Source organism: Lissotriton vulgaris, chromosome 7 (genome assembly GCF_964263255.1).
Source record: "Lissotriton vulgaris chromosome 7, aLisVul1.2, whole genome shotgun sequence".
NCBI classification, from domain to species: Eukaryota; Metazoa; Chordata; class Amphibia; order Caudata; family Salamandridae; genus Lissotriton; species Lissotriton vulgaris.
This window is the reverse complement of record NC_141695.1, coordinates 478,234,247-478,306,335: the sequence shown is the minus strand read 5'-3', so window position 1 is coordinate 478,306,335 and position 72,089 is coordinate 478,234,247. Positions and strand designations below refer to the sequence as shown.

The 72,089-nt window shown below is 42.5% G+C and overlaps 1 protein-coding gene across 1 annotated transcript; it reads left to right on the top strand.

Annotated features, from left to right (window-relative positions):
- Nucleotides 1–29,454: 29,454 nt before the first annotated feature.
- Nucleotides 29,455–44,671, top strand: LOC147701911 (olfactory receptor 6F1-like). The gene is made up of 2 exons (XM_086929388.1): nucleotides 29,455–29,645; nucleotides 43,618–44,671. Exons 1-2 carry the CDS (start codon nucleotides 29,455–29,457, stop codon nucleotides 44,669–44,671), a joined length of 1,245 nt encoding a protein of 414 aa, XP_086785514.1.
- Nucleotides 44,672–72,089: the final 27,418 nt, after the last annotated feature.

The following is a 72,089-nucleotide window of genomic DNA, read 5'->3' as shown; positions in this document are numbered from 1 at the left end:
TTGGTGAATGTTTGTTTTTGTCTTCATTTAGCATTTTTTTGCAGTTCAAATTATCGAAAATGCTGAGGCTTAGCGTCCCCCGCTTCCAGTAATTATTCCAGTGGGCGCCTCCAAATTATAATAATGAATCAATTAGGATCCCTAGATTCAAGTAATGGTTAAGTGTGGGTCCATAGAACTGAAAAGGCTAAGAACCAATGCTCTAGAGAGTGAGGAATGCAGGCAACCCATTTTCCTCATCCAGAGAAAGATACTTTTTATTACTTACACTAAAAGTAAAAATATAATTTAGGGTTGCTTTGCACTCTGATTATTGTGTGATTACTGTGTAGTGTACTAACAAAGAATATACAAATGTACTTTCTGCAGATGCAGTTGCACATAATAAATCAAACACATTAAAGCTTTACATTTCTATTGTAGGCTTGGTTAATGCAAATGAGTTGGGAATTTATGGGTCACTATGGTGCACCACTTAAACATTCTACTATGTGCTATTATGTTTAAAATGCATGAAATCACTGTAGTGCAAAACATTATTGCCCACATGCATCATTGAGAATTGCATTCGCAAACGGTGCGAATCGCAATTTTCATCCGTTTGCGAATGCAATTCTCAAATTTTTTGATGCATCATGCTTATCGCAATTTTAGGAATCGCAACCATGTTGCGATTTCTAAAATTGCGATTGCATTTAAGAAATCGCAATTTGAGATTTCTTAAATGCAATGCATGAACATTTTTAATTTGCGAATTCGCAAATAGGAAGGGGTAAATTCGCATGAAGTTGACCTTCAAGCTAATTTGCGAAAACTTTCAAAAATGCACAAAAATGCATTTTTGAAAGTTTCATGTTATACACACACATGTCCTTAGGACATGTGTGTGCGAAACCTGCACTTAAAGTTACATTTCAGGGGTGCAGGGGGGGTCCTTTGGACCCCCCTCTGCACCCTTGAAAATGCATTCACAAATTGTGATTCGCAAAATGCTAATCGCAATTTGTGAATGCCTTCCCATTCATTCCTATGGGCCTCTTGGCCAATAGGAATCAATGGGAAGGGATTCCTTAATTGCGATTCGCAAATTGTGAATCGCAATTAAGGAATTTTTAGAAATCACAAATAAAAATGTGATTTTTTGATGCATAGCTATTTGCAATTTCTTAATTGCGATTCCTTAATTTTCGCAATTAAGAAATCGCAAATGCTAACTTTTATGCATGTGGCTGTATGTCTCCAAAGTCACCTCACAACTATCTTGCTAGTGACAATTCCAGAGTAGTTAGTTTGTGACTTTGCATTGAATGAAAAGAACAAAAACAGAATTACTCACACTTGATCTTAATTTGTTTTGCACTCAATAAAAATGTAAATGCTGTTTTTTTTCAACACTAAAAAATTATTGGTACCTGTAGCTTCAATTCTTTTTACTACCCAAGTGTGCTCTAATTTTCAGTCATACAGTGGCAGCTGGTGACATTTGAAAGTGTTGGGTATGACTTTTATGTAGCGAGTAAAGTGAGCAAGCTTAATGGACAAACATGGGGTCCAGGAGTGCCCTTCTCCTGAGAAAAAAAAATTAAAACAAGGTTGCAAATAGTGCATGATGTGCAAATTGTACTGTGCAACAACTTCATCTCTCCTTAAAATGTGTACTTGTCCAGTGTCTTGCACTGCATGCAACATTGACTTTGGAAGAAAGTGCTGTAACCAGGATTCAGGAAGTACCAACAGCTGCTAGCTACAATCAGTCATATAGAAATAGGTGCAGAGAGGTCTTTAGGAGGGATGAAAAATATTGGGGCTCTCTAAAAGGATACATTGAAAATAAAATTTGGTGATACCCATAGTGTGCCACCCATCTGTGGCTGGTGGCATTTGAAAGTGATGGGAAGTAAAAGTCGGGTTTGACTTTTATGTATCAAGAGAAGTGAGCAGGCTTAATGGACCGACGTTAGCCCGGGAAGAGAGAATAATCCTTCCAACAAAAAAAAAAGAAATATATTGGCAAACGGTGCATTTTAAGGCAAATTAATTTTGTGGGAAATAAAGGTATATAAAGCAGTGGGAATGTATAGTTTTGAAATATTGAACACATTAAAACAGGTCTTTAAGTGAGCTAAAAACAGTGAGGGTTCTCTAAAAGGGAACATATAAAATAAAATTCTTTGATTCTCATAGTGTGCCACCTAGTTGTGGCTGGTGGCATTTAAAAGTGTTGGGGAGTAAAAGTTGAATTTTATATCGCAAGTGAAGGGAGCAAGGTTAATGGACAAAGGAGGAGTCTGGGGAGGGCGATCCTCCTTCCCAGAAATATTTGAAAAATATTGGCAAATGGTGCATTTTAAAGCAAATGAATTTCAGGAGGGGGAATGTTTAGTCTTGAAATATTAAAACTCTTAAAAACAGCTCCATATCTTACTGCATTATTATGTTCAACAGCGAATCTAATGAGCAAATTGTACATTGAAACAACTTCGGTACCTTTAAAATGTTTACTTGCCCATTGTCTTGCACTGCCTGTGGCATCGACTTTGGAAGAAAATGCTCTAACCAGGCTGCTGGCTGCATCCAGTGATATAGAAATATGTGCAGGCAGGTCCTTAAGTGGGCAGAAAAAAGTGTGGGCTCTCTAAAAGGGAACATGTAAAATACATTTTTGAAATTCCAATAGTGCGGCACCCAACTGGAAGTTTGGTTTCTCTCTCATATGTTATTGCATTCAAATATACAACACAAAATATGACAAACATCTAAAACATGCCAGTACTATTAGCGTTTCCAATGGCTTTTAGCTGTTTAAGATTAATGAGTAACAAGAATTATTTGTTATAAACAATTAACATTGGAAATGTTTCAATTCTGATATTGTGAGCCTGCATTAAATATTATTGAGGCATGTGGAAGGAGTACTTGCCTTCACTTTTGTGTGCTTTGTGGAATAGTTGTATGCCCTTTTTCTCTCTTATCCATCTACACATATGCAACCTCATTTCTTTCCTCTTCAGCACCCTCTTTTTACTCTCCCCAAATGCACTTCCTCACATCTGCTTCACTTCAACACCCCAAGAGAAACACTGCGCTCAGTCATTCACTCACTCACATTATTTAAGCACTTTATTTTGTTTTAAATATGCCTTGTAAATACTTTGACATCTGAGTACCCCTTCACACACATGTTGACAAAATTTCAATTGGAACTGTAATACATGACTCTAGTTTTGCGTGCTCTGCAGATAAACCAACCCACTGACAGGCACTTTGCTTTGCCGACAGCCTCAACACCAGAGCTCTCAATCAACGTCCCTCATCAACACCTGGCATGACTCAAAGTATGCACTATACAAGACTAATGAGATGCTCAAAAAATCACCAGAAACACATGATGAAATAGGTATCACTCTTGGGAAATGCAAGACTGAGTAAAACATGTGAAATAAAAGAGGTCTTAACCCCTTCGCTGCTGATGACGAGCTCAGCTCGTCATCAGCCACGGGTGGCGTGTGCTGATGACGAGCTGAGCTCGTCATGTAACGCAGTATTATGAAAAAAGCCGCACAGCGCAAAAATCGCCGCAGCAGCGATGCGGTTAAATTGCTGACATGCATTATCTTAACGTTTTCATTATTCATTGTTTGTCAATCAATCCATATTTTTGGCATTAATGTGAAGTGCATGAAGCTAGGGCCAGTTTTAACACCATACAGCATGCAATGGTCTTTACTATTAGTACAGATTTCTTCATCAGCACTTTACTTGGATCTGTTGATCAACTTTGCAAGGGTACAAAATCCCTGCTCATCTTTTGGATCAACTTCATGGAGGAACAAATACAGCAGCTCCCCTTCTAAAGGGGCCAATGGCCTGCAGTCCTGGGGTGTCACAGCGATGGAGTTTAGGGTTACCAAGGGTCTCAGCACAATATAGATACACACAAGATAAGCATTAAAAACACTTACCAATACCAAGGATAAGGCGCCAAATCACATGTGCTAGCATCCAGTCCTACTGGGTGACAAATAAGAAAAGGTGGGATCTATGCCAGTGAATGATGGATGTCTAGCCTCAAGCAGGGAAAATTACTATGAGGCACAAAAGCGTGATACTGACAGCGTCACTGATCTACAGTGGATACCACCACAGACTTTAATAGCAATGAAGGGCTTTAGAAAGGTAAGCTCTATGTTGTGTGACAGATTGCAGTAAGTTGATTACTGCCTAGCTTCTACCTCCTTTTTCAGAGCGTGGAAGGGCAGGCAGACTTAAATACATCGATTTGTTTAGAGATAATCTCTAAATAAATCAATATATTTAATATTTTTTGAGGTGAGCATGTAGGAATGTCAGAGGTGCACAGCCCCATAGCCCCCATAGTCCTAATGAAGAAACTGCCCCTGGCCTGCAGCCATATATTTCAGTCATGAGTGTAGTACCCTTGAGCGCACACTTTGTTGCTTGCTTCCAGTATAATCAGTGTTAATAATACTTGTCTTTCTCCAGTTTGAACAGCCTCTTTCATAAGGGCTCTGACTTTTTTAAAAGGCATCTGTCTGTGGTGTAACTTTATTCCACAGTGATTTCAACATGCCATGGCCTTTATTTTTGGTAAAATCTCACTCCACCATGATCTTAACTTTTTATCCACCATGTGATATAGCCTAACTCAACAGATATTTGATCTTTTTACAATAATGTTGTCTGCTGTATAATCTCAACCAGACATGATTTCAGTTTCTCCCATGTTCTAAGCTGTGATAAAACCTTCTTCCATGAGTTTAACTACTTATCATAACTTTATTTTGATGTAGCCCTGCGCCCTAATGATTGTAACTTCTCATAATTCTTGTTTTCAGGTACATAACCTCACACTGCCATCTTTTGTCAGTGATAAAACCTCTGTCCAGGAGTTCTACTTCTTTCTAAACGTATGTAGAGCAGCCTTACTACACAATGTGGTTATATTATGCAGATTTTTAGAACGCACAATCACCCAAGAGGGTTTCATGGTGCTGAGCAGGTGTGAGTCTAGTCAGACACATGGCTTTTTGAGACGACTCGTAAAGCTAGGTCTTCAGCTTCCTGCAGAATTCAATAACTGAATAGGGGACTCACGTGTAGCTGCAGGCCGTTCCAAGCTTTAGGAGCAATGTAGGAGACGATTCGACCACTGGAGCTAGTTGTCCCTATGCATAGGATGTGCGTAAGTAGAAGACCAGATGAGTAAAGCTGTCTTTAAATTTTATGAAAGCAGATGTGATTGTTGAGGTATGTTGGGCCACTTTTATGTAGTACCTTGAAAGTGTTGGTGAGAAGTTTGAAGAGAGCCTGTTTGTGTATGGGGAGGACGTGGAGCTCCTTAGGTGTGGTGTGATGGGAGTACGCTGTAAGAGGTTCGGAGTGATTCAGGTCATAGAGTTGTTAATGGTCTGTAGCCTGCTGATGGATTTTTGGTTGATCCCGGGACACAGGGTGTTTCCGTTATCCAGCTTGCTTATAAACAGGGTGTGCAAAATGCTTTTCAGGTAGTTGATTGGGAGCTATTTGAAAATCTTCCTCAGCATCTTCAGGGTATGGAAGCATGAGGTGGTGATGGTGTTAACTTGGATGGTCATGTTGAGTTTGCTATCGATGATGATCCTCAGTGTCTTAGCCTGGTTGGCGGGGGTGGTTTTCAGTCCTAGCTCTTTTGGCCACCAGGTGGATTCCCACAGTGATGTGCTGTTCCCGACAATCACAATTTCCGTCAGACAGTTGGTCTTCTTCCAGTGGGTGATTTCAGTCATTGACCTTGATCAGGGTTCTAGGTGTCTTGTCTGTGAGGGAGAAAATGGGTTGCCTGTCATTGCTGTAGTAGAGGGCGTTGATATTGTGAGAGTGAATGATACGGACTAGAAAGATCATATATGCTTTTGAAGAGGATTGGGCTCAGGGAGGATCCTTGTGGAACTCAGCAGTTGAGGTCACAGATTTGTGAGGTGTGTGGTTTCACACTGACTGACTGGGTCCTTCCAGTCAGGAAGGAGCAGATCCATCAGAGACGTGTCCTGAGATTCTGATGTCTTGGAGGCATTGGATTAGGATGGGGTAGGAGAATATGTCAAATGATGCAGAGAGGTCCAGGAGTCATGCAGGTCTCATCCATTGTTGGCAATGAGGGCATTTTCCTTGCTGTGTTTGGTTCTGAAACCAGACTGAGTGGTGTTCAGGAGTTGCTGTTTGTTGAGGTATTCAGTGAGGTATATATTGATGATTTTCTCAAGACTTTGGCTGGGAATGGTAGCAGGGAGATCAGTCTGTAGTTGGCAAGCTTTGAAAGGTCTGCAGGGGGTTTTTGATCAGGAGAGGGAGGACACTTGTTTCTTTACAAGCATCTGGGATGGTGGCAGAGGCGGAGGCATTCAGAATGGGAGTGAGCATGGCACTGATGGTTGCAGTCCGCTAGAGGAGGTATGGTGGAGCAGGGGTCCAATGGGGCCCCTAAATTAATCGACTTCATTGTGGCTGCAGTATCTTCTGGAGTGATGAGGCACCCCATTGGATCTTTGGAAACGATTGGGAGGTGTTTGCAAGGTCTGTCTGGTTCAGTTGTAATTTGAAGCTGCTGTAAATGGCAGTGATTTTGTTGAAAGAATTGGGAGAGAGTTTTGCGGAGATCCTGAGAGGGGGTAATCAAGTTAGAAGTAACTGCTGGTGAGGTGAAATCCTTCACAATTGCTTCTGTTGGTGCTGGCTTTGATGCCATTCGCCAGAGCTGTGCTTTTGGTGGTCTGGGACTGGGTCATTTGGTTAGAAGTGTCTCAGGGTAGATTTGATTGTGTTTCTGTCTGTATTATCCTGGCTCCTTTTTCATTTGCACCCCAGTTTCTTGCAGTGGTGTTTCATAATTCTGAGTTCCTCCATGTACTAACTAGCTTGGGGCCTAAATCTTGTTGCATTGCTTTTTTTGTGGGGCCCAGGAAGTATTTGTAGCAAGAGAGAAAGTTGTTGAAATTCTTGATGGCTTTGGGGAGGCTGTTGCTGTGTTCCGGTTGGTGGGTGTTGAGCAGTTTTCCAGTTTTTCTCAGTGACGGTGTTCCAGTTTCGGCAGGCTGGTCTGGTGGTGATCAATGTGCTCTAGACCGAAATAGGGCTGCTAAACTTGACAAGGGTATGATAAGTCCAGGAAACTGGTGTGGGCTCGTAGGCACTGATGTTGTCGAAGGTAGTGAAAATATTGTCCAGGACTGCTTTAATGACATGGGTAGGTCACCTTACTAATTAGATGGGGCCCAAGCTTCTAAGGTTTTTGATGAGTGCCTTCGAATTGGTGTAGAATATAATTGCTAGAGTGGAGGGTAAGTGGTGCGAAGGAGTTTCATTGTTGAACTTGGTGTGTGGTCCTGGTGGTCTGTAGGTGAGAGTGCTGCTTAGGGTGAAGTTGGTTGTGATGTGGAGCTTGAACAAGTATTCTATGTTGGAGGATGACTTGTCCATGGATGTGGCATAGCTGATGGTATTTTTGTGTGCTGGCACCATGAAGTCTCCCTTGTCTGGCAATTTTGTTGCCATGTGGGAAGGCTGTGGTAAAGTCAGATGTTATTTCAGTCAGGTTTCCTTGAGGAATAGTAGGTGTGGGGCATTGTCGTGCAGCAGGTCCCAGATCTCTGTGGTGTGTTTGCTGAGTGAGTGAGTGGGTGTTGAAGAGCATGCAGTGTTGATTGGGTGGTTTCAGTACTGTGTGAATGAGAAAAAGTTGGGTATTGAGTGCTGTTGGTGCCAGTTACGTGAGTGTTAGTGTGGGTAAGTGCATGAATACTTGCATAAAGGGCAGAAGACTGCTCCCTCTGTGTTGTGTCGTGCACAGAGGCAGCAGCATTTAGAGCAGTGGCTGGGTTTGAAGGAACAGAGTGTCACAATGAGTTATCAGTGGGAGGAGAGGAGCAGGGTTTCAGATGTTGGATACAGTTGAGAAATGGACCGGAATAGACAGTTTGCTTTTGGCGTGCCTTCTGCACCCCAGCAGCATGCCCACTGCAAATCCACACAGTGGCTGCCATTAAGTATGTCCTTGGAGGAGAAAGGGTGAATTCCTGGGCAGATGGATGTTTTGGGAAATCCAGTGATATCACTTCCTGTGCGGATGGATGACTGCATAAAGTCCTCTTGCTTGGTTACTTCATTTACAGTCTGTTTTGATGGGAAACCAGTGATGTCATGTCCTGTGCAGATAGATGATGGGAAATCCAGTGATGTAATTTCCAGAACAGATTTATGATGTACTCTGGGCTGGCATCAGAGTGTACTCCTCCTGATCTCTAAGTAAAAATGCATATGATGTGGGCTACTCATGTATTTGCGCAGACTCTTCACACCAAGACAGGACTGTCTGTGATGCCCACCAACACAAAACTCCAGGAACAACCAAGAGCTCTTTACATTAGCAACTGCTGGATCGTCTGCCCACGCTGAGTACCAGAGACAACCTCCTCTTTGCTCCAAACAAAGACTGCCCGTGCAAACTCCCTGTTTCAATGCAAAGTTCAAGCAGCGACCGGCTCCTCTCACCAACATCGACATTTTTGGGCCCCTATGCCAACACAAAGATCCAACTCAGGCTCCTCATGTGGACTCCTCACTGGGGCAAACCTGATCCCTGTATCACTCCATTGCAGTCAGTCTGAACTTGCAGCTGAGCCGGTCCAGCACAGATAATTGTAAGTGGTGTTGTGGGCATTTTGGTGCTATTTTTGCTTAGAACTTACAAAGCTCATAACTCTAGTTATAATTATTGGATTTTTGCCATTTTGGTGTCATTCTATTTTTTTAAATCTTACTCAATGTGTTCAAAACTGGGTTGGGATTTTTTGTGTTTTTACTTTATTACTGTTTGAACGCTGCATAAATACTTTCCACATTGTCTCTAGCTAACTAACTTTTGTGGTATGCCCAGAGAAGGAGTTGTGTTTATTAATATTTGAATGGGACTCTAACCCACCCAATAACACAGTTGTTTACAGCATTCAACCGTGATTTGGTTTTTGGAAGGGATGCCCTAAACACATCCCTTCCAAATACCAAATCGATACGTAGTCAGAAAACCAAACTGCAATTCAGTAACATGTTACTGAATAGCAATTTAGGTGTGTTACATGTCAAAATGTTTTTTTGAGGTTGCAAGGTTGTTTGCTAGTGCAAAAAAGGTAAGTACATCTGGCCCTCAGTCTTTACAATCTCCTCTGAGAAAAAGAATAATCACTCCCCTATCTTTTCCAAGCCCCCTTCAGATGAAGGCTAGCATTGATTGGGCCTCTGAGTCCCACCACGGGATACAAATTAAAAGTAAAGTTGCAAAAATCTTAGTAAGCAACGAAGAAGATGAAGCAGTGATTGGTCATGTTCAGAGTGGTGCCGAAGAGATGCTAATAAGCACCCATATTCAGCTACTCCTGTACCATCACCACCGGTTGTCTGGCATTAATTTTCAGGATTTCACATCTGGAGTTCTAACATTGTTTCCACAACACTGGGGTCACTACACTGGGGAGTATATGTATGTCACAACATCCCTAGTAAGTTTAAAAACTACAAATATGATTACACTCTGCCACAGTAAGTTGTCAGTTTTTATCAAATCATAAGTAACAACGCAGCTACATCAATCAATATGAGTAATGTCTTTCAGGTTTCAGAGACGTTGAGGACCATAGAGTAAACATGTAAAAGACTGTCCTAGGGCAATAGTTCATTCACCCTTTCTATTACAAAGTGACCTAGACTTTGAATAGAATTGTTTTGAGATACTCCCATCTGTACCCCATATTAGTGTCAAATAATTAACTAGATTGTGTTGCATATTTACTTGAGCAATTCTTGTCTGTTCATCATATTAGTGATGCATCACAATTTAAAATAATTGACTGAATATGCAATGGTAAGAACAGTTCCTGGGATAGAGCCATACCCTCTCCTTGAAATGCCTATTCACCAGTGTCATTTGTTGACCTATTTTAAGATGGGTTTGTTCCATCAGTTGATCTATCCAGAGGGTTCCTGGTTTAAGCATTCTGAACCACCCACTTGTATGTGTTATTTGTTCTCTAAACGCAACACTTTGCACATCGTTTTGATATGCCCTTTATAGAAAATCTCTTCAGCATAAGTTCTTAAAAACTCTTTTTATATCCTTGGACTTTTACCATACCACACCTGCTTTTTTATATCTACAACTTTTAGCTACACAAAAAGTTGGTTTTAGTGTGTCAAAGTTTCTTATGGGGGTTTACAGTGCTGCACAATAGAGAATGGTCTTTGGGATAGCTGGCCTTTGATATTTTTTATATCCATATACTATGTATCATTACTATTTTTTATGTATAATCATGTTGGACCTTTTATCACGTCACTTGAATGCTTTTGTTTTTTACATTAATTAGCTTGTTTCCATATTTTATATTTGAATTCCCATGTCATGCCAACAGATGTGTATGCACTCTTTTATTGCACCATATGAAATAAAACTGACTTTGTACTTTTTATGGTATATTCTGATATATATGTTCAGGGTCGTGATAGTATTTCACAACATCATTCAATGTATAAGTCCCTCCATTATTCATGTATCCATGTGGAAGGGAAGGAAGGACCCAATCTCATGATATGCACACAGTAGAATCAGCTGTTTCTTTAAACCTTAAATTATATGTCATCAATTGTATTTGGTGACAGGCTTTCCATAAGCCTAATATTGAATTCATTGTGATCAATTATGTGAAATAATTGTTTTGCTTACTGGGCCTCAATTTAAATGATTCTCACTCTTCCATAGTGTAATCACTTGCATGCCTTTCAGTTCAATAATATTCTCCCTCAATTTTATTGAGGGCCCTGAGCATTAAACCGACTCTTTTACAATAACATATACATGTTTGGCCAGTCAATTGCTTCCCTCCAATCCATTTAATTAATTTGATGCTGAAGAGAGAGTTATGGAAAGATATTATATTTAAAATGTCCTGTTCCACAGAGAGCAATTGTAGTTTAATTCATAAGGCCACATGTACAATGTATCCACATTATGGTCACAAGGACTTCCTGTTCCCAATCTTAAAATGCATTTGATTCAGATCTCGTTGAGTTTAGTTAATATGCTTAATGCCATTGCAGATCAGACATTTTATGTCACCATTGTGAGTTTCTCAGAAATGCTCTGTGATTGGACAGCTAAATTCCATATTCTTTGTCACTCTCAATGGTGATGCGTTCTCAATTTAACTTTATTGATAGTGCGTCACACATATCTTTTCTTGTAAGTACATTCTAGAACATACACCACATGATCAGTATCACATGGGATCCATGCTTTAGTTTTCATTTTCATTCTATTGCTGAATTCAAAAAGTATTTTAGTCTTATTCTATTGGCAGGCTTTACCTTTTGTGCATTTCCAAAAGCCCTTCTTTTGAGAAATGAACTACTGTTCTTTTTTTACTTTTTCCAAATGGCTTCTCATCAACATCTCCTAAAGATGCTACTTTTTTAAATGTTGCATTTGGCTATAGGCCTACTTTTGTTTGAAGATTCTCATCTAATAAAAATATTCCCCAATACTTTGTATCATTTGTCTGATGTTCTTATGAGACAGTTCGAAATCCATGATGAACCTACAGATGAAATCTTCTCTTGCAATACCTTTTCTCCTTCTCTTTTTTTTCCTAATATAGCATCTCCTCATTTCTAGAACAATTTATGCAAACTCTTAGTAGTTCATCATAGGTGGTACTCCATATAGAAACTTTAAGATGTTCACTGTGTGCATGTAAAATTCTATTACTGGTTGATGGATCTTTGTATAGATTTAGAGGCTGATTACAAGATTGTCAGTCTTGCAGTGGGCCGCCACGCTAGCACCCCACTGCAAGGCTGCCAAACCTGTAGTCATTAGGTGTTATTCTTGTGTGGAAGGTCCTACTGTCACGATCAAACAGCAGTGATTTTCTAAGGGTCAAATGAGAGCCATGTAGTGTGGGTTAAGCCTGGTTTGCGCACTCGTGATAACCACACTAACCTGGTGATTAGAATCATGCTAGGGGTGGTGTGTTTCACGTACCTCACTTTTAATGACGGTAACACAGTCCCTATAGCTTACAAGTCACACTTGTACACTTCGGCTGAGTTGCGGTTTTCCACTGTGGAAAAAGTTTTGACAGCAGTGCAAATGGCGATTCTTAAGGAACGTGCACTGTCACAGGGAAAACACATTTTGGTTGTTACTCCGTATCCTGCCTTGGAGGCAGTGACGAAAGCCAGTGTACCAAATTCTAAAGCTTTGCACCCATGGTTGACACAATTGGCCACGTCCTTGACATCCCCGGATGTAACATTCATTTTTGATTCCTCTTTGCAGACTAAGGAGTTCTTGCAGTATGAATTGTACATCCTGCTCCTCAGACTATGCGCCCACTTGAGGATTTCCGTTGTATCATTTACACTGACGGGAGCGCGCAAGCGGGTATGGGTTTAAAGCATGCATATTCTTCGGCCTGCGCAATTGTGCTGGGTACTATGGTGGATGGTGAATTCAAGTCTGATGTCATGCATACTCAGACATTAGGGGACTGTACCGCCCAGTTGGCAGAACTTCGTGCTCTGATGCTTGCATTGGAGTTCGCTGATCCCAGTGACTCTTACTACTGTGTTCAATCATACAGTGACAATCTTCCCTTTTGGACTCAAAATAATTATCATGACTCCAAAGGTCGCACAATAAAACATAAAAAGATCTGGGTTCGAGTGGCTGAGCTTAAAGAATGGCTGCCACTTGTCTTTATAATTCATACTCTGATGCCCATTGTGTTGTAGTTCATGCTGTTGGCAATTGTCTCGCAGATGAAGCCGCTAAGACAGCAGTTGCAACATACGCAGTGGCAGCAGTTACACATTCCAAAAGTAAGATTGATGATGAAATATTGCCAGCTATTGCCGCAACAGAGAAGGGAGGAAATTACCATAGAGGTTTCCCTTCTAAATACTCTTATCATTTAAGTCCTGATAAAGTTCCTTATGTGAGAATTAATGACATTGGTGACAGGTTGATACCCAACGCGGACCGCAGACAGACTTTGATTACAGCAGCCCACGCTGGGATGGCCTCATCACATGCCAGCATGTCAGCTACTGGCTCTTTTCTCCAGCAACGATATTGGTAGCAGGGTTTGTACAAACAGACGCGTGATTATGCCCTTCAATGAGGCATTTGTCAGCAAATTAAACCTTTTATGGCTGCACGCCCGCCCCAAACTCAGTTGTACATCTAATAAACAGCTTGCGCGTGTTTATTTAGCTTACTGCGGTTCTTTCTCATTTGATACTACGTATAGGTACATCTTAGTTGCAGTTGATTCGTGCACACACTTTGTGTGGTTGTGGCCTCAACGCAGTGCTGATTCCAGATCTGTCGTAAGGGATATGTGTGTCTTTGTGGGGAATTTTGTGTGTGGTACCTTCCATTCGGACAAGGGTCCAGCGTTTGCCTCTAAGACATACAAGGATGCCATGAGTTCTTTGGGGGTCCAATCAAATTTTAGTCTCCATACAGGCATGACGGCAATAGTTAGGGGTGGGCAGAATTTACGTAATCGCGTTACACAAACCTCTGCGAAACGGTAAAAAATCTCTGCGAACACGCCGAAACTCCGCGGACATGTGGAATTGCTTGTTCACAATGCTTTTTTACTGTTCACAATTGCTGTTTGAGTGCTCGGGGGAAATATCTCGCGAACACACATTTTGAGAACGCAAAAAAGCAAAACATTTTTGCGAATTCGCGAAATGCAGAATTTTGGAAATTTCGTGTTCTCCGCGGTACGCAAAATTTCCCAAATTCCACGAGCGGAACGGAATTTACCGCCTAGGCCTAGCAATGTAAACTATCATGTCTTGAGAGCCTCCCAAAACACAGACTCAGGTCAGAGTGTTCCTGGACTTGACTGGGTAGTACAGGAGGTTTGTGAAGGGATAGAGCTCTATTGTAGCCTCCCTGACAGAACTCACCTCGCAGAAACAGCCCAAGAAAGTCACCTGGCGTGATTAATGTCAGAAGGCCTTTAAATCCTCAAAGAGGAACTCTGCTCAGCACCTGTACTCAAGGCAACTGCCTTTAGCAGAGAGTTTTTAGTGTTGACAGATGCTTCATAACATCAGATAGGGGCAGTTGTGTCGCAGCTGAATGATGAGGGCCAGGTTAAGTCTTTTGCCTTTCCTAGCAGGTGACTCCTCCCTAGAGAGCAGTATTGGAGCACCATTCAGAGGGACGCCTTTGCTGTTGTTTGGTCCCTGAAGATGATTAGGCCCTACCTATTTTGGACTCACCTCGAGGACCACAGGCCTCTCAGATGGTTTTATCAGATGAGAAGGAAAACTCCCAAACTGTTGTGGTGGTCATTCTCCCTCCAGGGAAGGCAATTTGCAGTGAAGCACAGACCTGGGACTGACATTGCCAGTTTCGATGATAAGAACTACCAAGGGAATTGTGGTTGTTCCTCTGCTTTCATCTGCAAAGGACCATGTAAGAAAATGCATCTTTTTGCATGACCACCTCTATTATATTGGTCTTATTATTTTGGTTTTTAGACTCTGTATACTGGGACCCTGCTGACCAGGTTCCAGTGCATGTCTTTGACCTTTAAAATCCAGACTGGCACATTTAACTTACCTAAAAGTATGTGGTCTCAAATGCACCAATGGCCTGTTAGTTGAATGTCACAAGAGGACTCCAGCACCTACTAAGCCACCATTAAAGCAACAATATAAGCATGTCTTCAGGCCTGCACCTGCAGCCTGAATGTGCACATATACAACTGCAAATTTGACCTCTGCCTGGCCTAAACCTTCCTTTTTAATAGTTATAAGTCAGTCCTGAGGTGGGCCGTAAATGTTCATAGAATAGGGTGTATAGTATTTTCAAAGTAGGACATGTGTACTTAAGTTCACATTCTGGCAGCGAAAAATCTCCAAAGTCATTTTTCACTGTGACAAAGTTGGCTTTCCTATCAAAAAGCACTGGGTTACATAATAACACTTATACTGCAAAGATTCATACTAATAGTAATTTAAAATCTAATCTAATGGTCAAGTCAGATTTAAAATTACTATTTGGAAAATGCCACTTTTACAAACTTGGCATTTTCTTGCCTAAGCCATATGTGCCATATGTGCCTTTCTGCCTGTGTTCAGCATCACCCAACTGCTAATACATCTCCTGTGGTGAGACCTGGATTGCTCCCAGACAGTGAACTAAGGGCTTGGATGAAGGAGATGATTTACCCCCAAACAGGATGGCCACTTCAGTGTGCTCAGGAACCTATTACACTTCAAAAGGTGCTTACCCCGATTAGAAGCAGATGTCACGCATAGCTAGGCCTGCCCCTTTGATTGTCCTACTAGTCAGCTGGAAATCAATACTAGTGGGAGAGGGGTACCCCCAGAGCTGGTTTTGAGAGACTACAAGGGAGGCTTTGCTCATCATGATAGCTACACCTCAGGGTTGGCACAGAAAGGGTCTTTCATATTGGTACTGTGGAATCGTTTACTGTGAATCTTCCAGGATAGGCTGCAAAATTGGGTAGGTCCTCCCCTGGGAACTTTTATCCCATTACCTACAGGCACTGGGCAGAAATGTGACACCTTCAATACCTCCCTTTGAACACAATTGAACATGTGGAAGATAGAAGAATGACTTCAACTGCAGCTGAACCTGTCGAGAGAGACGCCAAGGACTAGACCTGCTCTCTCTTATACCCAGACCTGAGCTGTGGATTGAAAGGGTCAATTGGCTGACCTCCTGTTAAGCTACAGGGGCACTAAAGCTGCAACAAGCCCACCTTCCTGAAGGCCTGGCTGAATAGTTCCAAATTGACTAGCCCTGGACCCTGCTGGTGGCTTCTCCTTAAGCTGTGACTTTGAACCTTTTTCAAGGACCACCAGAAAACTAGGAACAAACTGCTAAGTCAATCTAACGAAGGAAAGATGCCACTGGGTCAAAGATTCAGGTTGCTCTCATGTAGACATTTTGCGCAGGAGCAAATCCATTTAAGCAGAACATCATTGAGAAGGTATCCAGCCTTCTGGAGCCCTGTTTTATTACACCTTGCAGGCTTGACCTGCTGGAGTAATCTGAGCTCCAAAAAAGTGACTAAGTTCAAAGGTAGACATCTTCTCCAAAGATCCATGAGTATCTGTCCAGGGCCAGCAACGGACCTTCCTTGGGCGTTATTTTGTAAATTTCTCATGCTCCGAGCTTTCTCAGAAGAAGACAACTGCTGAACTGGGACTTCGTCCATAAGTGTATTCGGCCAACATATCTCGGCCACTTGGGGGGTGCTGAGCTGACTCGGGGGTAAACGCTGACACTGCGCTGCTCCCCTACCTTCCGCCTTGTTCCTGGCCTGTGTGGTTCTCCCTCCCGCAGCGGCTGCTTCCCTCTACACTAGCGCGGCCGCCAAGAGGGGGGGCACTACACCTCCCGAGTGCCCTTGCGGCCGGAAGCCGCCTCTTAACATCCTGCGCCCGGAGGCGCTAAAAGAGACAGGAGTTCCGGTGGAGCGGGGGGTGCTGAGGTGACTCGGGGGTAAACCCTGACACTGCGCTGCTCCCCTACCTGCCGCCTTGTTCCTGGCCTGTGTGGTTCTCCCTCCCGCCACCGCTGCTTCCCTCTACACTAGCGTGGCCGCCGAGAGGGAGGGGGACTTCACCTCCCAAGTGCCCTTGCAGCCGGAAGCCGCCTCTAAACATCCTGCGCCCGGAGGCGCTAAAAGAAGACAGGAGCTCCGGTGGAGCTGGGGTGCTGAGCTGACTCGAGGGTAAACGCTGACAATGCGCTGCTCCCCTACCTGCCGCCTTGTTCCTGGCCTGTGTGGTTCTCCCTCCCGCCGCCGCTGCTTCCCTTACACTAGCGAGGCCGCCGAGAGGGGGGGGGACTACACATCCCAAGTGCCCTTGCGGCCGGAAGCCGCCTCTTAACATCCTGCGCCCGGAGGCGCTAAAAGAAGACAGGAGTTCCCGCGTCGCGGGACTGCGCTCGGGCTAACCGGGCAAAGGGCGGGACATCTGTGGCCGTCCGGGGCCAGACGAGGCCGGGCTGGGCCCCCTCCCTAAGCTGTGGACTACGATGAGTGAGCATACCTCAGTAAACAATGGGGAAACGCATAGCTCCTATTATTACCCCAGTCCCCAAACTACCACTATTATCACATCCTCATTTGAAAATTTGTTGGAAAATGCAGTGAATATGGTTAATTTGGAGATCGAAAACGCTGAAAACTCTCCATGGGCCAAATAACATCATATCAAGTCCCTCCTGATGGTTTAGAGGAGGGTGGCTTTGTGGCTCCGCTTTCATTATCACCAGCCATAATAATAAATAATTTTGTTCACTGCGGAAACGTACCTGAGGACCCTGTGATTAATGTTGATGTAACAGAGATTTCTGACTCTCAGCAGGGACCCCAAGTCGTAGACAGTGTCACACCCGCCGTTATAAAGACAAAGAATGTCGTAGAGAAAAGGAAGAGAGGCCTTGCGAAACTGCTGATAAGTAAGAGAAAACAGCCCTTCGTAATAAATCGCAACCAACCCCAATGAGTTTGTGGACACGAGGAACAACTGGATCAAGTGGGGTGCCTGTTAGTCCTACCATGCAACCAAATAATAGTACCGTAGATCTGACTGAGTCAGAAGTTGCTCAGCCTTTTGCTTGTACACAAACTGAGTCAGCACGGAAAAAGGCACACAAGGAACGTCTAATGGAAACCTAATTAAAACCATAGTGGATTCTACTTTTAATCGCTTAAAAAGTCTAATGGACAAACAATTTAATGTTATTTTTAAATGTCTCGATAGATTGGAAAGCCTAGTGAAGAAGGAGGATGCCAAGAGAAAAGGCTCTACTATCATTGATCACGCCAGGGGTGATAGGTTCCTAAAGGACTTGGAAGCAATTAACAAAGGAATCACAGGAGGGGGTAGTACTTGTGCATTGCCTGATATTAATAATGTTTGCGGAAAATGTAATGGAAAAAACAATAGTTTACCAGTTAATATTGTGTCTAGTACTGGGACCAGCACATCGCCATTGCAAAAAGCGCCTGAAGTAAATAGGCCCTCTAGTGACCATTCACCCCTGATAGTAGCCCCGGCTGCAGTTTCTGCGCCGGCCCGTGCAAAACCAGTTTTAGATTTAAGCAACAGGCTTACTACTGTCTCACCGGTTAAAAAACGTGCAAAGGATGTTCTCCATTTACCCCCAGAGTCATGCCCTTATGCAATAATTTTAACTGGTGTACCCCCCCTTAGAGACCATCAGAATGAATCTTGGGACCAGCTTAAAAGTAAATGTATTGATTGGTTGTGCAAGTATAAGGGCGTGGGGCGGGAGATAGCCAACGATATTTTGATGGCATGTAGGGTGGGATGGGTGGGATCCTCCACTAAAAACATCATGGGAGACTGTATAGTTGTGAATCTGAGGTACCCTTCACTGGTGAAATGGTTACTAAAAGTTCCGTCTGATCAGTTTAACGGCCCCACAAATATCACCCTAGTATCGTTGGGCTTTTTCTACAGACCTCAAAAGAGAGGATATAACCCAGTCACTCCACTATACTCTACAAATAATAGGTTCACAATTCTTTCTGATCTGGAGAGGCAGGATTGACCACCAAATAGACCTTTAAATATTGTAGAAGGGCAAGTGAGATTATTGATGAACTGTTCGGCTACTGCCGAATCTAGGTCGATAGATACCCCCAATGAAATTTGCCTGGTAAAATCATTAGCAACTTGTCCCGTGATTTCTGATCCACAACTCTTAGATCAAAATTTAAACATAATTAGCTGGAACATCGCAGGTTTAAAAGCTAAATTGAATATAACGGAGTGGATTAATTTGGTTAGTCAATTTGACATCTTAATGTTCCAAGAAACTTGGTGCACAAGAGACCTGTTGCTTGATGGGTTTGCCTGTTATAATAATATTGTCCCCAGTCCTGAATTTGGCTGACCAAGCGGGGGATTATCTATATGGATAAAGATTACTTGCGAACAGCAATATAAAACCCATAGAGACAAATGATGGGAATTTCCAGGCTCTGATTTATACGCAGAGCATTACGCTGTGCTTAATACATTTTTATAATAATGATTTTACATCACTGCCCAATAAGAATTTTAACAATTTATTTGAATTTATTGATAATCTGGTAGATGAGAAAAGGTATGGCAAATTAGATGGAATTTGTCTGGGGGGGGGGGATTTTAATGCCCATCTGAACAAGATAACAGATAAACCTGCTGGTATATCTGCCCGGATAATCCCGTGTAGAAGAGGGGAAGAACTGTCTAGTTATTTATCTACTCGCAATCTGGTTAACGTAATGGATAAAGCAGGATGCGAATCAGATAAATGTGTACAGCCTACCTATAGAGGTCGTGGTTGTTCAACTACCATAGATTATGTTTTTATTTCTTCCTCCCTTGAGAATTTCTTAGTCAAGGTTGGAGTATTAGGCACAAGTTACAGCGATCATAATCCAATTTTAACAATTATTAGATTTTTTATTAAAATTAAAAAACGAGAGGAAATATGGGCAAAAAACATAGAGGCATCTACAGAAAAACTGAAAGTGATTTTTGAAGGGCATAGATAATAAAGCCTTACTTGCCCGCACTATAAAATCCTATCCGTCGTTAGTGGAAACGTGTTTGTCTAATACATGTTCAGGAATAGAGATAGTCCAGGCTTTTTCTGAGTTATGTGCTGGAATTAAACATGAGATCTCTAAACCTGTCATGAGTCAGGGCAAGAACCCTAGGTGGTTTGATGGTACTTGTTCTCGGGCCAATAGGGCTCTTCGCAACACATTAGACTGCGAACCAAGGGATATGACATTAGTCAGATCACTGAGAGAATGCTATGAGAAAGTTACCAATCTACGTGCAGAGGAGGTATTAAAGGAACAGTGGGACTCCCTTGCCTGCGCAGCTGCTCTCAAAGATGTAACTGGGTTCTGGAAAGAGGTTAAATCAATGCGGGCTATGGGACTGAATATTACTCCCCTAAATTGTAATATATCTAGTAAGGCATGGGAGGAACACTTTTCAAGAATATATACAGCCCATATAACAAGCACTGATAGCTACCCCCCAGTTACCAATGTGACAATCATCCTGATTCATCAATCATATTTGCGCTCGCAAAGGGCCAGATTCTGAGAATCTGGCCCTTTGCGAGTGCAATTTTTGCATTTGGGATTAATCATCCCAAATGCAAAATTCGCTATTTAGAAACTCGCAAATTTGCGAGGTATAGCATTTAAGGAATCTCTATTAGAGATTCCTTAAATGCTATTCTTGAAACATTTTAAAATTGCGAATTCGCAATTTTCGGCCGCTATTTACCGCGAGGTCAAACCTCGTGGTAAATAGCAAAAACTTAGAAAAATGCTTTTAAAAGCATTTTTCTAAGTTGCATGTTACACACACTCATGTCCTTTGGACATATGTGTGCGCAACACCTGTTGAAATGTGCATTAAAGGGGTGCTACAGGGTGTCCTTTGGACACCCCTGGCACCCTTCAAATTGCTATCTTATTTGCGATTAGAAAATTGCTAATCGCAAATAAGGAATACTCCCCATTCATTCCTATGGGCCTTTTGGCCCATAGGAATGAATGGGGAGTTATTCCCTATTTGCGATTAGCAATTTGCTAATCGCAAATAAGGAATCTGTAGGAATCGCATTTAATTTTGCGATTCCTACATGAATCCCGTTTTGCGAGTCTGTAATAGCGATTCCTTATGAATCACTATTTCAGACTCGCAAAACGGGTCTTTCATGAATCTGGCCGTTAATCATTAGCTGAGGTAGAGGACGCTATACATCAAAGCGCAGGGAATAAAGCCCCTGGCTCAGATGGTTTGTCAATTGATCTCATTAAATCTGAACCGGATTTCTGGTCCCATCTCTTATGTAACGCTTTTAACAATTTAACCAACACTCCAACCCCAAAAACCTGGTCAACGAGTATATTTTTGCCCATTTTTAAGAAAGGGGATAGATCCGACCCTAGTTGTTATCGCCAAATATCCTTGATTGATAACACTTTAAAGATTTTGGACAGGGTTGTTTTTAATAAGATCAGGAATTGGGCAGAGGATAAGCAAATTTTAAATTGTTGCCAGTTTGGTTTTAGGAGCAATGTTGGAACTGTTGAACAGTGCCTAAATTTGAGGCTTATATTGGGGAAATATACTGTTGCTAAAAAAGTACCTTTATATTTGGGTTTTATGGACTTAACTTCAGCGTTTGATTTTGTTAATCATTCACGTTTATGGGAGATTCTTTTAAACTATGGGTTGGACACTGCACTTGTGCACTTTTTGGCATATTTGCACAGAGATTTGAAAGCACGGGTGAGGATCAATAATAAAGGAGAGGTTTCTAGGGACATCCTAATTGGCAGAGGGGTGAGACAAGGGTGCGTTTTAGCTCTGTTGCTTTCTATTCTTTATATTAATGAATTAAATAACTCCCTGTCTGAATTAACAAGGGATGTACCGAAGATTAATGGTCAATTGTATCCCGTACTTTTATATGCGGACGATGCGGCCCTAATGGGCCGCACACCAAAAGCACTACACACCTTAATCTTAGGTTTTGTATCCTTCATGGCGGATCTGGGACTTTGCACTAATTTTAAAAAATCTTACATAATGTCTTGTGGGCCAAAAAAGCACCATATTAAGCAAATAATGTCGGGAAGTGATCTTTTAAAAAGCACCAGCACTTTCCCTTATCTGGGTTTAGTTTTTTCTGAATCAGGGTCATGGCATTCGCATATAGCTCAAGGTAGAAATAAACTTGGTACGGCAATTAATTCCATCATTAACCTGCGACAGCCCAAGAAGGCTGAAGTGGTGATGCCATTATTACAGATCTATAAAACCCAATGCCTGCCTACGGCGACTTATGGCGCCGAAGTATGGGGGCATGTGAATTGTAATGGAATACAGATGGAGGAAAATAGATTCTGTAGAAAGATTCCAGGGGCTCAAATTTCATCACCTACCTACATATGCCATAAAGAACTAAACTTACATTATGTGGAGGATTTTATTAAATTGTGACCTGCTCTATTTCGGCTAAAGATATGGCGCAACCCAGCTGCGATTTTAGCTCAAGAAATTATTACAGACTGCCTTAAATGTGATGGAGGTAAAGGTATACCCTGGCTTAGAGCAGTGCAAAATAGCTTAGAAAGCGTTCAGCTAGAATACACCTTCCATCTTCCTTTAACTGCAGACGGTATACATTTAAAGGCAGTAAGAGGGGCATTATATGATTTATATCGTGAAGAAAGAGGAAAAAACGAGTTGTGTAAACCTTCAGTTATTAGATATATTCCCATCCTGAGGTCACTAAGTAACAATTATTATATGCCACAGGACTATCTTAGGAAAAATATTGGAAGATGGAATAGGAGTTTGCTTTTTCGTCTCAGGGATAACAGCATAAAATACTCAATTTGTTTCCCGATTGGTTTTATTAGTAACCTTGAGGAGACATGCTGCCCATGTGGCACTGGTTGTAAACAAACAATGTTACATTTCCTGTTCTTCTGTAAATTTTATGTAAGATATACAAAACAATATTTAATCCCCTATTTTAAGGTAAATGTGTTTTCTGATTATACCCTGACATATCAGGAAATACTGCAGCTGGGTTGTGATGAAATGATTTTTCGAGTGAGCTCATTTCTGCGAGCAGTGGTACGTTCACGAGCTTCCATGAATACACCTTAAACTATGTTATACACCAGTAATCGCTTTTCGATTTGGATTTAGCATACATGTGATAGCTTATTTTGCACTTAGTTGGATGTTTACAATTGCACTTAGTCCAAAGTTTACAAATTTTCAATCTTTGCACAATAATGCTGCTAGACTTCTTTTTGAATTTATTGAAGGTTTAAATTTATGCTCATTTGTACTTTATTGCTATGCCTTGCAAATCGGGTTTATGCTATTTATTGACTGTAAGACTACTGTCCTACCCCTTTTTTAATTTTTTTTAGTATTTTTACTGATGTTGATGAATGTATGTTATATGTATATTGGCAGTGATGACTTGTACTTTATGGATATTTTATATCCGAATAAAGACCATTTGACTTGACTTGACTTGATATCTTGGCCACTCTCCACTTAGGATTTTTGACTTCTAATTCAGAGACTAAAGGCCGCATTTATATGTTGGTGTGGTATACACTCCATCACAATGGTGAAAGAGTATACAAAGGCCAAGATAATTGTCCGTTCGCTCCTAATTGTGGGCAGGCCATAGGTTTGGCTATGGTAGTGACTACTCCATCAATGCCATAGCCAAACCACTCCGACGGCTCAATGAAGTAAGGGCCATTGGAGATATAGCTACATGTCTGCTGATGCAATCAGGATGGGCTGATATGCAGCCATTTTCTTTACTGTCTGTCACCACCAGGCAAATACTTGTGGTGAGGGACTGTAAACAGCAAATAATGCCCCCACATCTATTGGAGATGATTCCATGGAGAGGAGAGCATTATTCTTTTTTCCATTTTCAAGAAGAACATCCCAATTTGGGATTTTCTTTTAAAAATAAAAAAAGAAAACTGTTGGGGGCAGAATTTTGTCATGTTGACACAGCCCTGCACCAAGCAACGAGATGTATTGGCAGGATCTGCAATGACGGCTGTTCCTGTCAATGCAGTTATAAATTAGCTCCTGCTTGGTGGTCATTTACACATTCGATGGGTGGGCCCACTGTCATGGAGACAAAGTAATTTACTTCCCATGGCAAAACAGCGGTCCATTAGTCAATGTACAAATCAGGCCCTAAGTCAGAAGGTAAAACTACCGAACCGGGTGAACCTGGGGACATATTTGCAATCCCCTATGGCCATTACAATGTCTTTTTCAGTGATGTTGTGATGGCAATAGGGGCCTCGCCTTATTAACGTGGCTTACTGCTGCCTTGTAAATAAGGGACCCTTTCACACTGTATTGAGCATGAAAGGGGAGGGCAATGGGAGTTGTATTGAGCATTCCACCTCAACATCCATTCATTTTGACAATGCCTCCTATTTACAAGAGCAGCTTAAATAGGAGGCAGTACCAAAATTAAGACCAGGGAAAACCTGGTCTTGAACAGGCAAAACAAGGAGTAATGCTTTATTTCTCCTTGTTTTTGCTGTTTCCATTAGTGCTCCCTTGTGCAGCACACATAGAAACTGCAAATTGCCTATGATTGTTTATGTTTAGGAAGGCCCCTCTTCCTACACATAAACAATCATTAAGCAGCGCACATAGAAGGTACACAGCGGCATTTAAAGATTGTTTATGCGCAGGAAGGCGAACCTTCCTGTACATAAACAAACTTTCCCTCAACACAGGCACCCTTGAACTATGGTGCTAGGGGGCCTGCACTGGCGGTAGGCAGGTAAAGTTAGCACCAGCACTGGGGGAAATGCAGGGCTGCACCATGTTCTAATAAATATGGTCCAGCCCTGCATTTCTAAAGTCACGAACCGTGTTGTTAGGCTTCTTGGCTTAACGACATCCTTTGCCACTTTATTTTAAATATGCCCCCTGGTATTTGTATCTGATTCATGCTACATAAAAGTGGGCCTAAACTTTTGACGTTAACCCAGTGTAGCACAGCCATTTGCCCATGGTTTGACCTTTGTGTGATTTGTAGCACGAAAAATTAATATACATTTTAAAATGTATATCTCTGGCACCTCATATTGGATTTCTGTGGATTTGGTCTCATTTTGATTATTATAATTTACACTAATTTAAAAGAATTGTGTGGGAATGTCATTGTGTTGTCTAATTTTTAACTATCTTGATATTGCTAGTGCGCTGAAAAAAAGCAGCAAACAGTTTTGGAATCATTATAGATTAATCTCTTACTATGAAACATCAGTTGTTAGCTACTTGTGGCAGCTGATTTGGACTGCTAAAATATCTTAGAAAGCTGTTCACACGATTTCTGATGGATTGGCACCATACGGTTGTCAAGGCTTTGATAATCAGTCACCACGACTATGAAACCCCTTGGGCGAGGCAGATTATTTGTATAGACGCCTTAAGACGATCCAAAATGCAGCTGCTAAACTGATTTGCAATAAAGGCAGATGGAAATTCACAACTTCTTGTTTAAAAACACTACACTGCCTGCAAATATGTAATAGAGCACATTCGAAGCTGCTCTGTCACATGTATAGGTCTTTGCATGACTCCGGCCTTCTGCCCCTCAGAAATAAGGTGAATGTTATCAACCTACAATAAATGTAATATCATCCAGCCTGACCTTGGTTAAAGTTATTAAGACCAGGAAGGCCAGAGCGGGTAGCCGCTCATTTACTTTTTTGGCAGCCTCGCTCTGGTATTTGCTCCTCCTGGCTATTCAATGCACCGAGGACTATCTCGTATTCAGGAAAAAATCTGAAGACATGGCTCTTCCTCACTAACGTAGTTCTGACTTCAACCCTCACTCTCCTGTAATCAAAAGCTAGTTACTAGCTCTATGATATACCCGGGGAGATAAATGTCTGGGCTCTATAAAAACCTTTAAATAAATAAATAAATACTTTACATATTCCTCCTAATTTAAACCTGATTTCTCTTTTTTATTTATTTATTTTTGATAAGCCAATAATATATTGAATGCATACACGAGGCAAAATAACTCAACAGCTGTTCACAATTTCTGAATCCAAGGGGGGGGGGGAGGAACACAAGCCATATACAAAAGCATTTAAAATTATATAAAACCTCATTAGGTTCAACGTACATATCGATTAATTCATATGATGAAAGAAAAAACAAGATAAAAGTAATAGGCAGGAGAGTCATGCCACAATATACTCAACAATATAAACTGTAAGCTATGAGCTAAGCCCTATTATCCACCAAGTGGTCAATTGTAGGGCCCATATCTCCATACTCAATCTCCTTTTATGCCACTCTTTGAGAGCATACAAACTGTGCTCTAAATTACAGATAGAGTATAACCTTCTTCTCCACATTTCAAATGACGGGGGTTCTTTCTGACGTTGTAATGTAGTTATGCATAAATGAGCCACAGAAACGGCTATCAATACCAGATATCTATATTTATGCATCGCGCCACTGATCATGGAGTCTTCCAGAACTCCCAATACCATAAGCATAGGAGTAATCCTGATCCCCCCACACTGTGCATATTTGTCCTTGTTTAGCCTGCCATAACATGCTACTTTGGTTGGGGTATAATATAAAATAAATATAGTCTTGTAATGTCTTGTAATGTGGCGTCTGAAGGCTGGAGGATACCAAAAGCTTTTCAGTCAAAGCAATTGAGTCGTGCAATAGACCCCCTGCCTGGGATACACTGGCATTCCATTTTAAATTCTGTGCCTCAAAATCATCAGATTGCGCCACAATGACAAGGTACCAATCTTCCCCCACCCCTAATTGTCTCTAATAAGTTATTTTTCTGAGATAAAAATCCTACATTTGTCTTTTTTAAGAGATAGTCCTGGACTTGCAGGTATTTAAAAAAGTCAGCTTTTGACAAATCAAATTCAGAGACCAACGAGGAGTAAGACCATATACAATTTTTGTCCACTAAATTCCCAGGAGACACGGTCCAATGCTTTCTCTGCATTTAGTAAAATTATTCCACAAGGAGTTTGCTGAACAGTGGCATAATCCAAAAAAGCAACCATCCTACTAATGTGGTTGACCGTGCCTCTTCCTGTGATAAAGCCATGTTGACACACCAAAACTAAGGGAGTAATCACTCAGGCGAGTCGCGTGGCAAGGATATTTGTGTATATTTTCCCATCACAATTTAAAAGTGAGATGGGCCTATACGACCTAGGTAGTATGGACGATTTGTCTTTCTTCTTAATAATTATGATGTTAGCTACATTCCATGATGCTAGGGCATCACCTTTCTGTGCTACCGAAAACACACTGAGCATATCTGATTTTAATTCCGGCAAGAAGGCTTTGTATATTTCTAATGGAAATTTTTCCGGCCCAGCAGCCTTGCCTAATGCTAGAGACCCAACAGCCTCCACAAGCTCTTCTAGTGCAATAGGCTCTTCCAGATATTTCTGATTGTCTAAACAAAGCATCTTTCTAAAAGGGTCTTTGAAGAAGGATTGAGTTTTCTCCTGGCTGCTTGGATCCTACTCCTTATACAATTCCTCGTAAAAAGTCCTAAAAACTTCAAGTATTTCTGTGGGTGACTAAACTAATCTCCCATCTGAGGGGTCTATTAGCATGTCGGGAGGATCGCCACCGCCCGCATGGCATTGGCGATCTGCCCCCCATTTACCTCCGCCCGCATCCCATTTACTGCTGCTATATTATGACGGTAGGGGAAACCCTGCGTCTGCCGGTTGTCCGCCCGTTGATGAGTCAACGGGTGAAAAAGGGGCTTGATATGGTATCACTGCCATGAAAAAATAATCTAGTCTAGCTAGTTTTTGATGCAGACAAGAATAATGTGTAAACCCTGGATCAGGGTATTTTAGCCTTGGCCATAAGTCTACTAGACCATGTTCATACAAAAGCTGTAAGGCTTCGTAAACCTTGTGTTTCCGACCATCATATTTGTTACCAGTAGGACATTTTGTAACTTCTTCCAATTGAACATTAAAGTCCCCGCACAGTAGCAAAGGATATGTCCAAAAGGCCAGTTCTATATTTAGATATTCCAATATCTGAGACTCATCAAAGTTTGATCCAATACACAGAATATAGTGTAAATTTATTGTTATCAGATGAGCATTCAACTATCGCCCACCGCCCTCATTTTTGTCCGCCAAAGACCTGCTGCAGGATAGAATATAAGGCCTCGCAAGAATAGCCACACCTCTTATAGTGGTTTCTTGCAACGTGCATACCAAAAGCTTGTACTCTAATTCAGTGACAACTTTATGCTTTCCCAAGGTATGTGTGTCTCTTGAAACAGTCCATGTCAGGGCAAGCCTTTCTTATTTCCTGGTCCACTCTTTGCTGCTTATCTCTATCATTAATTCCACGTACGCTGAAGGAACAAATCGATAATCTATCCATCATTTCTCCATCTTAAAGCAATTTTGAAAATACTCTTACCCCCTCAATGTCAGTTATGTCACACTATTTGCACATATTGGCTGTAAATCATTTATTGGCTCATTTTCAGTTTTTACCCCCCGTTACCCCGGAGCAGCCCCCCATTCACAAAAATACCCCACCTCTACGCTTCCTCTGATACCGAAGCACCCCCTAGCACCCCAAATGAAGAGGCTAAAAGACCCTTGCATCTAGAGTGATGGAAAGCCTCGTAACGTCTTCGATCCCCCCTCTCACCCCCTCCCAAATTCGTCCAGCCCAACCAAAAGTGATTAATACCCAAAAAGCCCAATAATGCATTCAATATTATATAGCTGTCCTCAGCATACAATAGTGGACCCGCCTGTTCCTACCATGCATCAGCCAGTTTCCTACGGTTTAATGCCCTGCAAAAATTCCCCAACCTTGACCTCAGAAGTAAAAAACTGGGTTTTGTCTTTATATATAAATGTAAGTATGGCGGGAATTAGGAGAAACACTTGAGCATTTTTACTCTGAAAAGGATCGATTAACTGTCGAAGTTGCCACCTTTTTTTCACAGTTGTATGACAGTAATCTGTTCGCACAAAAAAATAAAATCCCTTTCCTTTTCTCTTCGTATTGGGCCTCACCAGACTGTACAGAGCTTGCCTAGACAAAAAGTCAGACAGACTAATCAGAATTGCTCTAGGTCGAGGAGTGATTGGCCAGAGCCACAGTGCCTGTTCTGTCGGAAAGGAAGCAAATGTGCCCATTGCACCACCATGTCCTACGTCCACTGTGTCAATTCTGGGAATGCTTCGGTGAAAGGTTCAGCAACAAATTTCTGAGGATCCGAGGCTTCGACGCCATCCGGCACACCAAGAACTCTTAAATTGTTACGCCGAAGACGACTTTCCATATTCTCAAGTTTCCAAACTATATCATTCTTCTGAGACACCAGGGTCTCTGTGGCATCTTTCTGGGTAGTCATCTCATCCTCGAGTGTAGAAATCCTATTTTCTGCTTCAGTTATCCTCTCGGCGAACTCTGAACAGGACTTAGCTACACAATGAAGTGAGTTTTGTAGCTTACGACCACCGCTTTGTGTTCTTCGGCTCTCAACGCAAGTCTCTTCTATATGCATTATAATAGACTCATAGATGACAGCAAGAGAGATTTTTTCCAAGTGCGTTGATGTATTATGTTGCCCTTGTCCTGTTGATCCCTCCGGCTCTAGACCCAGATTTAGTGAGGGGGAGTACTCTCAGGCTGACAGGGCAGCAGAGTCCCCATATTCTCCAGGGACGGATGACAAGACTATTTCCAGACAGTACCATAATTCGAGCTCCCAACCCCTCCTCATCCTGGTGTATGCCACTGGTCTTACTCCAGTGTCCATTTGGGGACCCCCCTCCTGAAGGCATTTCCAATGTCTGCAGCAATTCATCACCTGATGAGTTGGAGTGGTCCGACAAAGAGAAAAATAGTGTCAACCTCAGGTAGATCCAAATGATTGTGCCAATCCATAGCATGTTGTTCCCCCATTCAATTTGGCAACCTCCACCGCTGACCCAGTGAGTATGGGTTCCTGAGTACAATTAGAGGATCCTACCATTATTCGCTGTGCTTGTCCCCCACCATTGTCGTGCCCTGCCACTTTTACCATTATGTTTCCTTGCTCGCCCAGTCTTGTCTCAGTATAAACTCCCAGTCCGGTATCCCCCATATTATCAGGGCTCACCTTGTCTACTTTGGCAGCAGGAGTTCCTTTCTCCAGCATACCACCCCTGATGTGGCATTCTATCCTTTTCTCTGGGGCAAAAAGATTGCTGGAGTGGTCTTCTATCCCGCTAGGTTGACTGCTTTCGTGCCTAGAACAACATCGGCGTTAGAAGCCGCTCCACGTCGTTGTTTGTCTTGGGCTGTTTCCAGGATCTTCGGAAGGATGAAGGAGTCTCCTATGGGATGGGTCATGCCCCCATGGCAGATTTCGGCAACATAGTGGTTACAGCAGCAGTAGTGGACTGACTCACAGCCGGGAGGAGATAGAGACGGAAACCGGGACCTCGAGGATGGAACCAGACCAGATGAGCAAGCAGAACCACGGACCACCGAGAGGTAAGAATAGACCACAGCATTCCTTCTGCACGTAATGTGGATCAGCCATTATATGTGGGCATCTGCTGGATGATTTTAATTCACAAGAAATTCTCTGACATGTTGAGAGGAGAAGAGAGGTGGGATAATTGGCTACAAGTGCTTAGCCATCCAATAGAGCGGCTGCCATCTTGCCTCCACCTGTTTCTCTATGCTACAGCTAGCAAGGGTTGAGCCCTGATTTAATTTATTGACACCTGACTGAACCTGAGATATAACTGAGACATTATTCCTTGGTGAGGGCTCATGTTTTCCCAATGAATAATACACATTCTCACACTGAGCATTGGACATCCAAAATCCAGCAATAAAATCTTGAAAAAGTGGGAATGGCCATGCAGTGAGTGGTAAAAAGGGGCATTTTGATACACCATCCCTGCACCCTGAAAATTAATCATTAAAGCATTGCAACATCCACCTCTGTGCCCTAAAAAGTGATTAAGAAACAAATTCAACACTCATTTTTGCACGCTAAAATTGAATTAGAAACCTATTGCAACACCCAACCTAATCAATAACCTGGTGCAATATCCATCACTGCGCCCTAAAACTAAATAATAACTTGATACAATACTCATTCCTGCGTTCTAAAAACAACTCATTAACTAGGTGCAATACATGTGCCCTAAAATAGTAACCTTATGCAACACCGATGCCCGCTACCTAAAATTGAAAAAGTAACCCAGTACAATACCGAGCCCTGTTGTCCTAATAACTCATTAGAAACTCGGCACCCTAAAAATAATCATTAAAGCAGTGCACATCCATGCCTCAACCCCCTATTAAACCTCCAGAAACAGAAAATGTAAGAAGAAAATATATAGATTTTTTAATTATTAACTTTAGTCCCCTACCCAAACAACCCTTGCAAACCCAGCAACCAACATATCTTATAAAAAATCAAATCCCCAAAATAGAATTTAAATTAAATTAACATAATTTTATAAACTACCCACACAAAGCCCCACAAATGTCAAACAGCTAAAATAAATTTAAAAAAACATCACCTGAATAAAAAAATATTAAATAATTTTAAAAGAATGTGCTTTGAAATACATTTTAAAAATCCCCACCAAACCCCCTCTAAAACCTAAAGAATAAATAACATCAATAAAATGTAATACTGTTTATTATAACATAAAACAATTGAAAATTACAGAAACAAAATTAAAAATATCATTAAAAAAAATTAACACACCATCCTCCCAAACCCAAATAAAATCACAAATACTGAGCTATAATTAACTTTATTGCATTGCAAGATTAAGATAGTTCGGTGTAAATAGCAAAGCACCAAACAACTTCTGAACATTAAGCAAGAAGAACAAGCTGAGCTGAGTAATGATGCACAGACATGAATGATCTGCTAGGAAACAATCAGGGACAAAAACAAAATACAAATATCACATTAGCACTGAGGGTGATAAAAAATAAGAGAACAAAATAAATTACAATTCTTAACGCTCTTCCAAGTCCTGACTATTATATGCTTGAAATAGCAACTGGCATCACAGGAAACTATGCAATATCTTGGATTGCTATTCCTTAATAACATCCAAATAAATGACTTTGATCCTGGGAAAGGTATTTTACACAGCTTGGCCCTGACTTTTGTGGATTCATGGTGATGGTCTTATTTTCCTCAACCACTCATTTACTATTCTTGATGAGGAGTATCCTGTTTATCCACTTTCACAGACTTTATGCTACAGTTTTGATGCAGGTGGCTGCTCCAACCTATGGGGCACAGTTTTTACAATAGTAAGGTATGAATAAAATCCCTCAAAGCATAAGGATGATTTACAGTGCACGTATATCACTATATCCCTGTGACTTTATGTGTATGTGTGTCGGTGATGTGTGTACATATGTTTTTAACTTCACAAAAATGCTTTTTACCCATTTAATACTGAGGAATGAGTGACTCTATGCAATTTCAGAGTGCAGCATTGCCCTCCAAGCATGTTTTTTCACTAATACATAAAACAAATATGCAAAGTTTGACTCTGTGTGGGAAAACCAGTGACCTGCTACCTACTCTATGTTTCCTCCCCTCTCTTTAAGGTTGGATTATAAAATAACCACAAAGGGTTTTTGTGTGTGAACAGGGCTGTAATCAATTGATACCTGCACCCCAGTTCCTATCACATAGTAAGGGTAGGGATAGATCCTCTTCTTTTCTAAACCACCCCCTGTCCTAATGAAATGCCAGGGATCCCTCCTGGACCATTAGGGTGTGAAACATGTCGACTTACATCATGTTAACCTATCACTAAATGAGGTTTTCGCAAGGGAATTTGCCATTCAGATACTATTTTTAACCTTACCATGGGGACCCAGGAGTAATAAATAATCTGTGGTATTTTTTATCTACTACCTCACTTGTTCCACACACCGGCACTCACCATCACGGCACTCTACTAAAAGATCTCCACCAAACAGACCTCTCATGCCTAAAATTCTTCTGGGTGCAAAGGTGGCTTTGGCTGCTTCAAATTAAATACGAACATAAGAGGGATCGATATCAATGGATTTGAAGCAAAATTAGCAGCCTATGCAGATGACATACTAATAGTAACTGAACTACCAAAGACATCAATTGAGACCCTGATGGAGATGATAGCAAAGTATTCTGGGTTATCAGGGTGTAAACTAAACAGAGGCACCCTAGGGCGGTGGGCTTATCCTGGCAAATAGGATATATCAAATACCTAGGTATAAATTTGGTAGCGACTTAATCGACACGCTGCATCAGAATGAGAAACTACTACTAGAAAAGATTAAGAAACTCCTGGACTCCTGGTCCCTAAAATTCATAACATGGTGGAGCAGAAACGAAAATATTAAAATGATGATCACCCCAATGATTAACTATCTGATCAGTCTGCTCCCGCTCCTCCTTACAGATGATTTCCACCTCAAAGTTGACATCCTGATCTCCAAATTCCTCGGCGAGGGAAGAAAGCATGTATAAGTATCAGAAAAACTAAGGGCCCGATTCACAGAACTAACTTAAGACAAAATCCTAAACTTACTACTTTTGGTATTCACAGAAGTTAGGATTTTGTCTTAAGACAGACTTAAGAAAGACTTAAGACAGACTTAAGTTAGGATTCTGTCTTAAGTCTGTCTTAAGTCTGTCTTAAGACAAAATCCTAACTTCTGTGAATACCAAAAGTAGTAAGTTTAGGATTTTGTCTTAAGTAATTTCTGTGAATCAGCCCCTTTGACTGGATAAAAGTCTAGCAGACTTCAGAATATTCCAGCTAGCCTTTCTGGCAAAACCAGGCTCATACTTGATATAACCACCCGGTGACTATACGCCAGTATGGCTACAGGTAGAGAGGGCCATCCTGAAAAACTAAGCCCCCTGGCTCTAATAACAACCAATAGATACTCCCACACCCCAAGACCATTTTTAAAAATACAAAAATCCCGCTACTAAAGGTAGATAAGAAGCTGGAGAATAGCATCAACAGTTCGAAAATGGAATCACTATTGGCCAAAAGCAAGATTTTGTATAACGGGAAAAGTCTAGCCTTCGATGTATGGATCGAAAAAGGTATCCACTACCCTTACCAACTACAAAACTAAACATACCCTATCATATTCACAGACCTCAAGTCAAGATACAACCTAGCTGATATTGAATTCTATATTTTTTTTAAAATAAGAACAGCCCTGTCAAAAAACTAATTTTCAGCATCATAGCCATCAATCTCCAGGTTTGTGTTGAACATTAATAAGTTGGGACACCAGGTCTCACAGCTTTACAAACTTTTAAGCTTAATGTTGAGACGGTTGCCTATTGGGACAAACAAACTAACGCTACACATAACAAACAAGAATGGGCCACACTATGGAGCTCGGCCTCACATAATAAGATCTCCCCGGTGCTCTCACAAACACATTTGTGGCTGTTAAATAAGGCTTTCTGGACCCCGGCCAGTTTATTCTCATTAGGTCTAAGGGAGGTTGCGCTATGTTGGAACTGCAACAAGGAAACCAGGGATTTAGCACACCTTATCTTTCACTGCCCAAAACTCAAATCATTCTGGAAGAAAATCTTTGTGTTATTAATGGTTTGTTTGAATGTAAGCTAACAAAAATATTTTCCACCCTTGCCATGGCATTTATCTGCACAGACTTGAGATCTGAACCTGATAAAGACCAACTAGACCTGCTATTGACAGCAGCAGTGAAAATGGTCCTCGCCAATTGGAAAGACACAAGTAAAACTTCTTACAAAGGCTGGTTCAACTGGATCACCCATCTCAGAGGTGCGGACAGCATTGCACTGCAGAACTCACCAAGGAAACCGGCATTCAGGAAGATGTGGAAATCTCTTTACATGTACCTAGACTCTTATGAAACTCCGTGAAAATAAGGTATCAGCGGATATGCAACCTAGTACCCCCTATGAACGCACCACCTAGACAATCGTACTTCACTGGTTTCAACCAATGTCACCTTCCCGGGCCGGCCACAAGGGGGGAGCCCCACCATCACCAGCCTACATGGGTGCAAAAATCCCCACAGAATGTCATATGTAACTGTTAAGAAATGTAACTTTCCTTGACTGTTTCCTACCTCTTCTTTCCCCCTTGTTTCTATGACTTTTCTCAACCTGTCTCTCTCTTTTTCTCTAACTATCGTCATGTGGGGTTAGCTAAACAAACAGGACGTAACGTCTCAATATACTGATGTATAAACTGCTCTTGATACAACCTATGCTAACCCTGTAACAGAACTGCCAATATGTTCTTGTATAAAAATGTGATAAAACATGTGGAAATTAAAAAATATCATTTTGTATAAAGCTGCTCTACCTAGTAGTGATAAAGAGAGCTTCTGACAATGTCACATATCAGTTTTGTAGTCATCCAGAATCCTCCCTAAATTACAACACTAAACCGGTCCTAGAGTCACATATATTCCCAGGTGGTTAAATCTCTCCAGTGTCCATCATTATTAGGGATGGGCGTATCTTGTGGAGTTTTACTCTACAGAATTCCACAGAGTTACCTGAAAACTCTTTGGGAGTCCACCGGTACGTCACTGATAAGCAACTTGCAGTTCACACGGCGCAACCACTCAACACACTGTTACATGCACACACTGTTCGGAAAACACTGAAGGTAGCACAATCAATGCACAGCTAACTTTTTCTACTTGTCATCATTAGGAAGTCTTCAGATGAGTAAGAAAAGTAGAAAAACCGAGCTGCTAAATTAGGGTGACTGTGGGTGTACTTCTAGAGCTTCTAAGAAAACGTAACCCTTTGCCTGTAGGCTGTTCATAGAACAGGGCAAGAAGACTGTGCGATCAGAGCGGGTTTTGTAATGAAAGACTGGAACAATTACTACGCTAGATATTAGTGGTGGCTGACATGGCTCGCGGGTGGGGGCAGGCGCGGGTGGTCACGTGAGGCATGCGGGGGTGAAGAGTTGCAATTGTGGGAGAGAGTGAGCAAAATAAAAATAATTTTTTTTAAAAATAACTTAGCTTGCCACCGAGTCCCATGTCTCTGCTCCTACTCTCCGACCAGATATTGGAATCAGGCAGCAAGGCTCCCTCCCCTAAGCCAATCACAACGCAGCAGTGATTGGCCAGGGGCTAGAGGGGTAAGCATGTTCTCCATGCAGGCTGAATAACAATGGGGAAATTGCGCATGACTGGTTTGGGTGGCCCATGAGGGCCGACCAAACAGTCATTGCACACTCAGGAGAGGTTAAACCACTCCTCCACCACCCTGCTCACCTGCCCACTCTCAGACTTGAAAGCAGTGCGGCGACGCACCTCCACCATAGAGCAGGTGGCGCCACTGCTAAAAATGTAAATGCACACTGTCTATTTAGTGGTGTATGCAGAGGTGCAAAGGGTTTTATCTTCGGGAGGTTCATTCTGCTTTAATAGGTATTTCTCTTTTTGTTTTGGTATATTTTTCAACACCATACTATGGCAATGATTCTTTTGATTTAGATTGCAGGCACGTTATAATATTAATTAAACATTCAAATATTGATTCTCATATCCTGTCTAAATGTTTAATTCTGAATTTTCCTTGAGAAGTTGCTGCACAGAGCTCAGCTGCCTTCAGGAAAACACAGCACTTGATTTAAATGCAGGCGCGGCCTCACTGTGACATTTAACAGCAACACACGCAAAAGATTTTAAATGAAATAGTTGAAAAGGCCATTAAAAACAAGCATTTACAATGCAATGGGTTCGCCTTTGGAAAAGTTAGAGCTATTGGCATTGTAAATGACAACATTTGTATTTGTGTTGGTTTTGAAAACAGATAAATAAATGGCATTGTCATTTACATTGCCATTAGCTTAATCTCTGCAGTCACTCTGCAGTCCCTAGCACTGCACAGCACTCCCTAGTCACTCTGCACTCCCTAGCACTCCCTAGTCACTCTGCACTCCCTAGCCCTCCCTAGTCACTCTGCACTCCCTAGCACTCTGCACTCTGCACTCCCTAGTCACTCTGCACTCCCTAGCACTCCCTAGTCACTCTGCACTCCCTAGTCAATCTGCACTCCCTCGCACTCCCTTGCACTCTGCACTCCCTTGCACTCTGCATTCCCTTGCACTCCCTAGTCACTCAGCACTCCCTAGCACTCCCCAGTCACTCTGCACTCCCTAGCACTCCCTAGTCACTCTGCACTCCCTAGCACTCCCTAGCACTCCCTAGTCACTCTGCACTCCCTAGCACTCTGCACTCCCTAACACTCTGCACTCCCTAGCACTCCCTAGTCACTCTGCACGCCCTAGCACTCCCTAGTCACTCTGCACTCCCCAGCACTCCCTAGTCATTCTGCACTCCCTAGTCACTCTGCACTCCCTCGCACTCCCTAAAACTCTGCACTCCATTGCACTCTGCACTCCCTTGCACTCTGCACTCCCTAAAACTCTGCACTCCCTAACACTCCCTAGTCACTCTGCACTCCCTAGCACTCCCTAGTCACTCTGCACTCCTTAGAACTGCATAATTTGCATTTGTTCAATTTCATTTGCCACATATCTTGCTTCAAAATATAATTTAAGACGCCCTATTTAGCGCTTACTGGAAAGATAAACAGAAACAGCAAATATCATTCTATTTTAAAAGTAGGTCTACACAGCTAGTTCGCACGACTATTAATTAGGGCTCCTGGTTTTATGGTATTTATTTTGACATTTCCATCTGTATTAATCGATATTTATTTTTTGCTCATTTTATCTATATTTAGTCATAGTGTAAAAGTGTAAAAAAAAAAAATTGGCTGCATGGGGACATTTCAATATATGACTGATAAATGTTTACTCATGTTTTAATGTCCAATGAGTGTTAGCCAATTAAAGTGCAAAACAGTAATTTCAAACCATTTGCAATGTGTAAATCTTAAATAGCTGCATTGCTGCAGTAATCTTCATTAAGAATGTATGTTTTTTTACTCCCCTACCTGTCAATTTGCACAGCACTCATGACTGGCAGTAATGAGATTCATCCCCCCCCCCCCAAAAAAAAAACTATTTTTAGAATGATCCATATTTCAAGATAAATGCAGGCAAGGTGTTTTTTTGTGTCATAATTTTTAATTGGAGTTTACAAAACAATATACCTGTAAAAATCTGTATAACGGAAAAAAGCAGCATCAACTATTCAACCAAATCGTAGATAATACTTCAGTAATTACATACATTAACTACCTCTTTCACCTCTCTCACATTACCCCTGACACAACTGACCGTCAGGTTCTCAAAAACATCATGCCTTCCGGAATGGAATTCACCGACACCGCTTAGCGGATTCTTGTCCTAGCTATAGGTCCAACACCAGCCTCTGCATCATCCCTCTTGCCAAAGGTGTAATAAAAATTCACAAATGTGTAGATAACACCCAAGTATATCTTAAAGTGAACACAATCAGTTCCAACCACCAGAAAGACTGCTTCTCCAACATCAAAGGTTGGCCCCAACGAGCTAACCTCAAGGTGAAGTAGGCTGATCACCAACCGGATAAGGCAAGGACTGGAACTGGCGACCCAACAATAAAATGAATAGCGTTATCCACAAATCACCATCAACTGTTACCCCATGTACAAAGTTCACATCACAGGCAGACTAGTACCAAAGATCACACATTCAATCAATTAATACCCCCCCAACACAGACAAACCTAGATCACCTGGCCATCCAAGACCAGATTATGTTCAAGATATCTTCCATTACTGACGAGCGTATATGAACAGCACCCAAAATACTGATAAAAAAGTGAACATTTTAGAGGCCAATGCAACACAAGGAGTTAGCAGGCTGCTAGTATTAAAGTTAATAAATGCACAAAATAGGACAAACTGAAGACATGTACAAATGTAAGACCATGCCCTGTAAGGTGTAAGATATAAATATTTAATCATTAGGTACCAATAGAGTCATATGAAGACTCAAAAAGACTACACCTCAAGATAATAAAAAAGGTCTTTCTTGCTCAGCCTATCGTCATCTGACATTTCCATCTTCAGGTTTAACCCTCCCAGGTATAAAACACTCAGAATGCTTTTTACTTGTGAGCTGTTTAGCAATATGCACATCACACTCCGTTGTCACACAGGCCTTCATTCGACAATAAGCCCGGAATAAGAACTTGCATCCTTCCATAGGCCAGGCGTGCCCAACCACTCCTACAATTCAGAGAAAATGCTGAAGATGACCATTCAAAAGGTACCTGTCCCATCACCGATTTGAATGCTCCCAGCTCCCTCCATCTACTATGTTCCAAACAGAATGGGCTTCACATAGCAGACACCAGTGACCAAATATTGCTTTGGGTTTCAAACCATGTACTGAGAGGGGGCTTGTGAATCTAACGGTGCGCATTGGAGGGTTGGAAATACGAGGGAAACTCAAATGTCAAAACAGAAAGTCCTCAAGTCTACTTTTGCAATGAGGAATTCTCCTGGAATTGAAGGACTGTTTTCAGGGTAAAGGACAACCAACAGTTACTGAGCAAGATCTGTGGCTGGTACCGTTGTGTTTTTTGTATTAGTTTTTTTTTTTTAATGATAAACCAATAGTTCAGAGCTGTCATCATATACAAACAGGACATGCGGTCACATACATTTAAAAACATATGTGAATATTATTACAGAGAGCAAACATATCTCCACCCTGGAGGCCCAAGAACAGAAATGGACAATAGAATAGACAAGGGGACACACTGGTCACAATCCGAGAATCAGAGAGTGGGTAGAGAGTACACAGCAGCAGAACACAGATCAGAGATCTACGGACTCTAAAGGGTGATATGGTCATTCAACCTCCGGCGCAGCGGTGGCGGATGGGCTGTCCAGGTGGTGTGGAGTAGATACGATTTATATGGGCGCAAGTTATCTTGAGGCTGAGATGTAGGGGGTTGGAGCAGAGCATATATTTCAACCCGATCATTGCAAGTTGCCATGTCTTGTAGCTAAACAACACAGGTAGGGATCCAAGTGCGTCCAAAGTTTATGGCCATCCGGCGCTTAGCTAGGAGCAGGGCTATAGCAGTCAGGCGACGCACCCCCCGCCGGAACGCTGTTCACATATTCCAGTAACATGACCCATGGATTAGACTCCAGGGGAATCGGTATTACATCTTCTATGACTACCAGCGCCTTGTGCCAGGCTCCAGGGCTTTAAGTGGGATGAAAAAACTGGAGGGGCTCAAAGGGGCGTGGTCAATGTTATTAGGGGCGTGGCTTAAAACACGTAAACTAAAAAGTCTGTGCTTAGTATAGTGTGCCACCTGACCTGTATTTTCCTATTTCTGTCATTTCATCCAGATATATGACAAGTAACATCTTACTTACAAGAATTCAGGACTATTGGTTTTGTCAATGGTTGTCAATTGCATAAGATAAATAATCAGCAAATATGGCTTGTATATAATATTGAAAAAGCTTCCACTTAAAGCCCTGTTGACACCAAGACAGCGTTGGTGCTCCCGAGTTTCAAAAAGAGTAAGGGAATTCGAGAGAAAATGACTCTTTAAAGGATTTCCCTTCCCCTACAAGGATCACCTGGCATGACGTCATGCTGTAACTTCTCCACTAGTGAGAAGTGAGCAGTGTGAGCAGCGCACACTAGTGAGAAGTGAGCAGCGCACATCCATGTGTCTGCTGTCACTGCATTCCGGGAAAAAACAGACCGGCTATGCCAGGGCACAAAACAGAGCCCGATAGAGACCCAGTTCGAGGCCCCCTTTAAAAAACTGCCGGTGCTCAGACCCGGTAAGACCCGGCTCACTTAAAGCCCTGCCAGGCTCTGAAGATGAAGGGGTAGGGGGTGGGGACAGTCCCATGCAAGATCGAGCAAGCCTGAGTTCTCCTTGCCGCAACGTATGCGGTTATGGGATATAGATGGATCCTATGTTGGCTATCGAGGATTACTTTAAGCCCCAGGTAAATATTTGTAATGTAGCAATTTATATCGATAGTTCATTTAAATCATGCTGGTCTGCACACAATAAAGTCTCCACGCCTCGGGCAAAGAGTCACCCAGCTCCGCCTCCCAGGACACCCTACCCTTCTCTGACCCATACTGCCACACAATGGTGTAAAGCCTAGCAACCAACCAGGTGAGTAAGCTGAGCGAGCGGTGCGAAGATTTCAGGTTAATTCGGAATAATGGGCCAAAGTTTGGTGATAAAAAATATATGTGTCAATGTACCAAAAACTGATACTGGTGCAGCCACCAGCAAAAATTAAACACTGCTTCTCCTGCTCCAACTTAACCGTCACTAAACTCGGAGCGTCTGCGGCAGTTTCTGTCAGGGATTCTTTTGAATTCCTTCGCGGTTTCATCTCGTGCCTCGCGATGCAATCTCGCGGTTTGGCGAGTTCAATACGGCGCCCCGTCAGTCATGTCTTTGACTGAAATTAATTCACTGTTAAATCTACTATAAAGATTGCAAATCACGTCGATTAACATGTCTAGAATCGGAGTCATCTTGGCAAGGAGATGGCAAATTATTAGAAGCACCCACAGCAGTTCACACTGATTCATTTAGTCGAAAATAGCCAGGAGGGGCAGCGAAATCTGAAATTATTAATAATTAATAATTTGCTGACCTTGTAACATTTGAATACTTTACTTCTACAATTCTCCTCTATTCATTCCTTGTAAGCGCAATTTGGAGTGTCAGGTCAGGGTTTGAATGTAAAATATTCACCACTTCCCACCAACACAGTGTACCCTCTAACTATGTTACTATTCTAATTACCTCCCTCCTTTTCCCAGCAACGTGGAATATCAAGAGTTCTCTGACCACTATTTCACAGGCTTCCCAGAATCTTGATTGAACTGCTGTGTATTTTCCATCAAATACTGCTCTGTTCCTGTACCCAAAAAATGTGATGAATTTTGTGCCAATCAGTAAATTCCAAAGATCTAATTGCCATTCAAGTTACCCCTAGGAATGTTGGACCATGAGTCTAGAAACCAGTGAGTGAGTATGCCTGACACATAGGATGCTGTCTGACAGTGTGGTTCCCCTCCCTCCATAACCTGTCAGGCCCGGTGAAGGCATGAATTCTTCTGTCTCCTCCCTCTGCTGGATTCCTCTTAATCCATATTTCCCACTCTCCCCTCATCGTGCAGTTAAAATAGCCCCTATAACAGTGAGCAGATTTGGCACCTACACCAACCGGTCAGAATGTATGATTGCATCCCTGGCAGTAAGTATCTGGGGCATGTATTCTTCTGTCTCCCACCTTCGCTGATTTTCTTTTATTCCATCTGCCCCATTTTTCACTAATTGTGTGCGTAAAACACTCCTTGTAAGAGTGAACACATTTGACACCTGCACCAGCCAGTCTCCATTATACCTTAGGGTGCAGCTTGAAATTATCGGCATCTATTTGCCCTCTCACTCCTTCTATCAAGCCTCATTGTGACTTTAATGTTACAAACTCTCCTTTGATGTCTTGGGTAGACGAGTGTCTCCTGGTTCACGTGGTTGTGTGATCTTCTAGTCTTTGCCTCTAACCGTGCTGTCCCTTGTCTGCTAGGCCTGTGTCACACACCTATTTTAGCAGTCATTATGTTTGCTTCTAATACTTTGGATGTTTTCATTGCATTTTCGTAAAAACAAAACGTTTCAGTCAGCATTTTTGTATGCTATGTGGCTGTTCACAGAATATTTTATTAGATTATATTCCAGTTACTAATAGATATTTCTGCATTTGACATTTAGGCATCATTATTTTTTTCTGTATAACATTTGTCTTATGAACATCTTCCTCCCAATTATCATACAATCTCCAAATAACTATTTTAGTACTATAATAATTGAGTTAGTCATAATATGGTATTATAATCAAATATAACAATAAAGCATGTCAGGCCCCTTTAGCCACAGAAGTGTCACTTTTTTTGATGCTCCAGTGGCGCAGTGTGTTGGTCCATGTTTACATGGTCACGCAAAGCTACTCTGCGTGGCTTTTCATGGGCTTGTAAATATGGTACCCTTTCACGCAGTACTCTGCATGAAAGGGGCATTCCATGGGTGATGCTTTGGGTGTACCCATGCAACACTCATGGAATCTGACACATTCACAGATTTACAAGGTTCTATAACCTGGAGATTCCTAAACCTCTGCAGCGGAGGTGTTCCGGAGGCAGAACGAGGAGAAATACCTTTATTTCTCCTTGTTTTTTCTTTTTCTATGAGTGATGCATTCTGCAGCACTAATGGAAAGAGGAAAACTCCTCTTGAGACTGTTAATGTGCAGGAATGTGTCAATTCCTGCACTAAAACAATCATTCAAACAATGCAGGAACCCTTGCTTCATCATGGCATGGTGTCTGTGTTGGTGCATGGCAGCTTATTGTGCACCAGCACAGCGGAAAATGACAGGACTGCGTTGTATCTCATAGATATGGCGCACTCCACCTCTTTTTTTGATTCATGGCAGTGCAGCAAGATTCCTTGCGGCGGGGCGCCCTGCGTCAAAACACAGGGGTGAGGTCCTTAATGCATATTATCATATCCGCTGAAGGGAATGAACACATGGAAGATGGAAAATAGGGCATTAAAACAGATTGTGCATGTCTCAGGAAATCCAGAGGATGAACAGTTTGATGCATTAGTGATTTAGTTTGGGTCTTACCCATGTGCTACGAGGCCAGATGCAGAAGTTAACATCTAGCAACAAATAGTTGTCATGTCCACTTCCTTACATCACATATTTACTTTTCAATCATATAGGTGTATTTATTCCAAACATTAACAGTTTATGCAAGGTGGCATTTCAATCCATAATTAATGATGTATTTTTAATTCCAGGGTCAGGAAAAGCATTGAACATGGAAATCGAACCACAACCAACATATTCCTCTTTGTGGGGTTTGAAGTGGTACAGGAGCTTCAGATCTTTCTCTTTGCTTTATTTGCGACAATGTACATCTTAACAATTAGCTCCAACATGATGATAATCACACTAGTAAAGTTTGAGAGAACGCTTCACAAACCAATGTATTACTTTTTATCCAGTTTTTCCTTCTTGGAGATTCTCTATACTACTGCAACTGTGCCAAAAATGTTAGTGACTTTGCTGACAGAAGAGAAAACTATTTCTGTTCCAATTTGCATTGCACAATTTTATTTCCTTTTTGCGTTTGGGGCATGTGAAAACTTCCTTCTTGCTGTTATGGCTTATGATAGGTATGTGGCAATCTGTAACCCATTGCGTTATGCCCAAATTATGTCAGACACAGCCAGTTGCTATCTGGCCATTGGTGCCTGGATGAGTGCAATGTTTGCTCCTGTTCTGCCAGCTTTGTGGATTTCCTCATTGACGTTTTGTACTCCAAATGAAATTGACCACTTCTTCTGTGACTTTGCCCCTCTGTTGAAACTCTCTTGCGGAGACACATCAGTAGGCCAATTTACATTTTTAGCCATAGCCTGGATAGTGATATTGGGTTGCTGCCTACTGACAATGATATCCTATACTTGTATTATTCGTTCCATATTAAGCATCCCATCTACTGCCGGGCAGAAGAAGGCATTCAACACATGTGCCTCCCATCTCACAGTCCTTATCATTTTCTATGGGACGGTAATATTCATGTACATAAGACCAAATTCCAGCATCAGGTTTGCATTAGATAAAGTGGTGTCAATATTCTACTGTGTTGTAACTCCATTATTAAATCCTATGATTTACAGCCTCAGAAACAAAGAAATGAGGGATGCACTAAGGAAAATCATGAACATGTGCCTGTCTATGTTTGGAGGGGAAACAGCAGTCCAAACCAATCCTCACAGCAGCAAAGACATTGGCACAAGAAACAAATCTTTCAATTTGTTTCTGATCCTTTGTTGTAAGAAGACGTAGGAATAACAAAATCTTCAGGTTTCCATAGTTATATATCCCTTATTGCTTGCCTTCATTGCATTTCTCCCTTTTTCATTGACTCTTTGCTTCAATAGGTAGGGATACTTGGGCTCCCAGTACCATCAGTCCCTAGCTATAGGTTTAAATATCTTGCCAGCCTCATATTTTCGCAACTATATATATATATATATATATATATATATATATATATATATATATATATATATATATATATATATATATATATATATATATATATATATATATAGATAGATCACGCTCACTGGGGTAACCACAAGTTGAGAGGCACACAAGCACAAACCAGCCTTTCCCCATTAAAAGCTTTATGCGGGACACGCAGCTTTGCATCTCAGTCCGTGCTGTCACAGCATTCCGCCTGGCGCGTTTCGTGATGAAATCACTTCCTCAGAGGCTCACGGAGCAGTGCTGGCCACACCCATTTTATCCCTTGGCACATATTAACGCATTTCTGGGAGATGTAGTCCACCTTTACAGCCTTTGAATCGTTGCTCCTGCCGTGGCACAATCGAAAACCCTGGATGGGCACCGGGATGTTAAGCAGCGTGCAATGTCCAGGTATGTGCTCCAGTCAGAGCTCCTCAGATGCAGCCCCTCGGCCTCCTTCCCTTTACAAGGAGTGGTGCTCTCTCGGCGGCTGGTCTGCCGCTTTTAACATCACGCTCACTGGGGTAACCACAAGTTGAGAGGCACACAAGCACAAACCAGCCTTTCCCCATTAAAAGCTTTATTCGGGACACGCAGCTTTGCATCTCAGTCCGTGCTGTCACAGCATTCCGCCTGATGCGTTTCGTGATGAAATCACTTCCTCAGAGGCTCACGGAGCAGTGCTGGCCACACCCATTTTATCCCTTGGCGCATATTAACGCATTAATGCGCCAAGGGATAAAAAGCATTGTAGTTAATAGAGGGTTTTAGGACTTTAGTTACATTATAAATCATTTGTTGATGGTACCATACTCGTTTTAGGAATTGTGGTGGGTTCTAAGGTGATTTTACCATGTGAAAAAACCTTCTGCTGTGATATCATGAATATTGTTTGAAAGAAAACTAATATCTCATGATTTTCCCACAGTGGTTTGGAAGGGGATCTATAAGCTAAACTGAAAGCATATTTTCTGTAAATTCACATTATCTTTCTCAGTCATGTGAAAATGAAGTCTGACATTCTCAGTAAAACATGTACATCCAACAAGGACAGAGACTGTCAGTTGATTCCTTTGTGTTCTACTGCAGCCTCCTAGAGTGTTCTAAAGAACAACTAGAGCGCTAACAGTCCTACTTATTACAAAGGTATGGCACACCTGAAGCCATCTTGATTGGAATAAAGTGGTAACTCTTAAAACATTTAATTTAAAAAGAAACAACATGAGGGGTATATTTTGCCATAGAAAGTATGATTAGTGCTGCGGAATGAAAAATTAGGGCACATTTTGAGTGACTTTTCAAATCCTTTTCTATTTCATTAAAACATTCTGACATGCAGTCTCCCAAAATGGCCACCAGAGACAAAAGAGCCCAAATGTAGCCCAAATATCACCCAGATGTAGCCCAAGTATAGCCCAATGACAGAATGTCCCAGAGTGTTCTAAAGAACAACTAGAGCGCTAACAGTCCTACTTATTACAAAGGTATGGCACACCTGAAGCCATCTTGATTGGAATAAAGTGGTAACTCTTAAAACATTTAATTTAAAAAGAAACAACATGAGGGGGTATATTTTGCCATAGAAAGTATGATTAGTGCTGCAGAATGAAAAATTAGGGCACATTTTGAGTGACTTCTCAAATCCTTTTCTATTTCATTAAAACATTCTGACATGCAGTCTCCCAAAATGGCCACCAGAGACAAAAGAGCCCAAATGTAGCCCAAATATCACCCAGATGTAGCCCAAGTATAGCCCAATGACAGAATGTCCCAGAGTGTTCTAAAGAACAACTAGAGCGCTAACAGTCCTACTTATTACAAAGGTATAGCACACCTGGAGCCATCGTGATGGGAATAAAGTGGTAACTCTTAAAACATTTAATTTAAAAAGGAACAAAATGAGGGGGTATATTATGAAATAGAAGGTATTATTAGTGCAGCAGAAAGAAAAATTAGGGCACATTTTGAGTGACTTTTCAAATCCTCTTCTATTTCATTAAAAAATTCTGACATGCAGTCTCCCAAAATGGCCACCAGAGACAAAAGAGCCCAAATGTAGCCCAAATATCACCCAGATGTAGCCCAAGTATAGCCCAATGACAGAATGTCCCAGAGTGTTCTAAAGAACAACTAGAGCGCTAACAGTCCTACTTATTACAAAGGTATGGCACACCTGAAGCCATCTTGATTGGAATAAAGTGGTAACTCTTAAAACATTTAATTTAAAAAGGAACAAAATGAGGGGGTATATTTTGCCATATGAATTATGATTAGTGCTGCAGAAAGAAAAATTAGGGCACATTTTGAGTGACTTCTCAAACCCTCTTCAATTTCATTAAAAAATTCTGACATACAGTCTCCCAAGATGGCCACCAGAGACAAAAGAGCCTAAATGTAGCCCAAATATCACCCAGATGTACCCCAAGTATAGCCCAATGACAGAATGTCCCAGAGTGTTCTAAAGAACAACTAGAGCGCTAGCAGTCTTACTTATGACAAAAGTATGGCACACCAGAAGCCATCTTGATTGGAATGAAGTGGTAAGTCTGAAAACACTCAATTTAAAAAGGAACAACATGAGGGGGTTAATTTTGCCATAGAAAGTATGATTAGTGCTTCAGAAAGAAAAACTAGGGATCATTTTGAGTGACTTCTCAAATCCTCTTCTATTTCATTAAAAAATTCTGACATGCAGACTGAAACATGCACTTTGAATACCAGCAGCAGACGTCCCTGGTGAGCAGTAGCTTTACTACAGTGATCTAATGTGCAACTAGAGTGCTAACATTCAGAATTTATGGCAAATGTGTGACACATCTGAATGCCTTCTTGATGGAACCAAAGTAAACAAGCATTGAAAATGCAATAGATCTCGCCCTCGTTTAAGTTAAAGCCATTCTGTTTGTAATGAGGTGGTTTTTTAGCTTTGCTTTTATTAGTGTTTTTCAACTTTCATGTAAATAACATGCATCTGTATGCATATAAGTATATGTATGCATGCATTTATGTTTGTATTTATATAGATATACAGATGATATATGTTTAGATATGTATGTATATATATATATTCACTGAAAAAACCATAGGCTATAGACCATATATAGTTAGGAATTAGCATTTACAAAACCTTGAAAATTCACTGAAAAAACCATAGGTTATAGACGATATATAGTTAGGAATTAGCATTTACAAAACCTTGAGAATTCACTGAAAAAACCATAGGTTATAGACCATATATAGTTAGGAATTCGCATTTACAAAACCTTATTTTACTCACACAAAACCATTGAAATTCCATATATAGTTAGTTGCACTAACTATATATCGCGCACCCGCAATCCACTGCTGATGATGTCACATATTACATCATTCATGACATGGTCAGTGACATCACTGATGACATCACTGATGACATCCCAAATGACATCACTGATGACATCACTGATGACAACATCCAGTGACTGTATGTTTCTGTAAAGTTAAAATATGTCTTACATATTGAAGAATGAGTGGATGTATAAGTGTCTGGATGAAGGATTTAGTAGGTGCATGACTGACTGTATGAGTGAGTGATTAAATTTGTCTCACTGAGTGCATGGGTTAGTGACTAAACTGTCTTAATTTGTGCATCATTATGTCTGTTGTTCTGTAAACTGTTGCATGTGTTGATAAGTAGCTATATGAGTAACGATATGGGTTATTGATTGGTTGCCCAAGTATTTGTATGGGAGACTGAGTGTGTGTGTGGGTGGCTGGGAGGTGTATGACTCTGTGCATAGATGTGTGAGCAGTTGATTCACTAGATGTATGGTTTCAAAAGTGCATGTGGAAACAGCTGTATGGGCGGTTGACTGTGTGCATGAGTGTATTGGTGAGGGAATGGATATCTCAGTGCTACATGTCAAAGTAAGTACATATGTAAAACACAGTACATGTGAGAGTTGACATATATAAATAACTGTGCATAAGAGTCAGTGAATGTGTGAGTGGCTGTATGGATCATTGTGAACTTGTATCAGGGATTGTATAAGAGAGTAAATATGTGTTAGTATATGTTTGAATAAGTAAAGTTTGTATAACTGTATAGTTGAGGAAATGGAGGTGTGATTGATTCTTTGCATGACTGACTAGGTGTGTGAGTAACTCCATGGATGAGTGACAGTCTGTGAGTGTCTGTTTACACTGATTGTATCTAAGGTTATATTAGAGTCTGAAGAGGTTCATCGTATTATCACATGAATGATATCATCAGTGATGTGATCAGTAATGTCAAATGAGATGTCATCAGTGATGTCATTTGAGATGTCATCAGTGATGTCATTTGAGATGTCATCAGTGATGTCATCAGTGATGTCACTGACCATGTCATGAATGATGTAATATGTGACATCATCAGCAGTGGATTGCGGGTGCGCGATATATAGTTAGTGCAACTAACTATATATGGAATTTCAATGGTTTTGTGTGAGTAAAATAAGGTTTTGTAAATGCGAATTCCTAACTATATATGGTCTATAACCTATGGTTTTTTCAGTGAATATAGATATAGATATATATATATATATATATATATATATATATATATATATATATATATATATATATATATATATATATATATACCCTAAATACAATATAAAACTCTGTATGAAGAAATGTGATAAATAGGCAAGCCATGCGATTGCACTAATAGAAACTCACGTATTGATTGCAATTAGATACTGTACCTTTAATGTATGTGTATATAAAACAAACAGTGAGTGCAATTGTTGCTAAACAATGTGCAAGAAAATTTAACCTTGAACGTAGACACATAACTGTCACAAAAGGTGTCATTCTGCTTTATGTAAAAACATATTGACTACAAGTCCCAGAAGTCTAAGGGAAGTAGCATGTGATGCAAAGCCTTTTTAAGTAGAAATGAAAGTAGTGCCGCCCACCGTGAGAAAGGGCGTGAGCCCGAAACGCGTCGGTGTGACAGACTGATTTGCTGTGGAGTTTGCTAAATAAACCAGTTTAATCACAGTTCCTGAGTGTGGCGTACAGTGTTTGCAAAAAAAAAAGATATATATATATATATTGCGTTAATCGTCACCAAACAACAGAAGTTCTCTGCAAGATCCAAAATGACGAGGAGTCGACCCAGAGAGTGCTGGTGCAACAAGATTTATATAATTAAAGCCAGCGCTGCTGCCATTATATATATATATATCCTCGCTCACTGCCCCAAAGTACGTGGCACTCTTTTCGGCGGGTGCAGTCCAAGCGCGTCGGAGCCTCGCGCTCTCTATATTCAAGCTCGATCCCTCCCGGTCCCGGGTGGGAAATAAAGACTGCACACTCGGGAATCTTCAATTCAAAAGCAACTTTACTCGCACAGATGCGTTTCGGAAGCCACGCTTCCTTCCTCAATGTTGTTACATCGCAGCGCGCGCCAGAGCACCATTTTATTTCAAATGCACACACAGGTTTAGTATGGGACATAGAGAGAGGATAGGCGCGCGAGCGCCATCTTGCTAGTATATGTAAATAAACAATAACATAGCACTGAGTTGATATTATCACCACATTGTTTCTATGGCAGTTGTAAAATTAGAGCAAACATTTATAAATTGGAAAACGTTACTCTCAATTTAATGTCGCCGTGAATCGGCATTAATCCTCTCTTGTATATTACGTGCAGGCAGGGGATAAAATCTCGCCGTGGATCGGCCTGTGGCAACCAACCAGGTTGCCTATTCAGTCCCCAGAGCCCAATGCACTAAACTTTCCCAAAGACACCCTGTGTTGTTCATAGCACTATGATAGAAAGTTACTATATAGTTAACAAAAATCCTATAAAATCCAAAAATACACATTGGTCAATCATTACATTCATTTTATAGATTGGTCTCATTAGTCTATCTAATACTAAATTATCATCATTTACGGTAGGAAATTCATAGCAAATAACAAATGAATTTTAGATTTTTTTGTGTTTATGTGTATATGTTTAGCCTATCCAAGATTGATCGCTGCACTCTGTTACTGCTTCATTATCACTCAACTGCCTAAGTGTACTGTTAATTCTTCTCCACAATTAAGTCCCCCAGGGGCCTTGGAATGGCAGTCTATAATATGTCGAGATTCTAGTCTACGAAGTTTTTGTAGTCTATCTCCTCCCCTGATGTTATCAGAAATTGCGTCCAAGCAGTAATATTGCAAGAGACTTCTGTCGCTATTACGTTTGATAGAGAAGTGTCTCGCGACAGGATATGTAAAGTCTCTATTGGATATAGCCCGCATATGCTCCAGGATACGCAATTTTACGGGGTTGATGGTACTCCCTATGTACTTGAGCCCACATGGGCATTTGAGGCAGTAGACTGCAAATGGCGTGGTACAGGTTAGGAACTGATTGATTTTCTTTTTCTGTCTACACCCTGTGATCTCATATGTGTAAACCCTTTTACTGCTGGCACAGGCCTTGCAGCGTCCACAAGGGAAAAAGCCCTTCACATCTTTCAGCTTTCCTGTCTTCGTGGGAGTGAGTGACATGTGGCTCTGTACCAGAGTGTCCCTTAAAGAGAGCCCTCTTAAAGGTGATTAGGGGATTGTCAAGCACATCACTTCCTATGATGTTGTCACTTCTCAGAATATGCCAATGTCTCTTCAGAATTGTTCTGAGTTGTTGGTAATCTTGGGAATAGGGGGTGATCATTCTGAATTTCCCTGTATCAGTCATGGGTTTGCTCTCAGAGATGAAACCAGATGTACCCCGAAACATACCGAGGATACCTCTTTTCAACAAGAGTTCCAAGTGATATATATATATATATATATATATATATATATATATATATATATATATATATATATATATTCCAACATAAAGGTTATCCCCACTTCAAAGAGCAGCCTTCAGGTAGGTTTTCAATATTCGTTTTTATTTGCAGGTTTTAACAGCGCAGAGAGGGACAAGCAGCAGTCCTGTAAATCATAGAAGCCTGACGCGTTTCATGCTCTCCTGAGCACTTCCTCAGAGGCTTTGGTCGACACTGCGCCGAGCATGAAATAATTTAATCACTTGCACCTGCCCCGGTGGGCGTTGGCACCCCCAGTGCTTGCTGGTGCATGTAGTCTTTAAATCACGCTGTAGTGCGCTGCTCACACAATGTCAGATTGTATTTCAAAATTTAACCCCAGTGGGCCAGGAAAATGCAATCCTCTTGCCTGCGCCGTGAATAGTCCCCTGCAAACACGACCTTCCTGCCAATTTCACGCTGTCTGCCAATAGCTGCAGCTTGGACCACTTCCATGTGGTAGGGCTCTTTCCGACCGGGACCGGCCGTTAAACTATTCCAACATAAAGGTTATCCCCACTTCAAAGAGCAGCCTTCAGGTAGGTTTTCAATATTCGTTTTTATTTGCAGGTTTTAACAGCGCAGAGAGGGACAAGCAGCAGTCCTGTAAATCATAGAAGCCTGACACGTTTCATGCTCTCCTGAGCACTTCCTCAGAGGCTTTGGTCGACACTGCGCCGAGCATGAAATAATTTAATCACTTGCACCTGCCCCGGTGGGCGTTGGCACCCCCAGTGCTTGCTGGTGCATGTAGTCTTTAAATCACGCTGTAGTGCGCTGCTCACACAATGTCAGATTGTATTTCAAAATTTAACCCCAGTGGGCCAGGAAAATGCAATCCTCTTGCCTGCGCCGTGAATAGTCCCCTGCAAACACGACCTTCCTGCCAATTTCACGCTGTCTGCCAATAGCTGCAGCTTGGACCACTTCCATGTGGTAGGGCTCTTTCCGACCGGGACCGGCCGTTAAACTATTCCAACATAAAGGTTATCCCCACTTCAAAGAGCAGCCTTCAGGTAGGTTTTCAATATTCGTTTTTATTTGCAGGTTTTAACAGCGCAGAGAGGGACAAGCAGCAGTCCTGTAAATCATAGAAGCCTGACGCGTTTCATGCTCTCCTGAGCACTTCCTCAGAGGCTTTGGTCGACACTGCGCCGAGCATGAAATAATTTAATCACTTGCACCTGCCCCGGTGGGCGTTGGCACCCCCAGTGCTTGCTGGTGCATGTAGTCTTTAAATCACGCTGTAGTGCGCTGCTCACACAATGTCAGATTGTATTTCAAAATTTAACCCCAGTGGGCCAGGAAAATGCAATCCTCTTGCCTGCGCCGTGAATAGTCCCCTGCAAACACGACCTTCCTGCCAATTTCACGCTGTCTGCCAATAGCTGCAGCTTGGACCACTTCCATGTGGTAGGGCTCTTTCCGACCGGGACCGGCCGTTAAACTATTCCAACATCAGCCTCATCAGATGCCTCCGTTGTTGTACTCCCAAGGTTGTCTTTTCTTGTTTTATTCGTTATGCCCCTCCTCTGAAGTAGTGAGGGGCTCACCTGCACCGCAAGACGTACCTGAGCGCTCCTCCCAGTTCGTGGTTAAGGACTGTGTAGTATTTGGTTATTGTTAAGAATGGCGCGCGTGAACGCACACGCGTCATTCACAACAATAATATTCTGTGTTGTCATTTGAATGTGAATCGCTGTGTGTAGTGTTCGCGTGAGGTGTGTTAGTGAGTTGGTACCGCGTGTCTGTATGTTGTTCTTTGAATGTGGATGCGTGCATGGTGGTCTGAGTCGCGTGTATGTGTCGCGTGTGTGTGTTATTACTCAAACCAGGATGCCAGAGTTAAATGGGTTAGCCGTGCGGTTAAACGGCACTTTCAGACTGTACGCTGCGACGGCAGGATGCTAATAAAGAGTTTCCTTACCGGATCTTCATTAATTTATTTTCCTGGAGTCTTTATTACTTTTTCCACACTGGCGACGATCGGAAACACGTTCCCATACGTGCAACGAGTGCATTCTCAAAGGTTTTAACCATTTTCTTCAATAAATCGTGCTGATTGGCTGCTACACAAAGAAGTTTTACACGGGTACTTCCCATTGGATGTTGTTCAACGTTTCTCATTGGATTATACCAAATGAACCTGTGAGAGAGTTATTTTCATTGGATATTTCCTTGGCTTCACAAAAAAAAAAAAAGGAAACTTTATTTTTCAGTTCACTTTGAATTTGGATTGCCAACTACAGGACATTTCTTGCCTTGAAAGGTATTTACCAAGAAGAAATTAACCGTAAGTGACATCTGTAATTCACACACACTGTTGTGAGTCATACTTATTTATTTCTTTCTTGAATTATTATCATATTTGTTTTTTTTATCACTCTTATTAACTATGACTGGAATTCAACCCCCACCTTCATTTTTAACTAGTAAAGGTGATCCTCCCATTGAGTGGGATATTTGGGAACCCATGTTTTTAGCATATGTTGAGGTTTTAGAAGAGGAAGAATGTGGAGCAGAAAGGAAATTAGCCTTATTAAAGCACTGTCTTGGTGGAATAGCACTTAAAGAGTTCAAGAGTCTTCCTCCGTTAAGTGACACATCTAATTTGGATGTATATCAAATTGCCACTAGACAATTATCTATTAGATATGGAAAAAAAATCAACATGGTTATGGAAAGATTTACATTTTATTCGAGGAAGCAACAAGCAGATGAATCTATTGACAATTATGTATCCTCATTGAGAGCATTAGCAGTCACTTGTGATTTTGAGCACATTAACTATGACCAGGTTTTAAGGGATCAAATTCTTATGTGTACAAATAACAAGAAAATACAACAAAGACTATGGACAACTTCTTATATGACTTTAAACGCAGCCATTGAAATTGCAAAATCTATAGAACATTCAGAAAAATTTGTAGACGAAATACGCTCACAAAATAACAGTAAGTCTGATATCTCAACTATAAATAAAGAAAATGAGAGATTTAAAGATCCAGGGAAATATGGGAAATTTACTAATACAAGAAATGACAACCAGTATAAGAATGAAAACAGAAATAGATGGCAAAAACCTGATCAGAGAATAAATACATGGCAAAGACCTGATCAAAGGGCGAATATGTGGCAAAAATCTGATCCTAGAACTTATAATATGTACTGTTTCAGATGTGGTAGTAGTTACCATTTGGGAAATTCAAAATTATGTCCAGCTTTGGACAGAGTTTGTTCAAGATGTGAGAAAAAAGGGCATTTTTCGAAAGTTTGCAGATCTGCACCAAGAAAAGTCAGTTTAATTCAAGATCAGGAAGAAGGGAATTCAAGTGATTGTGAATTTGATGTGAATACTATAATGTGCATAAAGAGAGAACCAAAAGTAAGGAAGTTTCCTTCATGTTTCATTACTATCAATGGAGTCTCTACCAAAGTAACCCAAACCACCCCGCACCCGACGGAAGCGAAGGCATTGCTGCCAGTTGACAGTCCGTGACACACACGGAGAGAACACGTTACTTTAATGGTGTCTCCAAGGCGAGCCAATGGAGGAACTGCGAGGCTGGAAGCGCAGGGGCATGAATCTACAAATACTCGATACAGTTTTACCATCCCAAGCCGACCGCCTTTTAAACTATGCCTCTCACCTCGAGAATAGAAAACACTCCGGCTGTGTGTTTTTGAGTGCTCGCGGGGGAAATATCGCGCAAACTTACCCACGCGGTCCTCTATGGGCGCGGCCATCTTGTTTTTCATTCACTGCTATGGTTTGGGCATGCTACCTTTCTATACACCTTACATCTTTGCAATCCTATGTTTTTCTGAACGTTTTTAGTTTTTTTGCTTATTATCTCCCTCTTCAATTTCCTACATCTGTAGTTTGTGTTTTTTTTTTACTTTTTGTTACTTTATTACTTACTTTATTTCTTTTGCTCTCTCTCTTATTTTTTTTCACACCTATTCTTCTTTCCTTCTTCTTGTGCCCAGAACAATGGCTAAGGGAGGCGACAAGGGAAAGGGCCCAGCACCACTTACCCGGCTCCCTTGCGGGCGCTGGAGGGGGGAGGAAGTGCAGTCCAGGGAGATCTTTTCTGCGGTGGAGGTAGCCGCCTTGCTGGTTTTTGTCCATGTCCACCTCCCTAAGACCGTGGCAGCAGGTGGGCAGATTGCTTCCGATTAAGGCCTCCGGGAGCGTCACCAGCTGTGGGACAAGGTGTGCAGGCACATGTATAAGGAGTCTGGGGTCCGGCGCACCTACCATCAAGTGACGCACCGGTGGACTGACATCTTGGATCGGGAGCATGACATGCTCGACCTGCTTGGTGTGGAGATTTATTTATTTTATTTATTTATTTAGTATACTTATAAAGCGCAAGCCTGTCACCCAGAGGGCATCCTGGTGCTTTGAGCTTAAACAGCAACACTAATCACTTACGCAGCATTTTTTGGAAATAGGTGCGTTTTTAGGGCTTTCCGAAATGGTAGGTAGTTGCTGTGGCTTCTCAGAGAAAGAGGCAGGGAGTTCCACAGCTTGGCAGCAGCCACACTGAATAAACGGCCGCCCATCCTGACTCTCTGAAACCTCGGAACTACCAACAGCTGCGCAGAAGAGGAACGTAAAGGTCGCGAGGCAGAGTACCAAGAGAACATGTTCTGCAAAGGGATCGGACCCTGATGGTGTACAGCTTTGAACACTAAACACGCGGCTTTGTACAGCACCCTCAGATGTACCGGGAGCCAGTGTAACTCTCTCAAAGCCAAGGTAGAAGAACTAGACCAAGGCCATGAGAGGGCCAACTTGGCGGCCATGCTCTGCACGCGTTGTAACTTCCCCACCAGATTTTTCGGGGCCTCCAGAAGTAGCGCGTTACAATAATCTAAACGGCTCAGAATAGTGCTGCGAACCACTTCCGGCCTGGCATGGGCGGGGAGAAGGGGCAGAACTTTACGCAGCATGCGTAACAGCATCATGCACGTGGTCGTGGTCTTATTAACGTGCAGATCGAGCTGTAAATTAGGGCCGAAGATCACCCCCAAGTTGCGGGCAGATGGCGCAGCCGAGACTGGCTCGGGAAAGGAAGCTGGCCAAAAGTTCTCTGGCAATGTCCGTGAGATCCGGTCGGTGGAACAGTAAAGAACCTCAGTCATCGCACTGTTAAATTGTAGGGAGTTGGCCCGTGACCAGTCCGCTGTGGCTGCCATGCAGCGATGGAATGTCTCCAGTGAGACCGCCTTATAACCCTCCAAGGAAAAGACCAGCTGGGTATCATCGGCATAATTAAATGCTGAGACACCAAAAGATTTAATAAGCTGGACCAGGGCACGGAGGTACAGGTTGAAAAGTATAGGGCTGATGGCCGAGCCCTGTGGCACCCCCTGCCCTACTTTCCTTGGTTCGGAGCGGAATGGAGGAAGCGATACCAGCTGTTGCCGACTGTCAAGGTAAGATCTAAGCTAGTCTCTTGCCTCCTCTGTGACCCCGCACTCTTCAAGTCTCTTGATGAGGGTTCGATGGCACACCGTATCGAACGCGGCCGACATGTCGAGCAGCACTAAAAAGGCTGCCCTACCACTGTCGACACGCGAACGAAGATTGTTCAATACGGTTACCAATGCCGTCTCCTGCCCGGGGCGGAAACCAAACTGTGCCTCATCGAACCACCCGATGTTCTCCAAGAAGCCTGAGAGCGCGCGGGTCACCCATTTTTCCATGATTTTAATCGGAAAGGGGAGCAAAGAGATTGGCCGATAGTTGGACAGACAAGACGGGTCCAGCGTTGGCTTCTTAAGCAGAGGAGATACTACTGCTAACTTCCAACACTCAGGGACGGATGCCAACTCCAGAGACTGGAGGCAGATGGAATGCAATGGTTGAAAAAGTTCCGCCTGAAACGCCTTCCAAAATTTGGGAGGCAACGGATCCCGCGGAGAGCCAGAGGATACCGTGTTTGCCAAACTGCAGAATTCCCCGAAAGAGGGACGAGGAAAGGATTTTAGTTGGGGTCGACTGGAAGGAGAGACCGGAGCTCCCAAACTAAAAGCAGGAGTGCTCCACTGGGGTCGACTGGGTGAGATGTCCGGAGCTCCCAGACCAGAGTCGAAGACATCTGTCTGGGGTCGACTGGACAAGTCACCCGGAGTTCCCAGGACAGGAGCTAAGTAGGAAAGCATGGTCCGATCGACTGGGGTCGACTGGATAACCCATTCGGAGCTTCCGAGTCAGGACAAGAGTCAACTGGCCGGGGTCGACTGAACGGGCTAACCGGAGCTCCCAGATCGACAGTACTGGGCACAGGATGTTTTAGGCCCTCTAAGATCTTGGCAATTTTTTCTTCAAAAGCCCCCGCCAGGGAATCGCACAGGGCCTGCGATGCAGGGACCGTGTTGGCGGCGCATATAGGGTGAGACATGTCCCTGACGATTTTAAACAGTGCTTGCGATTTATTAGGCGCCTGATTCAAGGTAGATTCCAGAAAGGTCGCCTCAGCAAGCTTAATCTGCGCTTTATACTCCTGCAGTATAAGCCTGAACGAGGCCTTTGCTGATGGTAGATATTGCTTCCTCCAGGCCCTCTCCGCACGCCTACAGCTCAGCTTCAGTTGTCGAAGCTCTTCTGTGTACCAGGGGGAAGGCCGATTCACTCTCCCGCGGGACTTACGAAATGGGGCCACCTTGTCCAGCGTGTTGGTAATCGATTGGCAGAGAGTAGAGTAGCTTTCCTCCACTGATTCACTCAGACAGAAATTGTCTGGTAGTAGGGAAGGCAACGGAGAGCGATTGAGTAATCGAGACCAAGGTCTGCCCAGTTTTGCCACTCCTACCCCCGAGGTCTCAGAGGAGTAATCACCTATAAGAAGGGAGAAGGCCACAAGTGCATGGTCCGTCCAGCATTGGCACACGATGTCGGTGACCGTAGCAGATTGTGCATCAGCAAAAATCAAGTCAAGAATATGGCCTCCCCTATGGGTCGCAGAGCAGGCCAGTTGTTGCAGCTGGATGTCACCAAGGGCCTGGCAGAGTGTCGTGAACGCCCCGTCCAAAGGACCCCCCTGCCATAGGTTGAAGTCACCCGGGACCAACAACTTAGAGTGGGTGTTGGAAAGGTCATAGATTAGGTCAAGAAAGTCTGATAGAGAGGGAGCCGATCCCGGTGGCCGGTAGCAAAGCACGCCTGAGAGCAGCGTTCCCTCCAGACCTCTAATGGAAAACCCCATCAACTCGAATCCCAACACCTCCCTGATTTTGAGCTGGAAAATACCATGCTTTTCTCTATAGATGATACCAATTCCACCACCTCTGTTCTTCAGCCGAGGGGTGTGAATAATTTTAAAGCCTGGGGGACATGCAAGTCCCAACTCAACTAGGCAGTCCTCGCGAGTCCATGTTTCAGTAAGAAACAACACGTCCAGCCCTGATGAGTCGATCAGAAATCCAATCTCTGTATGATGCTTACACAGTGACCGCACATTCAGCAACCCACAAGACAGGGGCTTGGTAAGTAGCTATTTAATAACTAATTTTTTTCCTTCTGCTCTGTTATATTGCTAATGTATTTTTTTCCTGAAGAGTACGAATGCTGCTGATTATATTACATTGCAGGTAAATTAATGTTTAAATAGCTTCTGTCATTGCAAGTGCTCGCCTGGTTATTGGCGTTGCTACTATGCTTACTTGTTTGCAACGTTTTAGTCATTTGAGAGCATTACTACGTAATGCTAGAGACAGTAGACTCAAGTCTAGTCCTTCTTTGTACTCCTGCTGCTGCCACTTTGAAGAGATAGTGGTGGATTGATACGCTGAGTATACTAGTTATTACTTGTTCTAGGACATTTGTTAGTGGTCTGCAATCATGATGACGGACTGTGTCTGTCACACGACGTCTCGTGCTGCTGAGTGATGGCAGTCGTAGTAGAACCTTTTTGTTGTTGATGTAGTTAGTGAATTACATAACTTTCCTATTAGACAGTCTGCGAATTCTGCAATACTGTACTACTATCCTCTTAGTCGACCAGATCAGATGCAATTGATGTTAATTTGTTTCCCCGACATAATTTTTGATTGAGTACAAAGAAATCAAATATTTCCCAAAAAACAATCATCCATGTTGTGTTTCTTTATTTCATGATCACCAGCAACTCCCAGGGGCAAGGCGACGGCGGCGACAGAGACTCCGGTGTTAGAAGTTGGACAGGAGCAGTCCCTTCCAGGCTCTTCAGCTGGCCCCAGTAAGTTGTCTTGTTGTTATCTTAATACTTATACTTCCCCAAATTTTACAGCTCCTATTTATTATAAACTGGTTCCTAATAATTCTATGTTTTACAAAACAGTCTTGGATCTTCTTCTAATGTAAACTACTTTCTACATTCTTATCCTGCCTCTACCATCACTCTCTGTGCTACTATTATTTACAATTATGAGTCGGTCTGTGTAGGTAGCTAAGCTTGCCCATTTGGCAAACGGTGTGAAACAAAACTCTGATACAGCAATAGCTCTAGGCACTGAGTGTAGTCTACTGAGTTGCCCTTGCTGTCTATTCCAGTCTTCTTAATGTAAGTGCTTTGACAATTTGCAACACCAAAATGTAATTGTTCACACCAAGTAAAAGGTAGCAGTGTCCTTTTTGATTTGAGAGAAGAGCATCCCATACCGCTAGTGTTTCAGGGACTATTCTGCACACAAAGAAGTATGGACAAGATGATAGGTGCAGTTCGTCTTTCGACATACCTCAGTCCGAACAGAAGTTGAACCCCCAATACACTGACCGACTATCTAGAATGTCTGACCAATGATTTTTACGACCCAGAAGAACAGAAGAAGACTACCTCCGAGTCCCAGCCTATCTGAGTCACTGAAACATGACTGCCACGTGCAGTAGTTCAAACCTTTCCGCTCACTCACTCGTAAACAAAAACCACACAGTGTTTGTTAGTTTTAAAGTTTTATTTTCAATTAAGAAATGAAAACACTATTTCTTTATTTTTATTAGCGTAGTATTCTGATGGATGAAGATGACGTTAAAGTTGCAACAACATTCCCATGAATGAAATTAGTATGAATCAAAATTAATAATAGTTAACAGACACATTAAATTATTAAAATAACTGTGCGGGAGCCCCCACCTTCTTTAAAGTACTTAAAGTACTGCTGGTGATTACTTACTAGTAGTTGGAGAATTGTCTGGCAGAAGGGCATCTTCTTTCTGTAATGAGAAAAATGGTGCCCGTTAGGCAAGCATTCATCAGTTGTCATAAGAACAAGTGTAGCATTTAATGGAATAAGCATATAAAAGGTTAACACCCTCCCCAAAACCGTTACTTTTTTTCAATCCCAGTAATAAAAAAAATGTGTTATGTAACATTTTCTTCCGTTACGAGACAAAATAGGGGGTTGTGTATGGCATCTGAAAATATGACATGTTTTTCCTAGATGTCACAACATCTGACGCGGCACAGATGACAACCAGTGCTGGGGCCAGCAGTGCGGAGGGGTCCACTCAGGATGCGGCGGCGCCAACAGGAGGAGCTGGGGGGAAGACTCAGCGGCGGCGGACGGTGGTAAGTTATTATACTCCTTACTTATTGAAATTTTTTTGAGTAACCTCGCAAAGGAGTGTATGATGTACTGTACTGTAGTACACAGTACACTAGTATAAGTACACTGTACTGTCAAGAACATTTACTAATTTAGAACTACTTTTTGGGCAATCACGGAGAAGACAGTCAACCTTGACTTTTAAAAGCATTAGCTGCGGTACTTCTCTGGTAACCAATGGCCCCCTCTATTTCACTTCAACTCAGCTGGCAAATTTTTATTGCGATTTGTGCAGCCAAGTCATATCAGATGAAGTTTAGGGATGTGAAGAACGAAAAGGTAAAGAAGGGTGAAACTAAGGACGAGCGAGTCTTAGTATTTATGACTGTAAAGAAGACAGCGCTTTCCAAAATATAATGAAAAAGGTGTTAGTTGGTTTTTGACAAAAATACATTTTGGTACATTTGAGACATCAAGGACAATCATAGATGTACTTTCGAAGCCTGGATGTTATCTTCTTTATCCTCCTCGTCGATAGCAGAGGTGTATGATGTAGTAGAGCAGACGCTGAGTGGAAGAAGTATGGCCAGTGGCAGTGCCACCCCTATAGAAAAGTAAGACATTCAGATCCCCACTTGCATGTACTGCTTAAAGTACTGCGAGTCTGCATCATCATGGCCTGTGTATGTATTTCTTGGCTGAAAGCAGAGCGAGCTGCCATTATGGCGGCGAGCACAAGTTCACGTACCAGTGATTTCTTTTGCAACCCAAGAGAAAAAAAGTTAAAAAAGGCCTTTTTTTAGTACTCTCTGACTATGTATGTAGTAGTAAATCCACCCATAGTGCTGCTAATGGAATTCCTGAAACTCCCAGTAATGTCACAGGCTTACAAAGACGGCGGAAAGCTACATGCCAAAATGGTATACTGTTACAACAGGTATCTGTGCACAGGTTGCCTTTTACAGAGTAAATGCTGTAGGTAATCAAACAACACAACCAATAGACGAACAATGTGGAAGTAGTCTTGATAGAAGTTTTTCTTCAATTCAGATTTTATCCACCACGCCCAGCCAACACGTGTTTCGTCAGGGCTAGTAGCCCGTGACTTCTTCAGGGCTCCCGCGGGCAGCGGTTCCAAAGCTATTGCAACAATGGCTAGGTGCTCCCAGCCGCTTCCAATTCCGACCCGGCTACCGGGTACTGTGGAGGTTCTCGCTAATTCGTCTCAGCCGTCTCAGCTTTACAGTGTCTCCGCGTGTAAACTGTGAATGACTTCCGCATTTACACGCGGAGACGCAGGAAAGCAATACGGCTTAACCCGGATACTCCTATGGTGTGTCGCATCTTTGGTATTAACCATCACACAGACAGCTGAGACGAATCAGCTAGAACCTCGCCAGTACCTGGTAGCCGGGTCGGAATTAGAACCGGCTGAGAGCACCTAGCCATTGTGGCAATAGCTTTGGAGCCGCCACAATTCTTTTTTCCCATGCCAATATGCCAATGGGTCATCATGAACATAGACCTTTGTTGAGTCATTCAGATAGTCCTGCACCATCAACTCAAGGTTCTTCACTGTTCCTCCACTTTGCTTACTTTTTGCTGGGACCTTTTGAGAAGCAAACCAAAGCTGAGTTAGCCAATCTTCTTCTTCACACAATGTTACTGTTGTGTCTGGTGCAGATGATCCGGTTGCTGGTGTCTTTAACGGCTGAGAGGTCACTTCTGCCACAGCCACAGGTGAAGAAGTGGAATCTTTTGACTCCGGATGGCCTGCTGATGCTGATGTACTGCCTTTTTCATCAATTTCCTGCCGTTCTCTTTCAAACCTCATGGCTGACACAGCTAGCCAACGTCTGTAGTTTTAAACTTCTGCGTCACCAAAAGGAAAGAATGCTCTGCCTGCCAGTGCCTTTTTGTAGCGTGAATCCAGAATAGTAGCACAAATGTAATGCTGTTCTGTGTGGATCTTTTGAAGACGTTCATCGCAAAGTAGGCGCTGGAATATTTTCTCCGCCAAATCAAAACCTTCTTGCTTTTCTTCATCTTTTTGAAACATAGAAGACACCGCCTTCAGTTGGTGCTCTAGCTTGCGCAACAATGGGATAGCTTTTCCCAAATTACAGTCCTCCCTGCTGACTACAGCGTGAAGACCTCAAAAGGACGAAGCATGTCTGTCAGGCTTTTAACTAGCTCCCATTGCTCCGCATCTAGCCTCAGGTCCTTTATAGCTGTACCCAGTGTAAAGAAATACTGATCGGCTACCGTAAACTGCTCATACAGATGCTCAAGCATGTAGAAGGTTGAGTTCCAACATGTTGCCACCTCCTGGATGAGTGCTTTCACTGGCAGTCGACGTTCATGTAGCAGGCCCCTCAGATGCTTCCGGGCCTTAAAAGAATGGCTGAAATGTGTGCACATTCTTCGGCAGGTGGTCAGTAACTCGCACACTGGACTTTCTTCACTCAAGAATTTTTTAACAACCAGGTTTATACAGTTCGCCAAACACGGCACTCTGAAATAGTTACCCATATCCATGGCCTTAACTACATTGGCACCATTATCCGTGGAAACATAACCAATCTTGCGTTTTCTTGGGGACAGCCATTGAAAGACCTTTGTGTTAAACTCCTGCAAAATGTTTTCTCCTGTATGACTTGTCCCCATGCCAAACATGGCTAGTGTTGCATGTTTCCAAGCAGCTTTAAAAACTTTGTCTGGGTCAACACCTGCCCTTAGCTTTGCTGTAACTCCAAAAAAGAAAACCTAGTGTGCAGTGATGCACATCTAATCAGTGCCTGCACCACTGGTCCACATGTCTGTTGTCAGATGTATAGTGTGAACAGCACATGTAGTGCTGGAACTGCAACTCTGGCAAAATAGAACCGGCTAGGAACATTCCATTTAGGGCAGAACATTGCCACTAATTCCAGAAAACCAACCCCTTCCACAAAAGAAAAAGGGAGAAGGTCCAGAGCTACCATTTTAGCCAGCTTAGTGTTATAAAGACGCGTCATTGGGTGGTTGCGGTCAAATGGCGCTTCTGAAAACAACATGCTTCTAATGGTGGCTGGACCATGATTTTACGGGATGATGATGATGACTTCTTCGACCCAGTTACGCTCCATGATGATGAACTTTTTCGCATTGGTGTCTCACTCTCTCCCACACTCTTAGTGTGGCTCACAGGGGGTGTGCTGCTGACAGGGGTAATGGGTGTAGGTGAAGATATGTTTGACGCTTCTTCCTCCTCGTCATCATCAGATGAAACATCAACGGATACAGTTTGTTGACTTCCAGTTCGGGCTTCCTTGATCTCCTTTAGGTGCACATGCCATTGGACAGTGTGCTGTCTCTCAAGATGACCTCTCTGGCCTCCGGTACCATAGTTGGTACCAAGCTTACCACGACTAACTGCAAGCTTACAAATGCTACAAATGGCTATGTTTTCCCTTTTCTGGGCAAACACTAAAGAAGTCCCAAACTGCGGACTTCAAATGTCTGTGGGGGGCGGAGGAGGCAATACTGGTCATGCTGCTAATGATGGATGAAGTGGAGGATGTGTGTTGCCAAACTTTACTACGTTGTGCACTTGCACCACCACTAATTGAGGTCGAGGTGGATGGAGGTCCCTTCTGGCGAGAAAAAAATATGGAAGCGGTAGGTGGTGGTGTACTAGTTAACTCCAATGATGGTGGTCCCATTGCCTCCTCATCGACAACATCACCCTCAGCAGCTTTTTGGGCTAGGGTAAAAATGTCTGTTTGCTGCATGCCCGCTGAGGCTGGATTGGTGTGTATGATGACTGCGTCGTCGTCGTGAGAGTCTTCATCAGCAGGAGTAGTATACGCCACTTCTTCAGCGTCATCATCACACCCCATAACTAGGAGTCTTTCGGGGACCTTCCTTTTACGCTTAGCTACCTTTGTCAGATCATGGTGTGCCTCACTCTCGGACGGCAGTGGTGGTTCCCAAGTTAGATCCATATCATCAGAAGGAAGGGGGCTTGAAAAATATGTAGACACCATCCTTGATCTTTTCCTTGCTAGGGATGTGGAAGACAATGAATGATCAGGAGGAGTGGCTTCCTCAAATGATACCTCAGCTTGAATGTCGATTTCCTGATGTGCCCCTACTTCGGGAGGAACAACTATTGTGGGCACTTGTGCCCCTCCATGCACCTCTGCTTGCGCATCTCCTTGCGCTGCCTCTCCTTCCATATGTACTTGGGCTTGTACTTGCGCATGTGGTTGTTGTTGCAGCTGTGGTTGTTGAACACTCGTCAGATGAGTTACAACAACCTGTGTTGATTGAGGGACATTGCTGCTACTTTCTTGCGATGAGCCAACATCACTGGTCGATGGTGATTGAACAACTAGACTAAGTGCCTCTGCAGCACTCAAGGGCTTGGACTTAAGTTGGCGTGGTGGTGGTGGCACTGAGCCCAATGGAGCGGGGTGCTGCTCCCAGCTTGGTCCCCAGCAGATCTCGATGCTCCTGCAGGCGTAATTTTTTTTTTATTCCCCAAAAATGTGGCGGGCGGCTAACCAGTCTCCTTGGTAACTTGCTTCTTCCGCTCCTTACTGGCAACTTTCTTGCTAGAGGAGCTACAGGGAACTTTTTTTGGGGCCATCTTCTTCAGATGTCAGAACAGCTGGCCGCAGTTGCACGAGTTACAGAGTTGTCTTGTCTGTGGCCACATGTGATGTTATGCTGCACACACCGCTGCTGGACTTCTTCCTGGCACTGGTGGTTCTCTTGTGCACCTAAACGCAATGGAAGACAGAGAAACATCAGTTATACACCCCCAAAAAATCGAAAAACACACAAAAATCAGCACAATCCCATGCCATCCATGCCCTCAATGATGTTTAAATTCAAGACACCCCACAGAAAGACTAGGCCCATGCACCACTCACTACCCCTGGGCATAATGGATGAAAGCTAGGCAAAATGGGTGCAGGCCTGAGAACACTGCCTGCATTCAAAATGGCCCCATGCCCCCCAGCACATGGCCAGGGCCTGCCTGTACCAGCACTCAAAATGGCCCCCACCCACATGGACAGGACCCATCAACACCCCAAAAAATCAAAAAACACACAAAAATCACCACAATCCAATGCCATCCATGCCCTCCATGATGTTTACATTAAAGAGACCCCACAGAAAGACTCAGTCCATGCACCACTCACTACCCCTGGGCAAAAGGCCCCAACAGCAGCCCAAAAAAATCGAAAAACGACAAAAATCAGCACAATCCCATGCCATCCATGCCCTCAATGATGTTTAAATTCAAGACATCCCACAGAAAGACTAGGCCCATGCACCACTCACTACCCCTGGGCATAATGGATGAAAGCTAGGCAAAATGGGTGCAGGCCTGAGAACTCTGCCTGCATTCAAAATGGACCCTTGCCCCCCAGCACATGGCCAGGGCCTGCCTGTACCAGCACTCAAAATGGCCCCCACCCACATGGACAGGCCCCATCAACACCCCAAAAAATCGAAACACACACAAAAAACACCACAATCCAATGCCATCCATGCCCTACATGATGTTTACATTAAAGAGACCCCACAGAAAGACTCAGTCCATGCACCACTCACCACCCCTGGGCAAAAGGCCCCAACAGCAGCCCAAAAAATCGAAAAACACACAAAAATCAGCACAATCCCATGCCATCCATGCCCTCAATGATGTTTAAATTCAAGACACCCTACAGAAAGACTAGGCCAATGCACCACTCACTACCCCTGGGCATAATGGATGAAACCTAGGCAAAATGGGTGCAGGCCTGAGAACACTGCCTGCATTCAAAATGGCCCCTTGCCCCCCAGCACATGGCCAGGGCCTGCCTGTACCTGCACTCAAAATGGCCCCCACCCACATGGAGGGGCCCCATCAACACCCCAACAAATCGAAAAACACACAAAAATCACCCCAGTCCAATGCCATCCATGCCCTCCATGATGTTTACATTAAAGAGACCCCACAGAAAGACTCCGTCCATGCACCACTCACTACCCCTGGGCAAAAGGCCCCAACAGAAGCCCAAAAACTCGAAAAACAAACAAAAATTAGCACAATCTCATGCCATCCATACCCTCAATGATGTTTAAATTCAAGACACACCACAGAAAGACTAGGCCCATGCACCACTCACTACCCCTGGGCATAATGGATGAAAGCTAGGCAAAATGGGTGCAGGCCTGAGAACACTGCCTGCATTCAAAATGTCTCCTTGCCCCCCAGCACATGGCCAGGTTCTGCCTGTACCAGCACTCAAAATGGCCCCCACCCACATGGACAGGCCCCATCAACACCCCAAAAAATCGAAAAACACACAAAAATCACAACAATCCAATGCCATCCATGCCCTACATGATGTTTACAATAAAGAGACCCCACAGAAAGACTCAGTCCATGCACCACTCACTACCCCTGGGCAAAAGGCCCCAACAGCAGCCCAAAAAATCGAAAAACACACAAAAATCAGCACAATCCCATGCCATCCATGCCCTCAATGATGTTTAAATTCAAGACACCCCGCAGAAAGACTTGGCCCATGCACCACTCACTACCCCTGGGCATAATGGATGAAAGCTAGGCAACACTACCTGCATTCAAAATGGCCCCTTGGCCCCCAGCACATGGACAGGCCCCATCAACACACCAAAAAATCGAAAAACACACAGAAATCACCACAATCCATGCCCTCCATGATGTTTACATTAAATAGACCCCACAGAAAGACTAAGTCCATGCACCACTCACTACCCCTGGGCAAAAGGCCCTAACAGCAGCCCAAAAAATCGAAAAACACACAAAAATCAGCACAATCCCATGCCATCCATGCCCTCCATGATGTTTACATTAAAGAGACCCCACAGAAAGACTCAGTCCATGCACCACTCACTACCCCTAGGCAAAAGGCCCCAACAACAGCCCAAAAATCGAAAATTCCAAAATTGTAGCTGCAGCAACTGTAATGCCCCAAACAAACGTACTTGTGAAATTTTCTAATCCAAAAGTGATCCAAAGAAAGTCAAAAAGGCCTCAAATCCAAATATCCAGCAGCATCCACAAAAAGTAATCCTTCCAGGTCAAGATTCAAATGAAAGTGACCAGCACATGAAGAACGCACTGGGAGGAGCCTGCTGGACAGGAACAGGAAGTTGGAGACTGTGGGGCACTTCCTTCCTCCCATCCCCCCAAAAATGGACTCCTTGAAAAAAAAAGTGCAGGCAAATGTCAACCTGAGGAGTTATTCTGATAAAAATCATCATTTTCAGAAGGTTTATGCTGCTTGCTGGTGGATTTCTTGTGCAGAATTGCACATTTTGCGATTTTGCGAGTGCGAGATTGTTCCTGCCCGCCGCATCTACGTGTTCGCAATTGTTTACTCCCGCGATGCATGATCACGAGCCTTTATGACGTACTCGCGTTGACAAACTCTCGCTGTGCAGGGTGGCGGGCGCGATGACGTAATCGCGGTCGACAAACTCCCGCGGAATCACGCAGCAAGATCCAAAATGGCGCAGCACACGCAAACATGGAGAAAAACAACTCTTCAAACGCTGAATGACGGTAAGTGAACGCCGCGCACCGCAATATTGTATTTGTCAAGCCCGACCAAGCAAAAAAATCCGCTGCGTGCGAATTTGCGAATTTTGGGCAAATTCGTGAGAATTCGCGGATTGCGAATTTGCCCAAAATCTGCATATTCCGCAAGCGGAACAGATTTTACGCCCATGCTTAGTATTTATTATGTTTGTAAAATGCTGCCCCAGGGTCCTAACACATTATATTGTGCTTTAAATAGCATATGAAACCATCTTATCTGTGACAGTCAGAGTGAGCTATTCCTCCTTTTTTAAAAAAAATAAGCATATTTATATAGTGCAAAATCAACCCAAAACTATATCAGCAATTTACATAAGCACCTTATTTACAATACAATTCAATTCAATTTCATTTTATTGTTTGATTAATTAAAATCATTACAATATTTGAGCACAGTAAAAATTACAAAATTCTAAAACAGTATAAAAAATACAAGTGTTCTATCCCAAATAAAAACAGCACTTTTCATATTTCATCCTTTGTATACATTATTAAGTTCATTATCAAAGTTTACAATATTGTCCACTCTACCACCCCAGATTTCCTTCCTTAAACCACTATTTGCGCTAGGCCTGGGATTCCTTTGTCGGTTCGCTTTCTTGCATCAGTTTTGTTACCTGGGTCATAAATTTAACTCCCCGACATGCCAAGATAGATGATGTGCCTCCTAGCCAACTTGTCACTGCTTGCCGGCAAGTGCGGATTTTTTTACGTATTAAAAATGGCCCGTAAGTACAAACTTCTTAGACCTAGTAGTGCTGGACATGCACATAGCAGATGCATCAAAGTTTCATTCTGGTGTCCGCACAGTCTACAGTTGGGACTTTCTACTTGTTGTTTCCACGAGGGTCTTAAGTCCATGAATAATGCATACCCATTCGGTATGCTAAAAGAGCCTTTTTTAAATGTTGGCTGTAGTGTGAGGCTAAGTATCCCTGTGGTTTTTGTTGGGTGTAAGAGTTGGCTACTGTCCATGCGTGGCGCCGTTTGTTTTGTCTTCTGACAAGGAGATCCTTTTTGCAGACCTGTTGGCTGCTTTACAGAAGGGCACTTGGTCTATTTTTTAATTCCATACTTCTTGTAATTCCAGTGTATACAAACAGGTACTGAGGTAGCTCCCCCATGAGGTGATCTTAAGCTGGTTTTCGTGATAATGTATTTCCTTCCAGCAGATGTTATCCATTGACTCGCTTGGGGCAGAGCGAATTTTGTGACACAACTTTGCGAACGTGGACATTGACCGGAATTTTTGATTCTGTAGGCCAAATTCGAGACGGACTTGGGCAGGCGCGGCTGAGTGTGGCAAGTTAAACATTACTTAATAAATGTTGTTTTGTGGGTTGTTTAACATTTTTGCCTCCCATCCTAACCACAAGGATAACCCGTATGACAGGATAGGTATGATTTGGGCAGCCATTACTTTTAGTAGGTGAGTATAATTCGGGAAGGCCATTTTGTGTTGCAATTGCCTGTATGCGTAGATTAATGATTGGGTCTTCCCTTTTAATACCAGGAGGTGCTTCTTTTTTGGTTCCCTTGCTCAAGGGTTATCCCCAAGTACTTATATGAGTCCTGTTCTTCTAGGACTAAGTTGTTAGTTGTCCAATTGAAGTTCAATTTCTTCTTCCCCTCCACTAGCCGAACCACTTTTGTTTTTTCTTAATTCAGCTCCAGATTTTCTTGTGCTAAATAAGTTGATAACTGTTTACTAGGCGTTGCAGTCCTATTGAAGTGTTGCTTAGTAATACTATATCATCTGCATACTGCAGAATTGGGACTGAAACATTACCAAGTTTCGGGGCGTGGCTCTCGATTTTTTCTAGGTTGCATCCGATGTCTGTGAGGTATATGTTAAAAAGGATGGGGGCTAGAACACACCCTTGTTTTAGGCCATCCTGGGTCTCGATTTTTTTCTGTTAGGCTGGTACCATTCCCTTGTTTTACCTTTGCCCATGTTTCACTGTACAGGCTGATTATTGCGTTTATTAATTTGACCGGCAACCCCCATTTTCTCAGCTTTCCCCAGAGTATTGGCCTGCTTACGTGGTCGAAAGCTGCTTTTATGTCGACAAAAGACCCATATAGTTGTTGGTTCTTTTTTTTGGCATTCTCCGTTAGTAGGCCCATAGTGGTCAGGTTTGTGGTCATCCCCATCCCTTGTCTGAATCCAATTTGGAAACTAGGGATTATGTTGATGGATTTTTCCCAGTCTTGAAGCTCTTCCAAGAGGCATGAAGCGTAAAGCTTGGCTTCAACGTCGATTAAGGAAATCAACCTATAGTTCGCAGGGTGTTTTCGGTCCCTTTCTTATAGATTGAGTGAATTATGTTTCCTTTCCATAAAGCAGGTGCAGTTCCATTTATAAAAATGTGAGTGAATAACACTGTTAAGTGTTCTGCCCAAAATTCTTCATTGGTTTTAAATACTGCTGTTGGAAGACCATTTGGGCCGGGAGTCCCCTCCGCTTTCTGTTTTTGGATTAGCATTTTTACATGGGTACACGTGGTCAAGGTCTCTCGATGAAAAACGTCTTTTTCAGGGTCGGCGTTTTCGTGCTTACTTTTACTAGCATCTGTAACTTTTAATTTACAGTGATCGTTATCTGATGATGAATCTTGGTTGTTTTCAGTTGTATGTAATTCTTTTCTTAAATAAAGGTTCTTCACGTAATCTCCCCAGGTCCTGTTCCCGTTCCCGAGGTCCTGTTGTAATGCTACACCTGAGTTTAGGTTGTTAATGATGGCCCAAAGTGTCGGGAGTTAGATTTTTTGCTTGTAAACAATAGTTTTTACCAAATCGATTCTTTGTAGTGTGCCTTTGCCGTCCATAGTTTTTTCCTGTATTTTTTTCTCATGCTTCCAGTGACGTTATTGTTTAGCTTGTTTCCCTGTTTGGCCGATCTTTGTCGGATCTTTAATGCCCTGGCTAGTTTTCTCTTTTCAAGTTTTAATTCGGAGTTGAACCATGGAGCCGCTTTTACTTTTACTTCTTTTTTCACCTCTATTGGAACCGAGTGTTTTTCCTTCAGGACCTCCATTACATTTTCCCAGTTGTTTGCTGGGTCTCCGTGTTCTAGGCTTCCGAGTTTGGTCACACAGTTACTGGCTGTGGACTGGATGTTCTTTGTTTCTCCTCCCCTCCACTTTATTTTTCGGAGGTTACATTTTTCTGGCTGTTCCTGTAGCGAGCATTATTTTTCAGCTCTTGAAACTGCGATGTTCATCCATATGAT

Excerpts from the sequence above, each read along its gene's own strand:
- LOC147701911 (XM_086929388.1), top strand. The coding sequence starts at position 29,455 with ATGACAAGACTATTTCCAGACAGTACCATAATTCGAGCTCCCAACCCC. Across the intron at positions 29,646-43,617 it reads AAAAATAGTGTCAACCTCAG|GGTCAGGAAAAGCATTGAAC; the intron begins GTAGATCCAAAT and ends TTTTAATTCCAG.